This window comes from Tasmannia lanceolata, unplaced genomic scaffold, assembly GCF_043159265.1.
Source record: "Tasmannia lanceolata isolate RefF3 unplaced genomic scaffold, GAP_Taslan_0.1 ptg000037l, whole genome shotgun sequence".
Lineage (NCBI taxonomy): Eukaryota > Viridiplantae > Streptophyta > Magnoliopsida > Canellales > Winteraceae > Tasmannia > Tasmannia lanceolata.
The window spans coordinates 62,420,199-62,490,987 of NW_027518714.1; the positions used below are offsets into that span (position 1 = coordinate 62,420,199).

Sequence of the window (70,789 nt, forward strand, 5' to 3'; positions counted from 1 at the left end):
AAAAGCTGAGAAAAATAGCACCAACATAAGCATAAGAGAACAATATCTGGTTACTATAGTTGTCCCCTTTCCAACTGCTGTCATCTGTTTTCGCTTTAAAATTCGTCCAAGGACCACGAATACCATTACCAAGAAAGAGAAGAAGAACAATCCAATCATCAGGGTTTGAGATCCATATTCTAGAATATGGCAAAATGGCAAAATCTCGGTCTTTGCCATCGTAGTATTAGGCTTGCCCAAGTAAAAATACAGCATCTTCATCTTACTAGGTGGGTATCCTTTTTTATATGGTTGCTTATTTATTTGCAACCCCAGCCCACGAACCAAACTAATACTACAGTATAATTCGATCCTCTGTATCTTTCTTCTGCTCGAACCTATGTTCTCCTTTATCATCTTTTTGCCTTATTTTTCACATCGCATCGGTTAGATGATCTGATGAACTTCTCCAGTCCACTTTTGACCTTTTCAATTCATTGGTGAGACTTTTGGACTACTAAAGAAATTAGGATTTTAAGACCTTCTGACTTCCAAACCGTGCTGGTCCCACTAGTATATATAAAAGGGATTTGCTAGGGACCATCACTGGAGGCTAAAAGAAAGTCACTTTTATGCTCCTTCCTCAAATATATAATTTACGTGGTTAGATCCGTTGATCAGAACAGAAACCAGAAGACAGGCCAACTACACTTAGAGAATATCCTTGATCAGATGATCCTAGGCACTTGATCTGTCATGTCTAGTTTAGACCTCTGTAAAGAAAAACATAGAACATTGATTTTTATAGTAGGATCATGTGAAATCAAGACCGTTGATGTTACAAAACGTCATGAATCTCCTCATCTATAAGATCTAGGGTCTTTATTCTAGGCCCTTGATTAATCAAGCCTCTCTTAGATTCTTCCTAGAAGACCTAAACCATTGGATGAAACCAAGACCAAGTGTATCACCTCATGACGTTCTACAAGATCAACTGTCTTGATTTCACATACGCGCCCCTGTAGGACCCAGAAATTGCGTTTTACCATTGATGCGAAATTGCTAATGGTTAGTGACTTGACGCTAAGTCTCTTTATTAGATGGGCCTCCAGAATGGAAAAAAACTTGGCCACGCAACGTTGAGCAGGAGGTTCCTGTCCTGCGCAACGCCCTAAAATACACTAAAATCAGGGGGTGTGGCGATATCAATTCCGAGGTCTGATATTTTCAAAACCCATGTTTAATATTTCCACACCCTCTGTTTCCTCGTGCCCAAAGTTGCGCAGCCAAGTTTTGTTCGACAGAATGGAGGGTCTAGAAGGGTCTAGAAGACAGTGATATGTGGCAGACTTTAACGCTTTCCACATGGATTCACGTTACAGGGGTGCGAATTATCCTATAAGGATGCGAATTTATCATTGCCCGTTATTATTCCCGAGAAATTAGAAAAATTAGAAAAAGGTAATACGCCCCTCTTTATTGACGGTTGAGTACGGCGGGAGATGCGGTCAGTGGGTTTATCACGTTTTCATTTTCCTTTCAACTCTAATCTAAGAAACAAACGAAGAAGAATAAAAAGCAACTTCTTTTTCTATTTCTTCTCTCTCCTTTTCAATCCTCTCAAAAGAAATTGGTTTTTCTTCAACCTCCAGCTCCCCATTTTGCCATTCCTTACACAAACATAGATTTTTCAATCTGATTCCGATTTCAATTCGGTAAGAAATCCACCTTTTTCTTTCCTTCGAATCTCATTTTCATGTTACATTTGTCTCTCAGTCTACATTCCGCCAATGAAAATTGATGTGTTTATTTTTAGGTTACCCTATGGATTGAACACGATGTTAGGAATGGTCGATTCGTTGATTTTATTTTTTTAAAATCTAGAATCGGTTGACGTAGTGCTGTTAGAAACTGGATCTGAATTTTGTTTTCCTTACCATCATTTGTTTGGAATCAGGATCTTAGAGATACAGAAACCCTAATGGATGTTGCCTTTGTTTGTTTTAAATGAATTGTGGTGCTTGTCTTTGTAAATCGCTGAATTTCCTTCTTTAAATTCTTTTTTTCTCGAGCATGGATCTGATGAGGTAACTCTATAATTAATTGAGAAATTGGACAACATAGATGTCGAAGAAGCAAGATCTTTCTGGAGTCTCTTTTGTTGAGAGAATTGTTGAATCATATGTGTTTATTTGCTCATGGATAAGTCAATTTTTTCTGCTTTGAGAATTGCATGGTCGAAACGTTCGGAATTCAGTCAAATTATGCTTGCCATATCCTTTTGTTTTTCCTTTACTAGGAATTTAGGAGGTTTTGATTTTACAAAATATTTTTGTTGGATTTTATAACTAGAAAATTCAAGTTTACGATATTATGTATTTCTCTAAGTTTTTCTTTTTTTCCATCTATTAAACTGCATATAAGGTATTTTTCAAAAGAATTTTAGTGTTGGGGTCAATATTATTTTGAAGAAATGTTAGGAATTTATCACATTTATCAGTAATTTATTTGCACATGTTGCACATTGAAAAATGTTGTCTGCTTTCTTTCTACAATCAAATGGGACTTAATGGCCCCTATGTTTTTTCTGAGAAGTTGAATGGTTTTTTATTATTTCATTGCGCAAGATAGTGTAGGAGCACATGTTAACAATGAAGATACTTTCTACAATTTAGGAGGATAAGAATTGGGTTTTGTTCAAGTATAAAAAATTAAATAATGCCGTCTCCAACGGCTTAAGCTTTTGGAGTAATTGGTTGTTTCACATGGTATCAGAGCAAAGGTCCTAAGTCCAAAACTCCTTGATATTAAAAATCCACATAGAATGGCCAAGCCAAAAGAGGGGCCACATGTGCAATGTGTAGCCCTACCCAAAAAAGAGGGGCCACATGTGAGAGGGAGTGTTAAAGTATAAAAGATTAAATAATGCCTTCTCCAACGGCTTAAGCTTTTGAAGTAATTGGTTGTTTCACAGGTTTGAAAGTTGAAACTGTAGTTGCATGGCCATGGATTTTGCACTTGAAAATGAACTCTGCTTTGGAGTTTTGTCTTATTTATTTTCTTCCCTTCCGCTGCTGCCCCTGAATCCTGCTACTCCTGATTCTAAAGTTGAAAGTAATAAATGAAGAGATGAAACTAATTATATCCCAAAATAAACTAAGTGAACTTTTATCTAACCTTCGTTTGTGTGGAGTTCAGCATGCATTTCCTTATTTTATCTATCTGAGCACTATTGAGATGTTCTTCATGTATCTTCAAATGGTATCAATAATATGTACTTTGTGATTGATATGATCGATAAATATTTGCAGGTAGTTTTCTTTTCAGTATAGAGTGGAGTTGCAAATACTTGTTTGAAGAGGCTGTTTGAAGTTTAGTAGTGTGTAAGGAGAACTTTTTTGACTGAGAACTGTACTGTTAATGCAATGTTATGAGATGACAAGTAACTTCATAGCGAAAGGATTATTTTCAAACCACACCTAGGAGCTTTTACAATCCGTGATCCATGGGGGAGTGGGTTATTGGGGCATTCATCAACCTGTTTGGTAGTATTGCCATCAATTTTGGGACAAACCTTCTAAAGCTGGGTCATAACGAGGTATTTCATTATTTTCTCGGAGCTGTATAGTATGTACTCAATTTTTGAGAGTCATGCTGTTTTGTAATTTATTGGTTGTTTATACTTACTACATATGGTCTGATTTACAGTTCATTATTCTTTATTGAAAAATTATGTGCAATGTTAACTAGTTTTTTGGTTTATTAACTGAATTCATTGCCTGGTTTCTTTTTCTGGAGTTACATTTATAGATTCATTGACCTTTTCCTGGTTGATTTTTCGTATCAGATTGCATGCACCATGTAGATATAGAAACTCATGGCTGTATTTAACTCAAGGTTGCATAGGCACTCCTTTTTACACTTCTATCAATCCATGGTTGTTCCTGTTTCTGGGATGGGTAACAAACAGTTTCAGGCATATAAAACCAGTTTCTCATCTTAGTAAAGCTTATTTCTCATCCCAAAAGATTTTGTTAACCTAAATACCCACAGACATCGATCACACACAACACACTTGAAGAAACTACTTTCACATAGGTATGCAAATGATGCCTAAGTAGACACACAGATACACCCAACAGGCACATTGATTATGATGAAATAGCCAAAATATTCAACATGAGTTATTATGTAATAGTCAATGATTCCCCATTGACTACATAAGGTGTACCGACGCCTTGATAAATGACACCCTAAGACTGTAGCCAGTTAAATACCTAGGAGGGATCATACCATAGTAGAAAGGCACCTCCAACTAAACTTGGGCCGTGTTTTCCTTTAGCCCCAATGTACCAGTCCTAGTGCGCTGTACCGACTCCCATGCAAATTTGTTTCTCACATTGACAAAAAACTATTATGGTGATGAATCTCCTGTTTCAAAATTAGTTTTGCTTCCACTTTTATCCCATCATTGAGCTTGAGCAGTAATATTTTATATTTATCTTTTTCTCCACCAGCACTAGTATAATCGGCCTTGTGGTTTTTGAAAATCTAAAGTAATATATTATCTTTGGTATCTAATTATTTATTCTTCGTTCTTGGGAGAAAGCATTTGCAAATTTTTTTTGCTTCAAAACTTCAGTGCTTCCCCCAAAACCTTTGGCTCATTGTGGATGAGAGGGATGTCCCCCTTAATTCTTTTGAATATTTTTATCTGAAGACGACTAATGGTGGGCCGCCAAGTGGCTTACCTATTACCTTGGATATCAGGAGCTAAACATTGGCCAAAACAAAGTTGAATGCTCATTTCTACTCCTTTTTCACATTAATCAAAGTGCTTTGAATATGGTTATGAAACACTTTGATTAGGTCATAAATCATTTTGAAGTCGGTCCTTAATTGGGGCTTTGAGATTGCATTGCTAATTCATTGGATTCAAGTAGTCACGTGTAAGTGTTTATATCACCTCCTGGGTTTCTGTTGCCTGTGGGATATAATGATGTCAAAACTTTGATGCTAAGGTTCAGACCAGTCAACTGAGAATTAGCGTCACCAACATACTAAAGATGAGTAATTCCACTTCAGACTGGACAATCTTAAAATGTTCAACCAGCCCATAGGAACGAGCCTTATCAATCATTCTGCTCATGGCTTCAACATAATAGCAAGAAGAAAAGGGGATGGTGGGTGGCCTTGAAGAAGACCTCTAGATATTTTGAAAAATTCGCGTAATGATCCATTGATCAAAACTGAGCACCAATTCATGGTAACACAATTTCTAATCCAAGATCACCTCTCCCCAATTCCCATCAAATTGTCAATACAACTCCATTTAATCCCATTATAAGCCTTTTCCATGTCAACCTTATAGATAATTCTATGCTTCTTACTAAGATGATAGACATCCACGCATTCATTAGCTATCATCACACCATCCAGAATTTGTCTGCCTTTAATGAATGCACTTTGTGATTTGGATACGTTGCCCCCATCACATCCCTTATTCTTTCTGCAAGAACCCTGGCTAGAATTTTGTACACACTTTCCACTAAACTGATAGGCCTATAGTCAGTGAAACAACTCGGCTCCATCCTTCTTCGGAATGAGAGAAATGAAGGTGGCTCTAGTCCCTTCATCCAAGTTCAACCCATTAACAAATTCATTGAAAACCAACATGAGGTCGCCTTTTATGATTTCCCAAAACTCATGGAAGAAAGCCAAAACCACTGACAACACTTGGTTTCTAACCAAATTGAACATCAGCCGGTCCGCACACTTTAGTTTTCGTCCATCACTTGACAATCTTGGGAATGTTTGTTCTCTTGCTCATTTGATCCATCCTCTCCAATTTTCTTGTAGAGTTGTTTCGAAACCTTTTTTTTCTTTGTTTGCAACGACCTTTAATTTCTTTGGGATTTTGGAAAACTTAAAATCTCTCAAAGCTTGAGGTCCTTTGTGCTAGTCTTTATAGCTCAGGAACCTCTCTAGTCATGTCTTCTGGAAATTCTAGTTCTCTAGGAATTTTTTTAATTTTAGGCATTTAAACATTTAGTTTTTTTTCCATTGCTTTCTTTTCATGCTTGCAATCATGCATATAAACAAACTTATGTACAAGATTAATAGTATTCTGTGAAGCTTTGGTTATGTAATTATTTATGGTTGCAAATAGTATTCTGTGAAGCTTTGGTTATGCATTGGATCAACATATGGGGTTCGGTTCTACAATTCAAGGTCAGGCTCATGGGTTTTGGTTTTGCATGGATGTTCTCCGAAAGTGTAATGTTAGGTGTCCGATTTTTTTGCATACGAATAATATAGAAGTAACAAGTTTAATACCTACATGCCACCTATCAGCATAACATTCATGTCATCCGTACATTTTTTTGCTTCTGGTGCCTTTCCTGTAATATTTTTTTACTACATTTTGGCGTTCTGTGTTCTAATTGAACTTCTTTCAGCGAGAAAGGCTTGCTATGCTAGACAATGATGAAACAAATGGGAAGCTCATCTCAAAGCCAATCGTATACTTTCAGACTTGGAGAGTTGGTAATATTCTGTCTAATAACTCCTGAGTATTTATGTATTGTTCAAATATGGTGCCAATTCAAGTTCAGTTGGCATCTGTAAGAATATTTAGTATTTGCTTTAAATATTAATGTCTAGAACTCTAAATATGCAGGTATTCTTTTTTTCGCTCTAGGCAACTGCCTTAACTTCATTTCATTCGGGTATGCTGCTCAGGTCAGTATCAGATTCATCTCAGTCATTCACATTCTTTCATCTCCTTTTTCTCTACTCTTCTCTTCTTCACCTTCCTCCTAGTTCCTTTTCTACTTTTATAGATGAAGATTTTCAACTATAGAAACCTCTATTGCTTAACGTTAACTTTTTTAGTGACGGCTGATTGGGCATGGAAAAATTTACTTAGAAGCAGCCGTTTTTCATCCTATTTAACTCATTAACATATTTGTTCAACAAATTTGCTGTTTTTTATTGCAGTCACTTCTTGCAGCTCTGGGATCTGTTCAGTTTGTATCTAATATTGCATTCGCGTACTTCGTCTTGAACACGACAGTGGGTGGCAAGTATGCTACTTCTGAAGTCAGAACTGTCTGTTTTTTCCCCAAAATATGGCTTTAATTGGTTCGTTTATGATTGCTCCTTTTACAGGGTATTGTTGGCCACTGCTTTTATTGTGCTTGGCAATATCTTCCTTGTTGCTTTTGGCAACCACCAGTCTCCAGGTATTGGACTTACAATTATCATTGAAAATTAATACATATTGATATTGTTAAGTATGCCTGTGCAGTCACATTACCAAGAAAAAGGGAAAAGTTAATGAAAACTTCAGTAATTATCTTTTGCAGTTTTCACGGCAGAGCAGCTGGTGGAGAAGTACAGCAACCTTGTGTTCCTTCTTTACTGCATTATTCTTATGTTCATTGTATTAGTCAATCACTCTGTTTACCGGTGAGGCATTGTCCTTATATATTCAGCATTGTTTATTAGGAATCGGCTATGCTTGTGCCTCTATTTATTTCCTCGGAGCTGATACTTATGTTTTGCTTGATCTTTTCCCTTTTCTGATTGGTTGCTTGACATATTGTTGGCTACTGTTAACACGTAAAATGGCAAATTTCAACTCCTCTTAACAAGTAAAATTGCAAATGCAGGAGAGGAGAGATTTTAGTCTCTGTTTCTGGACATGACCTTAGCTCATACTGGCGCATGTTGCTGCCGTTTTCCTATGCCACAGTTTCTGGTGCTGTAGGGTCTTGCTCGGTATTGTTTGCAAAATCATTGTAAGTTGGCTGGTTGGGAAGGAGGATATTTGCTCCTGAGAGAACACTACCACCACGATCATTTTGACAAAAAGATGTGATTTTGTGGACTTTTTGTGCCATTAATATTCAGTTATCACTTCTTTTCTAGGTCCAACATGCTGAGATTGACGATGTCCAGCAATTATCAGTTGCATACCTGGTTTACATACTCCATGCTTTTGTTGTTTCTTAGTACGGCGGGATTTTGGGTAATGACTTAAATGTCTATTTTTTTCTGGATGGCTATTGTTTGAATTGTTTTTCCTAATCCTGCAACTTTTGGATAACACTTTCTACATCTGGTTCTAATTGTTTTACTTTTACATGCACAGATGGCCAGATTAAATGAAGGGTTGTCACTGTTCGATGCAATCCTTATTGTCCCCATGTTTCAGATTGTCTGGACCTTCTTCTCCATTTGTACAGGATTTGTTTACTTTCAAGAATACCAGGTTAGCATGCAACCATGCATATCTCAGCCATGTACCCTTCACTCCTGTCACCTTTTATCAAACCTAGTGAAATGGTCTTTTTGGCAGGTCTTTGATGCACCTAGGACACTGATGTTCCTACTGGGCATGACATTTGTATTCATAGGCATTTCCTTGTTATCACCTGATGACTCAAAAGGTATTTCAGATACTGCATTCCATTATTATTTGCCCTGAAAAATAGTTATCCAGAATATGAATTGGAGCTGATAGTGTGAAAATGTTTCAGGGGGTGAAGCCAAGGATACTCCTTCCATTGTTTCTTCCACATCTCCTGGAATTACAACTGATATGAACAGGTATTGTGAATCAAGGTTTTAAATGTCGGTTTCGGTTTCGGTGGAAATTTCGGCCAAAATCATGTAAATTTTTGAAAAAAAATACCACCGGAAATGTATAAAATTTCGGTGGAAATTTCGGTTGAAATCTTTAAATTTTGGTGGAAATTTGTAACTAAGGGTGGAAAATGAAATTTCGATTGAAATTTTGGATTTCGGCCAAAATTTAGAACTATGTTGTGAATGTCCCTGTCAACACGATCAGTGGACATAATCAGATTACAACAATTTATAGTAAATATTGATCTTAAAGTTACAGCCATGTCAATCACTTTTAACTTGATTTAAACTGCAGGTTTCTCAAGCTACAAACTGAAGAGACAGAAATTAAAGATGTGAAATCATTTGTTCAAGAAATGCTGACAAGGGCCACAGCTATTCTTGTTAAGGCAAAGGTGCTGTGTGATTTGGGAAGAGGGAAAGGGATCAATTTCTTTAAGGTTAAATTGTCTTTTAAATTTTAATATTGGAAAAAATTGTTTCATTGCAGGCTGCCTGCATGCTTTCATTAGGATTAAGCGAGGATTCAATCAGTGCTTCTTCAGTTCTTGTCATGCCAATGTTGTCTTCAAGGCTAACTGGTTTTAGAGGAACTCCTTTTGATCGGTCAAAAATGTTCATTCTAAGAAGCCCTGGTTGGAGTAAAATCCCAATTAGCGAAAATGATATAGAGTCTAGGGAGACAGATATTTTGCTTCCTCAGAGCCGTCGGTAGAGGTAGCACCACCTTGTGTTGTCTATTGAGAAGGACATCATATTTTTTTGTGATTATATCAATTCGTTGTGTCATGAATGTATAGAAATTATGTACAATTATTTTTTTATGGCACCCTCATAGTTTGAGCTGTTAACCATCAGAATTCAGGCATGTGCTATCAAGAATGTCTTGTTTCTGGGATATCATTTAATTGGTTTGTTTATCATTTCCTTGCTCATTTAAGCTGGAACCGACTTTTGCTCTGTTTGGATTTCAATATTTTAAAATCTTGGATTTCCTCAAAATCTTGGATGGGAAACGAGAGAAGGAGACGGTCCGTAGTTTTCTGATTTGTCGCCCCTTTTCGTCAAGCGAGAGAGCGTAGGAGTGTCCCGTGTTTCCAAGTTTTAGAAATCTCAGTATGAGGGAGAGATTTCTAAAACCTGAATTTCTTACTTGAAATCCAGGAGAGTGGATTGTAAAATCCAGAATTTTACACTCTTTCAAACTAAAACCTGGATTCTAAAATCGACATATCCAAACAGCCCCTTAATTTCCTATCATCAGCAAAGCATAATCAGTGCCAGTGCCGAACACAAATATGGTCACTCATAAGGAGAGCCCCTGTAAGCTGGACACCACTTCCCATATGCACCAGATATTGAAAACTAAAATACATACATGCCAATATATTAAATACACAATTCTGGTTGTACATGGAATATCAACATGAGTTGTCTGAATATTTTTCTTTTACTATTTCTCCTCTTTCTGTGAGGCTGGGGGTGCATTTCTATCCAAATGGCATTGTATTGTATTTGGACCCAGGGACGGAGCCAGAGGAGGGGCATAGCCTATTTACATTGTGGCCTATCAAATGAACAGTTTGGATCATCATATGTAGGGCTGCAACTCGAGCCGGGTAAAACCCGACCCGCATCGACCCGACCCGAAAATAGCCTGGGTCGGGTTTAGGTTTCATGGGTTTCGGGTCGAGCCGGGTTCAGCATTCAAAAGCCCGCATGAATCTCGGGTCGAGCCGGGTTTGAAGGGGCCCGACCCGACCCGACCCGAGTTATATAAGTTATAGTATGTACATTTTTTTCTATTGTTAGTTAAAAGTTAAAGGGATAATTACATTTACACCCCCTCTAGTTTCTGACACATCCACTTCCACCCCTATTGTTTAAAACGTGACAAATACACCCCTGTAGTTTCAATTTGTTTAAGGTTTGCCCCCTCAGCTGAAGGTTCGTCCATAGATTGAAGGGTAGGATGATCCGATGGAGCTAATTTTTTGGGCACACCCTAACTATGTCAGGACCCATCAAATGAACGCTTTGGATCATCCAAACAATGTGGGCCCACATTATTTGGATGATTTTTTGGTAGTGTTTGGATTCGGGTAGGGGCCCACATTATTTGGATGATCCAAAGCGTTCATTTGATGGGTCCTGACATAGATATGGTGTGCCCAAAAAATCAGCTCCATCGGATCATCCTACCCTTCAATCTATGGACGAACCTTCAGCTGAGGGGGCAAACCTTAAACAAATTGAAACTACAGGGGTGTATTTGTCACGTTTTAAACTATAGGGGTGGAAGTGGATGTGTCAGAAACTAGAGGGGGTGTAAATGTAATTATCCCAAAGTTAAAAGTGAAAACCCACGCACCCACTGTTACTGTATGTGAGTGTAATTTCTGCTTCTATGAGTTGAGTTGATTCAAGTGTTTGATTCAGCATTGTTTGATTGTAATTACAACATTGTTTGATTACAGCATTGTTTGATTCAAGTGTGATGTGAGTGTAATTACATCATTGTTTGATTCAAGTGTAATGTGAGTGTAATTTCTGCTTCTATGAGTTGAGTTGCCTTGCCAAACAAGAATTTTCCTTAAAAATTTGCGTCAACGTGAAAAAATCCGACCCGACCCGAACCGACCCAAGATTTATCATGGGTAGGGCCAGGTTTGGGAATCGTGGGTTTTCCGAAAAAAAACTCGACCTGACCCGACCCGAGATATTTCTCGGGTAGGGTTGGGTTCTCCAAAACCCGACCCGCCCGACCCGAGTTGCAGCCCTAATCATATGGTAAGGTGTACAATACTTTTTGAATGATACCATACTACACGAGCTTTTACCATCCCAAAACAAACTACCCATGCCATGCTAGGAATGTTAAATAGTGGGCCCAACCCATCAAAACATGTATAATATAATTTGGCCCAACTACATAAAAATGTAAGGAAAAAAGTTATACTCGCCCCCTATAATTTTTTTACTAGGGACAAACCCTCTAGTGTAAAAGAGTAATGGGCCTACCCCTATGCCCTGCCCCCCCTAGAGCAAATTTCTGGCTCCGCCCCTGTTTGGACCACATACTGCAATCTCTCTCTACCGGGATGGGTCTGATCGGCACTAACAAATTTATGTAAAATTACTTCAGATAAGTCAAAATAAAGACTCAGTTGGCCTTATTTCACTTTGAGTGCTTAAACACTGATGAACTGATTCGACTTCTTTGCCACATACTGCAATCTCTCTACCAGGATGGGTCTGATCGGCACTAAAACATTTATGTAAAATTACTTTAGATAAGTCAAAATAATGACTCAGTTGGCCTTATTTCACTTTAAGTGCTTTAACACTGATGAACTGATTCGACTTCTTTGTTGGATTTCCTGTCCTTGGCAGTCTTGCATCAATTAGAAGCTAAATTAGAAGAAGGGTTAAAGGTTTGGATAGTTCCTTTGACGTTTTTAATGTATTTTATTCTTTAATGTATCTTTGTCTTTAATCAATTGAAGAGAAAATGTATGTTTTATCTGTGGGTCTGTCTGGAGTCAGAAGTCCTAGACTGGAAATGCTAAAGATCCCAGTTTAGAGGACCCAGTTTCCTGGTATTGGTAGTAATGGGAATATTCGACAGTATTGAATATATTCAGCTTTTAGAGAAAGAAATCCATTATGATTTGAACTTTACAAATTTTAAGCAGAGAATGTATTCAGCTTTTAGAGAAAGAAATCCATTATGATTTGAACTCTACTAATTTTAAGCAGACTGGAGATGTTTGCATCGGGGAAAAAAAAAGCAGTGGCATATCATTCTCTCCTTTGCTCAGAAAGTTGTTTACTTTCATATTTTTCGAATTGGCACAATGGTAAAAAAATTAGTAATCCTGAATGTTTCCATTTCAGACATCCGTGTTTGAGAGATGGGAGTGTGCATTATAATCAGAGGGAAATTATATAAGCACTCCCTTTTTTTATAGAGGCACTCTATGCTTTATTAACTACTTCTCTGATTGGGTCTTGTGGGAATTTTGAAAATTGCGATAGCCTGTAAAAGCAAATTTAAAAGTGCAGAGATTGAAACCCCATTATTGAAATTGGAAGTGCAGATATCAATTCTCAATTAAAAAAAGAGAAGTTATTTATTTTTTATTTTTTGCAGAAATGTTATTTGATATAGAATTCCAGTCCAATTCTCAAATGAGATGAGTTCACGGGAAAATTGTAGTCTTCATTCGATAAAGATAAACAGAATCTGGGACAAGAAGAATAACTCATCATACTCCTTTATTCTCTCGACTTTAATTGATTCTCCATATTCTCTTCATTGTGAAGGGTTCTACTAACTTTCTTCTTTTTATATGAGCTTCTTGTACACAAGAAGGTTTAGAAGAAGGTGTGGAAGAAGTTGTAAGCTTTATTTATGGGTACATTGGATCTGACTATACAGGTGCTTGACCTTTCTCCCAAGATAACTGTATCAGACCTCACCACCTTCTTCTCCTATTGTGGTACCATTGAAGACATCACACTGCACAGGTATTTGTTCTCTCTTTTATTTTTCCTCTACAAATTTCTTGTTATTCTTAACTGTGCATGTGTTGATTTTAATTTTATTCTAATAAGCAGAAATGGTGATCAGTCACGGTCGGCTTTCGTGACTTTCAGGCAGCCTTATGCCCAGAAAACTGCTCTTCTCTTGAATGTAAGAAATTCATCCCGAGGAAGATTGGTTTTTCTTTTTTGGTCAAGTTTTCAATTGAATCTGTGAGTCAAACTCAGATTGCTCAAGTTTTCAAATCGTAAGTCAATCTCAAAAGGACATGGGTTTTCGAAAATGATGGCCTTATAAGAGTAGTTTTGAAATAAAATCAGTTTTTGTTACTAATCTCAAAAATATATAATTTCATTTGAGTCCCATAACTTCTCAAAAATTCTTAGCATCCTTTTAGATTATTCATGTAGTTGTCGTTTTGGGAGTGATAGGGGTGAGCATTATTCGGTTAAAACCGAATAACCGAACTGAACCGAACCGAATTGGCTGATTCGGTTCGGTTTTTTTCTTTTCGGTTCGGTTTCGGTTTTTTTTTTCGGAAATTCGGTTATTCGGTTTCGGTTTCGGTTTTATAAAAAAAAAATTCGGTTAACCGAATTAACCGAAATAATGGATGAAAACCATTTTTTCCCCAAAAAAAGTGCTATATGTGTACTCCGTAGGATGATCAAAACCGTCAATTTGATTGATCACAACTTAATTAGGTTATGCTCAAAAAATCATTTCGATCGGATGATCCTAGCCCTCCGATCCAAACCGAGATTTTGATTTTTTCCCTCTTTTCTCCCACAATTCGGTTATTCAGTTATAACCGAATAACCGAATAAAATTTCGGTTCGGTTTCGGTTCGGTTTTTGGCAAATTTCGGTTCGGTTTCGGTTACCGAAATTTGGAACCGAAATTATTTCGGTTTCCAAATTTCGGTCTATTCGGTTCGGTTTTAACCGAATAACCACCCCTAGGGAGTGATGGCTTTATAAAAGCAGATAATTTCCTCTAAAACCTAAGCTATTGGGAAAACTATTCAGCTAGTCTTGACAACTATGGCCTCATAAGGTAAAGAGAATTTGTATTGGGTTTGTAAATCCTCAGAGTTTTGATTCATTTCTGTAATTTATTTAAACATACGAAATGATGGGATGATAAAAGTATATAATTTGTTTCGAGTTCATAAGAACTTAGAGATCTTCTATAATTCATTTAAAATTATTCAAATGTTTTGAAATATATTTACTGGTCACAGTAGATAATTTGTTTTGAATTAACACTGTTAAAATTATTCTTGAAGTTCTAGAAATGATGGCATATTAAGCGTAGAGTATTTCTTTTAAGACCATAAAATCTAGGGTTTGGTACATCGGTCAACAATACACTTGATTTTGAGATTGCCTTGTAAAAGCAGAGAATTCTGTTGGGTTAAAGAAATCTCTTGGTTTTGACATCGTTAAATCACAATAGTTCTTGTAGTTTTCTATTCAGTGACTGTGTACTGTTCCTGTGCAGGGTGCCACCATTGTAGATTCTCAAGTTCGCATATTGCCTTTACCAAATTTGGTGGAAATTCCGATCAGTTCTTCCACTTCAGAGAACATGAACAGTGATGCCCATGTTTGAACTCTACACATTCTATCTACATGTGTTTATCTAAATGTTTTTTTTATTTAGAATAAGACCGTTCATCGAATTTCTGTTGGACTTCCATAAATGTCATCTTCAGTAAGGTTGCATGTAAGGTTGATCTTACTTGATTCTTTGTTTCTTTGTATGGGCCCTTGGCATGACTTCTTATCTACATACTGAAAATTCCAAAAAAAAAAGTGGTTGCTGATATGATGCAAGAAACCCCCTGGTAGTATCACACACTACATTTCTACAAAATCATTTTATGACAAAAAAACAGTCTTAAAAGACCTAGAAATTACTTTGAATCAGTCTATCTGATTTGGAGTCTGACTTGCCTCACGAAATACTCCTCGTTTTTACAAAAATACGAGTCAAGTTGGACTAGTTTTGAGTCCATTTGCAAGGTTTTGAACGTGACTAAAATGGCCTATACTTAAAAATTGGACTCAAAGCCCTTGTGTATATCTTTTTTTTAACCCGGAATTGTTCCCAGCCCCGGGGCGGACCGGCTATATATATTGCATTAGAAAGAACGAGAGGAGGGACATCGAGCAAGCCTCTAGATACAGATAAGGGGATAGGGCCTAGGTCAAATTACTGCAGCGAAGCATGAATATCCTGAAGGCAGCCCTATGTCTTTCGAGGACCGAATGTTAGGTAGACCCAAAGCATCACACCGACTCAAAGCCCTTCTCCTGTATATCATTAAGGATTTCTGGATCATGCTTTTCAGTTATTCTAACCTTTTTCTCATCATTCATATTCTCCATTTGCCAGTTATTTCTGGACAAATTTTTCAGAAAATTCACGACTTTTTCGTCGATTACGAGTCAGGTTGAACTCAAATAAGCAAGGTATGGATTTTCCATGTCTTGAAAATCAAGTTTTTTGAACTTTTGTGCATCATTACAATGCTTCCAACAGGAAAAACATCTGCCCATTAGCCTCTAGTTATCGTTTGAACATTCTGATTTTTGTCAACATTCATTTTGTTTGCATGTCAGAAATTTCAACCCTAATTGTTGCTACCAAACTCAAGCATTATTTCATTTCCTTTCAGAAGGAAACAAAACTTTTGTCCAAGAATTTCAAATGATGGTTTTGACCCAAATGACTACCTAATACATATTTTCTATGCAGAACAAGAAGGTATGCCTCATTACAAAAGCACAGACAGCAGTGCGAACGATGTCTTCAAAAGGCCAGGAAGCATTGCAGAGGGCCAAGGAACTAGAGCAGAAATATGAAGTGTCTGAGACAGGACGAGCTCTGAGCGAACAAGCAAAATTGGCCATCATAACGGCTGAGAAGACGGTGGAGCATGCGGGTTCAGTGGTTGTAAACAGTGACTATTTCTCGGGCGGTGCTCTTTGGCTTTCAGGTGTATTCGACAATGCCGCAAAGTGTACTGCGGAGCTCGCTAATAAGGTGAGACAAATGAAGTCCAAGACTCAGAAATGAGCCTTTGTTGCTGTGCTGCAATGGAATCTGCATCTATTCAGTCTCTACTGATGATCATAAAAAGGGAAGACATGTTTATCTTCTTCTAAATGAAACCTGTGGTACTTAACCAAGCAGTATGATTAATTATTTTGCAATTGTTATGCTGCAGAGAAGATTGAACAGTAGGTTACACCCCGAGTTAACCCCAAGTTAATCATTGACTCGCCCAAGTTGACAAAGTTTTAACTGAACTAGTCAAGTCTGAGTCTGAGTCTGAGTTTTATAGCCTAGCAAGTCAATCAAAACTCTTTTAACTTACGTGAATTAATAACAAATCGTTTTGTGTCAACCAATGACTTGCCCAATTGATTTGGTTTTTAGCCTGGCCGAATTCTTGCACATCTCTCCATTGCTGTTTATTACACAACAGAATATAGAGGGATTCTAGTTTACATACATCAAGAAGATGTTTGCCAGACTTCTCTAATTATGATCCTTCATTGCATTACTATGGCTACCACGGCATACAGTTTCTTTTTCTCTTTTTTTTTGAAAAATAAGAGGTGATAAATAACTCTAAAGATTTGCTAGGGAATTTTGCGGTAGGGCCTTTCACAGCTGACTAAAATTCCCTAGCAAATCCGAATATAAAATGTGCCATCGCAGTGCTGGAAATAATGTGTTTAGACCAAATATATTTTTCTTTTAAAAAGGTAACAGTTTATTTATTTCCGAAAGAAAATTACACACCTGTGTAAAACAGTGAATTACAGGAGATTGTTTAGACTAAATATGGATACTCTTTTGCAAGTGGGCAAACAATTTATAGAGGAGAAAAGAATAAGAATAAAGATGCTATAGGATAGAAGCATAAACAATCAAAACTCTTGAGTCTAAAGTAGTCTGCCATAATCATGATGGGTTAAAGCTCTACAAAAATCAAAAGGTAAAACAGCCACGAGAGCCTTATATATCTGCAAAATGGTATTAGGTGAAACCCACCTCGTTCTTCATGGAGGAAATGATTAAAACCATGGTTGGCAAAACGGTATTAGGTGAAACCCACATTTGGCCTGAAGATATTGGAAATTCTCACACGAGACTAGAGCAGCAGGTATTTAATCACTACTGCTAAGCTTTCAGGGGTGTAACGAAGCTCTCCCGGAGAAAGAATCCATAGCCGCGGAGAATTCCAATCTCGTTTGTTTATAGACAGAACGTTGAAATCCGGTGACAAACACTTACAACCGAAACATTTAACATCAGAACAAAGGGAAATTAAAATTAAAACCATTGTTTGATTATATCCTAAAATGTCAAAAAGAAACTAGGTTCCAATGAAATCGAGAAGAGGATATGCATACATCCCAAACATAAAATTATGCATCCTCAACATGAAATCCTGATAAAGCCTAACCAGAGCAATGACAATAAAACAAAATGTCGAGCGCGAACCAAGAGGATCAATAACCGCCTTTAAGGTCATTAACAACATCGTAGGGAATGGGAGTAACGGTTTCTAGGGTGGCACCTTCCACCATAAAACCGGGCTTAGGGCCCTCAGGCTGCCTCTTCGTACTAATCTTCTCCCCGCGAGCTTTTGCCTCTGCCTTCAATTCAGCATTTCGGATTTTCCTCAATCGGAACTCTTCTCGGCACCTTGATGGTTGAACATGCTCCACTCGGACATGGATTCTCTTCCTAATAATCCTGTTCCCAACCTAAAAATAACCTCAACCAAAATATTTAGGTCAGTTGACACAACATTTTAGTTGGTAAGTACCAAGGCATCAAAATAACACCGGAAATGGCAGAATGATGAATTCCACAAAAGTAGAAGTCTGATTGATGTAAATTCATTAAGACATGCATGCCAAACACAATAGAAGTACATCTTAAGATGCACAGAAATCCATTACCGGCTCGTCAAATTGCAGATAAATATCCAAGGAATGAGCCAAATATATGCATCAGAATAACTAGCTAAAAGATATGTTATGGCATAAAGCAATTACAATCTTACAGACAAGTTATCCATGACTGGTTTGGTGTTGGAAAGAATTGCAGGGAATGGCAGTTCAAGCTCGGTATGTTTATTGATGTTAGTGATTAAATTTGGGATATTTTAGGGAACATAACGGGAAAGCCGGCAAACCATTTGGGAGGTTAGAAAGCTTGGAAACAATAATGTCTTTCAAAAAACATATATTCAAAAGGTGGCTATTTGAGGTTGCATTACGCCATTACCACATAAGGGTATTCAACTATCTTTTTCCTGTGGTTTAGGAAAAATGTAATGAAAAAGATAAGATTCATTCTTCTCATGATACTAACAGGTGGTGAAAGTCTTCAGCAAATAAAAAAGAAAAAGAAAAATCTGTTCTATCGTAATCCTTAGATATATGGACGGTTGCACCACCAGGATCCATCAAAGATTCCTGGCCAATGAAGAACATGGATTAATTAGACATAGACACGGAGATGGTTGCAATCTTAACATTGTCCCCATGCAGTTGTTATCAAGTGTTGTAGTAGGTCTACAATAAGGGCAGATCCTCACATTGGCATCTCTTGGAATCAATATACACATGTTTTCTTATCTATCCACACCTAGAAAAGTGAAGGAAGAAGACCTGATTCTTCATATATCATCCATACATTATATACAGCGATACAGAGTTACAGACATTAAGGATAAGATCCAAAGACTTAAACAAATACATCTGGCAGCTTCCAAACACTCTCATATGAAGCTGATGCCGAGATCATATTTTTTTTGTTATCTTTTTGTCTTTTTATTAAAATTTGACAAGACATCCCTCAACATGATATGGAAAAAAAAAAGACCTCAAGCACATCATATTCCTTCTTAGAATCCTTGGCTATGATACTAGGAGACTTATATAGACCAACGGTGCCCATATCAATATGATACAACATGGATACGGGAAACAAAAGGATACAACTTCATGAGAAATGACCTTTTATTTGACTACTAAATCAAACTAGACAATTGTGTCACTATAATTCATCTACAATTTCAATACCATTAAAAGAAACCATAGCATGGTAAACATCAAAGCTTCTATTTTTTTAATATATACCATGTCCTTAATTTTACAAAAATGCAGAATCATACCAATGGTCCTGACTTCCCACACCAGTATCCTTGTCTGGGTATCATAGACCATTGGTGAAAAATGTTTTTGATACAAGGCCATAGACACTTGTATCCATAGTTTCTGATCCCCACAAGTTAAACCACAACTTGTTCAAGTATGGTTTGACTCACTCATGACAGTGAGTCAAATTCTCTCAAGAACTTCAGATTCGACATGAATTAGCATAAACTCTAAGATCCCCTACAGTTAAGCTTAACACGAATTGGCATAAAACTCTTAAATCATCCCATATCTCAATCAACTAAATCAAAATCTTCGATTCAAACAGTCAGGGAACACAGAAGTCCTAGAACATCTTGGAACAAGCCAAAATCTCAAAACTTGAGTTTTTTTTTATTATTAATTCATCATTCTACGGGAATCAAATCTAGAGACAGACTGTTTGAGTCTTGAGTTTCTAACCTTCATCCAAGCAAAGTAAACCCAGCAAAAGTTATGGTCATAAGTGAATCTAATTGTGCCACGAGGTAGATCGAGAAAAAGTAATCATGTAGGGTGTCAATGTCCATCCCAATTGCAATTTGGGGTTTTATACATTGCAATGTGAGTGTAAACACATACAAAGGCCTCATCCAGTGATTAAGGAAGGCCAATACAAAATAGATAGCTGTTTTATAACCTACTCGCATATCTGATTACATTTCCTTTTTCCCCTAAACTTCTTAAATGGATGCATTATGCAACACAGTTTTATATACATGTAGGCAAAGTGTTTGAACTCTCAAGGAAAACAAACAATCTACCCATGAGTAGAGTGCTTTCTCTATCCAATGCAAACTCAAATCCAGAGGTTTCCATTGGATATACACCTAAACTGCAATCTGGGTCATTTTTAGATTGCAGTTTACACAAAAAACAGCAACAAGAACAAACCCAATCCTCAAAACAATAAAAGTCGATTCAGAAATTAGAACAAGAAAAAATAACCCTAAAAGAGAATAAGAAGAAAAGGGACCTGTTTGTTAACTTCAACGCCAATGGCTCTTTTGGTGACGTTCCAGACCTTGCCAGTACGGCCATGGTAGAACTTGTGGGGCATACCCTTGTGTATAGCTCCATTGACCTTGATGTCCACGTACTCTCCTATCTTGTAGGTTCTTAGATAGGTCGTGAGATGGATATAACCCTTCTTCCTGAAGGGTCGAGAGAACAGATCTCGAGTTCGAGAACGGAGACCGTGACCCGCAGGCATTTTTTTCTCTTCCTCTTTTGTTCTCCCTCTCGTTGGAGCGAGTAACCCTAATATGGGTTTTATAGTTGAGGAATGAAAACCCTAACGTGGGTTATGCATGAATTGATATCGGCACTCCCTTGTTATTTTATTATTTTGATGGGACTTTTGTCGGATCTTCAATGAACAAGAATTCATGCCAATCGGGCAATCGGAGCACCCGATTAAATGCATTTTGTTTACTGAAAGTGGCTTGTAAAAGGCTAATTGCTTATTGCTACCAATAATTCACATTTAGGACAAAATTTGATGTTATTATTCTATTAGAATTGTCCATTGTCATTGATATGAATTTTGAACTATTAGAGATCAATATGGGTCATGTAAGATGGATGGTCTAGATTAATCATAGGTGGGACCCATTATTATATGAGAGAAGCGTGCACCATCAAGCAATAATAATATGTATGAAATGCCATCTTTAGATTTCAACAGAAGGGAATGAATAATGCTCATTTTTAAATATTTTTGAATAAAAATAACTAAGACATTTTCATCATATTTGATCAAAGGTCTAGAATCATCCAATGTGTGTGGGACCAGCGAAAATAGATGGCCAACAATATTCATAGGCCAGATCACCATACATGAATGCTTTCCTTCGGCTCGGTTTCTTTCAGCATAAAACAAATTTTACGCCCATTTTTCCACTTAAAAATGGGTGTAAAATTTTTTAAACACCAATTTTACGTCCAAAGAAACAGAGCCCAAAGAAAAAAAATAAATTCTCCATATATAAATGAATGGTTTGGATCACTCAACAGCTAATTCCCACCGGTATTTTAATTTTCGGCTCTGTTTCTTTTGACGTAAAATGGGCGTAAAACAAATTTTATGTGCCCATTTAACACACAGCCTTCAGAAAAATAGGACCAGTCACCGTATGATATCTTTTGCAAAAACCTCAGTAGCATCCCTAAACACAAATGGATCGGTGAAATCAGAAAATACTGAAAATAATATTACAATAATCTGATTATTAAGGAGAAATCGTCGTTCTAACATTAACATTATCCGATTCTAAAATCAACAACAATCATGGAAAGTAACAAAGAGACGGATCATATATCTTAAAATTTCTCTGCTTCCTAGTCATTGGAAAATCACATCTCAACGAGTTTTACTCTTCTTCTGAACCTCAAATGCGGCGCTTATTTTCTTCCAACACCTGATAGCAATGAGCGATGGTATGACAACCCAAAAACTGTTTGCTCCGATATAGTAAGCCCAATAATAATATGGGCTGGTTGCGAAGTTGTCGCCTTCCAAGTATGCAGTGATGAAATACACAAGGCAACCATAAAGCTGGCCCAGCGAGATGGAGAACTGAAGAATGTAGCTATACGGTTTTCTTGCTGCTATAGCATACCTGCGCCAAGTAGTAGAGACCATATATGTATAGTGATCAGCTTTGGGGAATTACAAAAGATGGATCCAACTTATAGAATGAAACGCTTAGTCTGACAGCCATGCAAAATCAATGCTTGCTCTATGTAAATTTTGATTACACACACACAGAGAAAAGAACTGATGCAATCCAAAAACCCGAAACTGATTTGTTGCGTGACAGCGGAGGCAAAATAGACAAAATAACAAGAAAATGGGCCCTTCGATCACCGTCATAAGGAATAGAATACTTCGATCACCGTCGAAGGGGTTGAGATTTACTTCGATCCCGTTGAAGTCGAGTTTCTCATAGCGAAACTAGAAAATACTCAAAAGTTCTTAAAGAACCCAAAAGCCTAAAAGCAATTTTTCATTCAATAATCAAAATAAGTCCATTACATTGCTTTGATGATAACTATTTATAAGAAACAGAAACCCTAAAAGCCAACTTAAGGCCTAAGCAGCTAATCTTAGCAGTCCACCTATACTTACCTAAATAAAACCTAAAAACCTAGACTAAAACAACACAAATATAGAGATCCCGTAATAGGCATTTAGCGCATCCTAAAAATGCCCGTAACTACCTCAAATTACATCCAAATCGCTTGATCTTGGGCTCGTTAGATAGGTAAACGAAAAACCTTTCTAAAGATACCACAATCAAGCCGAACGGACAAGATTTGGTGCCTAAAAAATCATTACAAATAAATGACAAAAATACCAAGCCTCGCGATTGTTCTTAGCATTTCCATTGTTGATTTTCTTCTGTCGTTGATTGTCCGTGGTTACGCCATTAAGAACGGTGTCATGTACTATATACACGGTCGTAGAGTATTTCTATTTCTCTTGAAAAGTTGTTGCTACATGGCACAGACTGTTATGCTCCTCTAACACACTTGATAGAATCCATGAATCCAACTGGTGACCACATGTCTGGCCATATACCTTTTGTGAACATCTTTATAATATGTTCCTAGGCCCTTGATCCATTAAGCCTCATTAAGGTTCTCCAAGAAAAGTGAAGTCATCGACTTTTGTAGTGCTTTATCTAATGTGGGGGATGTCCATTTGGCATGGAAGCGATACCATGTGGGTTGCAGATGCAGGTAAAGTGGATGTGGAAGCATTGCTTGATTGTTGCAGGGTGAATGGATCAAGCAATAACCACTAAGACTGTGATTGACACCTATTCATAGGTCAAATGAAAGGAGCCATGACAGAATCCTGCTTGTGGTCCCATGTACACTGACCGAATAGGAGTGTAACATGCTTTGTTTCATGGGCATAATTAAATGAACCACAAACAAATTTGACCCTTGAGGAGTTATCTCCAAAATAGTTACTCTTTAACCCGGGATAGTGATCAACAATCACATGTGTTACAGAAAGCATATAATATGGTTTGCACTGGAAGTCTGGAACCATTCAATTCTATTGATTTCTTTTGCATACATTGTATACACAGTAATGTGGAAGACAGCCATTCAAAATAAACCTACTCTTATCTTGGGATGGAACTAACGACTTCTATTCAGAGGACTGTAATGGATGTATCAGACCTGATCCATTCGGGTTCAACAACTTGGTTCAGCAACCCAAATCCAGAGAGCCTTCAAGCCTTTTGCCATGTTATCAAATGCTTAATTTTCTTCATGTTTGAAGTAGGCTTTTAGAACCAACAGTACCAAGTACAAGTGGAAACAAGCCAGATCGTGTGACTATTTCCAAACACTCAGGAAGTAACTGTATGCCTCGGTAACCATCCAGTGTTGTAAAAAATAGAATTTTACATGGGGCTAGACTTGTAAGTTGAAGTTTTGAGCAATCCCAGATAAATCCTATTGGATTCTTGTGAGGCCATAGGAAAATGGAATTCGGTGTTTAATTAAACGGAACCCTAGGCAATCAAAACCGTGTGAAACAAGATGCATCCAATCCAAGATTTCAGCCTTTTTTCATGAAACATGCAGTGATGCCTTTTCTGACCAGGTGGAGAGAAAAACGTCATTTGCTAATCCAATAATACTCATGTTTGGCATAAGCAATATGCAGAATTCTTCAATCAAGGCATTCCACGGTTCAGTAAAGAACAGTCCAGCACAAAAGTTATGATAGCATTAAAAGGCTGATTTCCGAGAACTTCAGTTTCTTCTTTTATATTTAGAGTATTCCTATAGAATCTGAGCTCAAGAGATAGGATTCTTTTGTCCATAAAAGGTGGAGAAGAGGATGCCCAGTTCTCTGAGGGAGAGTATTCAGATCTGGACCATCCTAGTTCCCATTCCTTGCTCAGAAATTCCACACCTCTGATATAAGAACAGATCAGAGCTGGATAGCTTCCAGGTTGAAGATTTCTTGAAATTTTCTATTTTGGACGTAAAACCTCTTTCCAAAGAGGATCATTGATGAATTCGTCCAAGAGAGGGAAAATGCCCCTTCTAATTTGCAACCTTCAATCTTTGTTAGTTGTTAGCAAGGTAATTTAGTCCAACTCAGATTTGGCGTCTCCTCACCAAGTCTATCGTCTCGGCCATTGTTTCCTGTTTCAGCAAATAGAGTGCTGAGTTGTTTCATATTGGTCGAGTGATTGTATGAGAATTTGCTGATCAATGGAGTTCTGGACTGGTGCTTCATCGTTCTCCAAAGATCAACACACCAGAGTCAGATTACTGTCATAAAATGCAAGGAAAGGGCAGCAGCGGAGCAACAATCTCTGTGCGTGCACGTTTGCTGCTATAGCTGTGAAGTCCTATGAGGATTGTCATCAAATTCGGTTATTCAACTATTAATAATCTCCTTATCTCTGTCTGCATTAATACTTTACAAGCGAATTTCCATTAATATTCGTGAAGATCAATTAGAATTTGAAGAGAATTTTACTCGGTTCTGAGCTATGGAGGACCTGAGTATTGTTGCTCGGATCTGGACAGCTGTTAATGCTTTCTCCGTGATTGGATCTTAATAGCTCTGTTTTTTTAACAAGAAGAAATCGTATGCAAAAGATTGCATTTCAGCCTACAAATTCGATTCAGACTTGATCCCAGACAGATCAAAACAATAGCATAGGAAAAGGAGTATTAACTCTTACCTTGATCTATAACATGGAAGATGTTAATCTTTGCATGCCTCCTATTTGAAAAAAATATTGTGGAAAGACGTCTTGAAATTGGCTCTCTTGACAGCTCTTAACAATTAGTGGCTATGGACATTCACTGTTGAATGGGATTCAAATTCAGAAAACTTGTCTCAGGACCTAATTCTTGGTCATCATGGAATGAATTTTAATATTGTAGAATTCCTACAATTCTCTTCAATACCATGCACTTAGTGAAATAAAGTAACAAGGAGGATTAGTAGAGTTTGGCGATCTATTTTTTTTGTTGTCCGTGAGTTAAATTTCACTTGGATAATAAACACCCAATTTTACATTATGGTCGAATGTGTTGTTTTGACCTTATTTTCAAAACCAGCCATAGCAGAATTGTGTTTTAAACCTAATAAAAATTAGTAAGAATTGGCCACAATCTCTGCTTAGTTGGGTGTGACTTACTGTAATAGAAGTTCTTGGGCTCTACAGGAGCTGGAACCCTTCATATTTGAGAACACTCTTGTAATGAGTTACTGCCATCAAACCTCCCTTTTCAACAAATCAGGCTTAGGCAGTGCAGGAATCATCCATACCCTGTTAGCTGTCAAGAGTCAAGACTGGGGACAAAGAAATGAGAAGTTTGTAGAAAGATTGTACTAAAAAATCCCCATTAGAAGCCCCTGAGACTAGCAGACTCTATTGAGGAGATCTAGGACACCTTGGAGGGCCACCCACTATACAGAGTTTAGGCATTTCTGGAGATCTGCCAACTAGAATGCAGATGCTATGGTAGCTGAAACCTCTATGTGGAAAAGTTCCTTATTGCGAAATGAATGGCATTCTAAAAGCTCTCACTCAAACAAGGACTTCCTATACTGTACTAAGGCAGAATCAGTGGACATAGAGCATGTCGCCCCTCCTGATGTTCCCCTAGCGGGTGAACTATTAGATGGGATTACTATGGAGACAACAATTTTGCTTGACCAGTTCCTCTGAGTTTCATTTTTCCTTCGGACTGCCTGAATTTATCTTTGACAGTTTTTGCCCTAATTACCATTTGTATTTCCTTTATTTCCTGTTTCATTTTGTTGTACATGACTTCCTCAGTCATTGGGCTTCCCTTTTAATAAGAAAAATCTTTATCATTAAAAAAAACAAGTTCAAACTTTTTCCTCTTTATGACACTAGGTATTCATACAATATGCCACTGTCCACTCTAGGCAGAATCACGTTCAATATCGCAACTAGAACAAGAACCTCGGTCACTAAAAAGGAAAGATAGGAAAAATTTCACTCAAAAGGATCCATCAACTTCCCAACTCCATACTTCCCCACCAAGTTCATCAGGAGAAATGTAGATAGACCTAAGCTAACTGAAGACTCTAACCAAGGGCTAGACACATGTATATTTTTTTATTTCTATTTAAAGATCGAATCCCACACCATCCTCCTCTTTCCTAGTTAAGAAATCTGTTACACTCTTTGCCTCTATGGATAACTAGCCTATATAGGTTTGGATAAGAATTGTCCAAAGGGATTTTTCGGTTTCCTCGACATTTCTTCCCAGAGAAACAAATCGACACAACCAATTTGTTTAAGTTGGTGTCTTACACTCTTCGACGAATAACTAGCCTATATAGGTTTGGTAAGCATGGCTCAAATGAATTTTTGGTTTTCTCCACATTTCTTGCCAAAGAAAACCAATGACACAATCGAGTTGCATTAGTTGGGTTTTTAAAAATTCAGGTATTACCGAAAACTTTGCCATGTCTCAACAGACTAGGGTCTACTCAAGTATGTTTCAAGTCAATCAAGATTGCAAGAAAATTCTAACCAAGGTCCACTCTGGGTCCAAGTTATTACCTCCTCTTACTGCTCTTGCTTCTTGAGGCTTTTGGCAGCACCAAATCCTTATGCGCCAGAATCTGCCTTAACTCCTGTTTCGTTTGACTAAGAGTTGGCATGCCAAGTTTTTAAGGAATGTTTCTATTGCATAAAATATTCAAATTGCATAGAACTATGTTAATATTCTTGGGAAACCCATGCTTGATGAGTTGTTTTAGGTGAAACTATAGTATTACAATGTAGCAGCATTTGTCTAAAAGATTACCATGAACCTCAACAATAAGAATGCAAACTAGTGATTGCTTAAACGTAACTTTATGTATAATTAAAGAAACATGAAATCTTAAAAGCAAAGAAAAGAAATTACAATACAAATAGCAATAGTTGTCTAAACATTTTATCATGAGCCTCGCCAATAAATTTTACCAGTAGATGAGGCATACAAGTAATGATTGCACAAACAATAGTGATCCTTTTTTTCTGTATATTTAAACCATGACAATCTTAAAATCAAACAAAAATCGTGTCTAACTTAATGTGTTATAGTAATTTAAAAATTTTTAACATTTAAAAACAAATCCAAAAGAAGCAACAACAAGTAGGCAAGAAAATATCATTAAATGCTTCTGAAACTAAGGCTTACACAGCTAGAAGGCTAGGAAGACCCTCGAGCACTGCAGTGATCCCTTCCACGCTGACAATTGAAGGATCTCTGGCCACATATCTTGAGTCACCTTTGCTGTATTCTTTCCCTGCGAATTTATACATTCCATGACTCAAATATGAAAAAACGTGTTCTTTGTTTCCTGATTCAAGTTTTCTAGCTATAGAGAAAAGCTCCAAGTGAATAAAGATCTTACAAACTTCAGCAAGGTAGAAGGAAGATTTATCCTTAAAGAACTCCGGAGAGAACACAAAATAACCCTCAACGACAACGTGAGTCAGGCCCGTAAATGCCCACCAGCACATGAGCATTCTATCAGTCTTGGATAGCTTGGGAGAACGTCCTAGTATAAGTGAAAATCAACAAGTCACGCAAATAACTACTGTGAACTGACAGTCACATTTATATTTGTCAGCTAATCATCCTCAGAGCTAAAGCAACTAGATAGAGATGAAATTAAGCTAAAATACAATAAAAAGGCATAAAAGAAGGATGCCGAAATCATGCTCTTTTCATTTTCACCCTATTACCTTTCTTTTCTTTTCCATTTTTGGCAGATTTCAACATAATGCACCATGGATAGCATCAGGTAACAGCTACCAAGAAGCTTTGAAATTTAGCTTAATAAAAATAAAAATACGTGACAAGATTCAGCCTAAGGTATAGAGATGATTGATTCAAGGTAGCTACAAGAATCTCAGTGCTAGTAAAATACAATATGATAATAATAAACTAGAAACATAAAATAAAGAGAAGTAGGGTGTGCATCACCTCGCTATCAAAAGGCTATATACTTGCCTAACCCTTTGCCTATCATAATTTTCATTGTCATCCCTGATGTGAACATTATAAAATATTCGCACTGATTTTCAGCATAACTAGTATAAGATCAGCCCCTACTAGCATTTAAAACCGAAAGGCTGAAGAATTTAGCTAATAGCTAGCAGCAGCGGTTATTGATGAATGATGACAATGTCCTAGTAGAATCTCTACACTGTTATCACTAGCAGCATACTTGATTCAGAAGCTAATCAAAATGAACCAACCATTTAATTGCTGTAAAGTTCAGATCAAGTATCAGTGTAACTTATCCATCAAATTTCCATCAATAACATTTTCTGAAACAGTAATGTAGGGTAATAATTTGTTGTAAATTGGGCAAGATTCAATAGTATACACTATATATACTATATAATTCCATGCCAAAAAAGCCTAAAACTAGATCAGATTATCCTGAATATTTTTGATAGAAAACAAGCTTACAGGCCAAACTTGTTGTGCACCCAGTCCAGATTTTTGGCATAATTTCATCACCAAAAGTTACTTAACATAGCATGTGTTCAAACGTACACCCAAAATGCCGTTTGGGTGTGATTTGGACCTTCTCCAATTGAAGTTTAAATATATATAGATTGCAATATAGAATGGGCCAAATTGCAATTTGGGAGTACATCCAAACCACAACTGTAGATCATTGACTAAACAAAGCAAAAAAACAATTATAGGGATGGTCATGACTTTTGCAAAGAGCTATGATGGAAGGTCAGTTCTATGGCTTAGTATACTCGAATAGAGTAACAGCCAATTCTTTCAATTGCTTAGTATGTTCAAATAGAGTAACATCCAATTCTCCAACAGTCATAAAAATAGACATAAGATAACATCCAATCAAAGGAAAAGAAATGAGTTGGAAAAAACAAACAAAAAAAAACCCAAGTATTGTAAAAGGGAGAAGAAGAAAAAATGCACCTGAAAAGACCCATATGAGAAAGATAACGAGGAGAGAAGCGCTTCCGTAGACGCCGAGAATAAAAGACTGTGAGAGGGAGACGGGTACGTAATCGGGCAGATGAAGATCTCTTGGAACATAAGGGTGGTCTCCCATCTTCTTTTTCTTTTCTCTGTGTAAAAAGACAGAAGCAGAGAAGGGGAAAAGGGAGAAAAAAGGGGCGACTTTTGAAATTGAAAATAGAGAAAGAAAGTCGGAGGAGCATGTCAAAAGCGTGATCTAGATCCTTCATCCAACGGTCCCCATTGTATATGAGATAATAAGAAAATAGGCTTCGATCGAGTATCTGTAAGGATTTGATTATAGAGTATAGAGCTTGAATGTGGATCGTTGATTGTTTTCCATTTTAACAATCTATTGCAAGCCATTGATTCAACGGTTGGGATTACAACCTATAAGTGGCCTCCACATGTACTTTTGTCCACTGTGCATCAATCCTATAAGAATACTTAAAATTAAGCTCTCTCCTAGCATGAGTATCCTCCACCTAAGACTAAGTGCATGCACCTTATAAAGGTTACAGCCAGTGATAAGTACTTGGAAGTCCCACTACTATAAACAACATGGAGTGCACCTCATCTTCTTTGGCTTCTCTCTATTGATATGCATCATGGCTTGATATGGATTTTGAGTAGTTGGCTTGTTCGTTCTCGATTATATGCAATTCAAAATCTGGTCATAAAGACTTGTTTTCTCGCTAGCTTAAAAAAAATTTTCTCTCTTGGTTTAACATCTTAGATATCCCATGTCTTCTTCATTTAATTCGTTAAAGAATCAACTAATATTTATCTTTGAAGTGAAACAAAATTTTGAGGAAATTTACGTGCACAACTGGAACAATCATATGTAGATGAGAAATTTTCGTACTTAAGAAACTATAAGCCTTGTTAGTCATTAAGCATCTAATGAAAGTACAATCGCTTCAATAATATTGTACTTTAAATCTTTATGAACTTTTAGCTTCACACGTGCTAAGCATTCCCCAACGTTATGTGTCTAGAATGATCGGTGACTCGTGGGTGCATCTGAATTGGTGAACATGTACCCTTTCATCACATTTCATGACCAAAGTCATTCAAAATGATGACTCCAATATCGTGAGGAATGCTTCAGCACTCATTGTAATACAGCGAGGCATGAACACTACATTTAGTCCCTGGATTGGATCTCATATGGCCCAATAATATGTATTTCTATTGTTTAATTCGATCCTTACCGTTCAATCATGGCATGAAGCTGAAGATCCTCAGATTATTCAGAAGAAAACCCTAATTAGCCTGTCTTAGATCGACTAATTATGTTCCACCAAATCCAAAACCCTAATTAGACTACCTAATCAAGGGTCCGAGCAAGGGAAAAAAACAAGTAGAACAAGTTGCGGAATTGGTTTTTGTATGGATCTAATCATTCGGTGGGGCACAAGGCACCTTTTATCCACATTTAATTATAAGATTAGGAGTAAAGAGGAGAATCTGTTGATTAAAGGCTGGCACGCCTTATCTTGGTGCCCACGAACTCATAAGTGGATACCTTGTTTTTGGTAGCTCTTTTGTGACTCGTGACCTTCCTTGGGTTTTGGTGTACCTACCTCTCCTTTCCTTCTTTACACTATTGAGGCTGAGAGAGAGAGAGAGATTTTATATTGGTGTTTGAGGATTGGAGTACAGAGTTTGAAAATGCTTACCTGTCTGTCAAAGTGTCAATTAAACATGAAATAAATGAAATAATATGATAAGAAATTTGATCCAGACTCTTCATTTGGTAGGCTCTATTGTAGAGGTGATATCAATGAAAATCACACTTATGATGATCCCATTGTTTTTTCAATGGCTTCTAATTAAGTTTATGATCCAGTGACATGATCTGCAACCTGAGGCCCTCAAAATGGTAATATATCAATTAGGTAGATCAATCAGCCATATTCCACAATTATTAATTCTTGGGTTTGTGGAAATTTTTTGTATTGTTATTTTTTTTAGGTTTTCTAGCCACCATAGTGTGAATTCTTTAGGATCATCGTAGTTACAAATTCTCCATATTGTTGAAAATTTCTTGAAAAAAAAATCAGAAATTTTTTTATCCCCCATTTTAAAGTTTAAAAATCCAAAATAATTAAAAGGGCTAATTTTATGAATAATTCATCAACTTCTCATAAATTATTTGAAAATCCCTGTAGAAATTCAAAACAAAACTCTCTCTCTCTCTCTCTCTCTATCATACACACACACATCTTAGAACCCAGTTTATCAAAGATGAGTGAAGAAAACCTAGGTTAATAAGATACTAGGGAAGTAGCCATCATGCACTGCCTAAAAACTCTAACCCTAAGAAAAATGACACTGAAATCAATTCTAGAGACATTAAAAGCATCCTTGAACACCAGAAGAGGAACACCATCTTTCCATTCAAAACAAACAGCTTTGTTGGGTCACATTGGAAAAAGGTGCAACCCAACTTTCAAAGAAACCCTCAACACATCACTTACTAACAAATCATATATATTACCCATAATACCCATAACAACCTAATATACAAACCAATACAAGGTGTTACAAATCACAGCAAAAGAGATATGGAAAATATGGAAATTAACATAGAACACATGCCATGGGCCAATTCATCCCCCCCACATGTAAAACTGCTGGAAGGTTTCAAAGGTGACCTAGATAGTGGTGATGGTGATGATGATGATGATGTACTAGCGAGTTCCTCTGGCGAGCATCTCCTGGTATTGCATCTCCTGATATTCTAGCAATTGGGTGCGGCTCTGCGCCCTCAATTGCTCGTAGAACATCCTAATAAATTCTTCGGCCTCATTGTCCACTTGGCGACTCTCACCATTGATCCCATCTTCCTGCGAATAATTTGACACCCTCACGGAGAATGGTGAGACTATAGGACTCATCTTCTCCCCAACGGTGAGATCCGACATGTCGAATCGGAAATTGTAAGAATATTCCGGCGAACATTCGATCTTGGGCGAGTATTCGATCTTGGGCAAGACAATCGCCGCACTTGGATCAAGGGTTTCATCTGGATCTTCTTGAGCATGGATGCAAGGGAAGTGAGGGATGGAAGGGAAGTTTTTGTGCTTGCGTTTCGCCACGTGGAAAAAAACAGGACTGGGGCTATTGCTGCAAGAGAATTCGTATTCCTGTAGGCCAAATCCACGTGTCGCGTTTCTAGAGTGGTGGAACATGAGGTTTTTCCCTATAGATTTTCCTATGACCTTCCCTCTCTTCATCATCAAATTTATATCCATGATCAGCTTTCGCTTAGAGATGAGACCCTTCCTCATCATGAAGAAGGCTATTCTCAAGAAATTCCATAGCCTCTTTGCAATAACAGGAGAATGCACCTCCATGTTAAGAAATTGAATGATGGGTACAAGTAAACTTTGAAATTTTTTGAGTTTGTATTCAAAATAACAAAGAGAGAAATGGGTATTTCTTGTTTCTGCGAGGTCTTGTAACCTCGCAGAAAAGAAAACCCTATGAGAGGAATTGGAAGAAGAATTCATGGAGCTTTATAGAAAGACAGATGAGAGAGAAAGAGGTGGTGGATCCCACTCCACCGTCTTTTTGAAACGGCCTCAAGTCCTCAACAACCTCTACCCCGCGTCCCTTGCCTTTTTTTTGAATTAAGATATTTTTTATTCCTATATATAAACTAATATTTATATTTGAATTTTAAGAAAATACTGCAACGGGTTCATTGCCAGCTAACCAACCAACAATGGTTTATTCTGACCAAAAATGTCCTGGGGGTCCTTGCTGTAAGGGTATTTTATTCACTAATAGAAGTTTCTATGAAAATGGACTGGTTAGAGTTTTCTAAACAAGTTAGAATTTGGGTTTTGCCTTTTTCCTTTGTTCTAATAAGTTCAGGGATTTGAAAAGCTTAAAATAAAGATAAAAATTGGCAAAAGTAAGGTGAAAGTTATAATAATTGCAAGGTAAAATTAGTTTCTTATGAAGGTGGACATTAGCCTCTAATCACTTGTAGGGTGGAAGTTAGAACTTGGGTTCTTTTGTTCGCTTGGTTTAGGAGGTCGTTGGATTAAAAGAGCTTAACATATAGTGAAAAAAGGCTAATCGACGGTGAAGATTGTGACAAATGACAAGGGCAAGGCTAGATTATGTAGTCTCTAAATCTAAGAAGAGTATATTGATTCATGCCCAACAGATGATTTGATCGTGGATCTGGAGATTGATTGTGCTATCTTCTAATTCCAAAATTCAGGAATTGTGATGTATTCGGGACACTAGGGAGTGAGTACTCTTAGACTTTTATAGACATTCCCTGAAATCCTAGACATGTGGGTAGGTCCAGTATTTCCTAATTTCTGACAGGCAAATTGGTCATCATCCATTCACCGATGTTGTAATCACCAATTTAGTCATCGTCAATTGATACTTATCATAAAACCACAATAAGCACAAAACCCTTAATTAGATAGTTTCTCAATTAATCTTATAATTTTTCCAATTATCCGGTTGTTCTCAGATTTTCTCAATTCAAAATAGTCCTCGACTGGATCAACCAAAATATTATAATTCGTTTTGCACGTTCTTACGACAAAATTATTTGAGAAAATTAATTATTTAATAATATGTTAACTTTGTAAAAATTATGTCTCTAATTTTTGTTAAGATATTTAGAAAAAATCCAACTTGACATGATCGAATATCTGATGTACTCAACTCAACTCAACTAAGCCTTTGTCCCAAACTAGTTGGGGTTGGTTCGATCATCTGATATAATTAAGGTAAATATATTTAATTATCGTGCATCTGTGTTCTAAATACAATCAAGTTAAATATAATTCAATATAAAATAATTGAGAATACTACAAATAATTTCTTAACTTGGATCGCCACATTGCAATGAGGCCTAGCATGGGCAATTATAACTTCGTACTGTATGGTTTTCTATGTCTCATGCTAAAGAGTTCATCGTAACAACTTTCCCTAGTTAAATATACCATGTAAACACTATCATATTATAGTGTGCGTAATTCATTGTAGTATGGAAAAACATACATAAGCCCATTTTTGTGGAATTAATTACTTTCTCATCCGCGTACATGTGTGTCTTTTCACATGTTATGAATGAGTGCATTTCAGTGACAGACATAGCAACACAGAATCCTATGTCTCCCTCAAACACATAGGGCGTCAATCTTTAGGTGTTTACCCCTTCAGATAAATCCTAGTAGAACATTCTAAGTACCCCTTTCAATGTTTCATGGGCTGAAATTTCATCTATAGTTCTCATGGTCTTATCACCACTATTGGACGTATTTTGTGCACTTGTCTTGTCCCTATTTAGATCAGTTCAAATTCTTAACACCCCTCTCACCCTGAAAAATATAGGTCCTAGCAAACTAGCTACAAGGCTTTTTCGATGATTCCATCAATCACATGATGTATATAAGAGTATGGTAAGAAAGAATTGGATTGGTGACAATAAAATGGTATTGCAGGGCCACATAAAATGCCACAAAACCCCAAGAGATGAGTTGATTTATGATGGTGAACATCTGGGTATAAGAGTTGGAACTTGGATTCTCCTCGTTTATTGATTTATGAAGCCATGGAATTAAGAAATCCTAACACGTAGATAAAAAGATGCAAGTGGAAGTTGCATGCGAAGGGTAAACAAGCTTATAATGAAGGAAAAAGTTCCGTCTTGGAATATTTTACATTTTGTGAGTATGCAACGAGAAACATAACATAAAAGAATATTTTGCTATTCATTCAAATTCGTGAAGTTTTCATTAATGAGAATTCTAGCAGCTGCAGACAGAAGGTCTCCAGATGCACCTCACATGGAGACATGTGGAAATAATTGCCTATTTTGAATGTATTGCATGGTGGAATGGGTGAACTTTTCCAATGCAAATTAATTAATTATTAATCAAAGTGCTTAACTTTACTTAAAGTTAATATATATATATGAGGAAAGTGTCTCTAGTCTCTCCCCTAGATAAGCTTATCTACTCCTCCCTTTAAAAAAACACAGTGGGCCCACGCTGTTTGGATGATCCAAAGCATTCATTTGATAGGTCCTAACATAGATAGGGTGTGCCCAAAAAATCAGCACCAAAAAATCATCCTAGAACTTCATTTTGTTGGGCACACCGTGTCCAAAATGGACGCATATAAACGTGGACGTTTATATGTGTCCATTCTGGGTACCACAAGGCACAACAAAATGAAGTTCTAGGATGATTTTTTGGTGCTGATTTTTTGTGCACACCCTATCTATGTTAGGACCTATCAAATGAATGCTTTGGATCATTCAAACAGCGTGGGCCCACTGTGTTTTTTTAAAGGGAGTAGATAAGCTTATCTAGGGGAGAGACTAGAGACACTTTCCTCTCTCTCTCTCTCTCTCTCTCTCTCTCTCTCTCTCTCTCTCTCTCTCTCTCTCTCTCTCTCTATATATATATATATATAGAGAGAGAGAGAGAGAGAGAGAGAGAGATGATTTTTCTGATAGGTAAGCTATGGTTTGGCCAGGACCCCTACTAGTTTATTAGATAAAGAGAAAAATGATACAGTATGGGCACAAAACACAATCCTTGATCCAAAACACATGAGAGAAGGAGATCAAACTCGGGTAGACGAACATAAATCTAAGAGTTCGAACTGCTCAAAACTCGTAAGTTACATAATCAGCTAGTTTGTTGGTAGCATGTGAGGATCATTGGGAGCGTCTTAGACAATTCTTTTTTTGAACCATCAAATCAGATGATCTTGATCATTCATAGGGTGTGCTAGGGCTACAACAGGGTCGGGTTGGGTCGGGTTTTTCAAAACCCTAGCCCAACCCTGGATCCCATTATCTCGGCCCTGACCCGCCCTGACCCTGAGTCAGGGCCGGAAAACCTCAACCCATTACCCACCCTACAGGGTATTGTGTTGGCCCTGGCCCTGATTGGGCAGGGCTGGGCCGACCCTAATTGACCCTAGTGCAAATACTTGTTAAGAGTGCCAAAAATAAAGTAACCACTTATCATATGGAACAAAATGATCAATAAACAGAGAAAGGGAACAAAATAAGACAATATGAATTCAACAACATGACGGGCAACAGAGACAATTAATAATAATAATCTAAAGAAACATCAATCCAAGATAATAGAAAACATTAGCAAAAGAAACATACACAGATCAATTCTATAATAGAAAACTCAGGGTCAGGCCGGGTCAGGGTACCCGAGGCATTAACTCAAAACCCGCCCGACAAGTCAGGGTCTAAAAAAATGAACCCTGACCCGCCCTCAGGGTTAGAAAATCTAGCCCTAACCCTGTTCGGGATCAGGGCGGGTCAGGGCTGACAGGGCCAAACTTGCACCCCTAGGGTGTGCCCTCTCGCAAGCTACAAAAATAACGCCAATCATATGGACACATTAAAATGGAAAGAAGAGTCTTAATTGGATGGTTAGGATCTTGGATCACTGTAATTTTTGTGTGGTTGCCTGAACACTATGGGGCCCACAAAGGTAACTGGTCCTCCACTCAACAATCATGTATGCCAACTTGAGCAATAATAGAAGTTAGATGTCTAAGGGTGGAAGAAAGTTAAAGTCAAGACAAACTTTTAGTTTAAATGTAATGTGAGAGAGGTGGAAAACGTGATCAAACATAGATTGCTTGTTAGCAAAAGAAGGAGCTTTCTTACTTAAATCTAATCTGGTACGGAGAAGTTTCAAAGAGGAAGGACTTTGCCCAATGAGAGCACGCCACGTCACTAATCGTGAGGCTCCACTATAAGAAAAGGACGAGTAAAGAAGGGACTGATTTACGGCTTTCTGTCTACGAAGGAAATAAAAAAGAGAGAAAAAGCAGATTTCCGTCTACTGAAGCAAAGGAATGCGGAAAGTGAGGAGGAATTGAATAACGTAGGAAAGAAGAACACGTGGACAAGGCTCCATCGTTCTTTCTAGAGCAGAGTCTCTTAATTAAGGCTCGTAGGTATAGATGACACGTGTCCCCAATGTTGTCCAATTTTGCGAGTTCGGAAGTTGAAAGCATGGAGAAAGCCACATGTTGAAATAAGGTCGGAAAACTGATATTTACAGAAGGGATTTTGTTATTTACATACTACTCCCCATCTTCATTTTCAGTGCCTTGGTAGGGGTGTAACTCGGTTCGGGTTGGGTCATGTTGAGGCCAACCCGACCCGAGGAACCCAAAATTTCCAACCGAACCCAACCCGACCCGAGTTCCGACCCGATGAGGTTCGACCCAACCCGACCCTAGAAACCCATTTTTCGAACCCGAACCCAACCCCGACTCGGCCCGACCTTTTTTTGGGTTGAACCCGACCCAAGTAGCACCCCTCTGCCTTGGTCAGCAATTGGTAAGAAAAGAAGTTGAACAGAATATGCTACCTGCTTGGATTGCAAGATTGTTTTTGGAAGAGTTTGGAAAGGAAAAGTATTTTTACAAGTTCCTACTTTTTTATATGCTAAAAAAGATAACTTGAACCAACCTCAATTTTTAGAGAGACCTTTAATTTATCATAGGGAAATGATATCAGCACTGTAATATTTTAGTAGATGCGCGAAAGACTCTTGTCGTTTAGATTTTAAAGGGATGTCAAAAGGAAATTACAATTCTCAAAAAGCTCTTACAAGCCCTTTAAAAACTAAATGACAAGATGCTTTCGCACATCTACAAAAATATTGCAGCACTGATATCATTTCCCCTTATGATAATATCACTCTAATTTTATTTTTATTTTTATTTTTGAAATGGAAATATCCCTCTAAATTAATAACAATCATATCATTACCCTCTATATTATGGAAAGAAACAAAATTTCCAAGAAAAAAACTTGCATAAGAAGTGTTTTTCTCACAATCCAAACGGGGAGGGGAGCCCAACCATATTCACCGACCCTAAGGCCATGTGTGGCTGCTAGGGTTTTTTTTTTTCATGGTAAATCAGTGTCTCCAAGTAGTGAGAGAGGGGTAGCGCAGTGGGCGGAAGAGAGAGATTTGAGAGAGCACGATTGAGACGAGCTAAAAATCAGGAAAAAGCCGATCCTATTTTGAGTTGAATTTTTTGTTTCCTGATTTTTAGCTACTTCACCCTCATCTCTACTTGGAGACACTGATTTATCATGAAAAAAATTCATGGGAACGACATGTGCCCTAAATGTAATATTATTTCCGTCCACGTTTTACATGGCTTTTGAGTCTTTTTTTCTCAAACTATGTGTAGATTTATATTTTCAATGCACCATAACAAGTGCGGGCACTCGCCTCGTTAACAAAAACCCTTCAATTTTTTTAATTAAAAAAAAAAAAAGAATAAGCAATGAAACAGAATCCTCTTCTATGATTAATTAGTGAGCTCCTTAATATGTTTGATATTGTTTTATGACTTTTAAGTCTATTGGGTTAGTGACTGATACCACCTAAGTACCTAACAAATACTTAATTGGAGGGTAATATGGTCATTTTCCCCACCTTGTTATTGTTATTTTCCTTACTCATGTATATGACCCGTTTGAAAAAGAAGGGGGTGTCGAGATAGCCAACAGTGGAAGGGACGGAGATGGTTCTTTCAAACTTTTTAATTACTTTATATCCCTTTCCAAACTCACTCTTTCTCCGTCTGCCAGTTCATGTACGTAATGATTGCAGCTCCTCTAATGACACGTGGAATAAATCTAATGGTTCTGCTAATAGTACGAAAGCAATCTATGGCCGCCGATTAGCACTCAGTACTTCTATAATGTCTCAATAAAACATTATTTAGTACTTGGGTTTTGCTTTAAGGAGCATTTAAAGCACCTATTTTCATGCACCCTCACGCTTATAGGTTGATCATAACCCTCTGATCTGATTGGTAGAGGGTTGATCCTAACCCTCTATAGATCGGAGGGTTAGGGTCCCTCTATAGATCGGAGGGTTAGGGTCAACCTATGGAAATGATTTTTGGGGCACAACCTATTTAGGCTGTGGCCCATCTAATGGACTATTTGGATCATCCTATGGCGCGGGCCATACCTTACTTTGAATAAAGTGAGAAGTGCCCTCATCAAAATACAGTATTGCTAATAACATTTCCCATATGATTATATCTCATGAAAAGTGACAAAAATACTTATATCTCGTAGAAAATGTTAAATACACCTATCTCTTAGAATATAAAAAAATACTCATATATCATGGAAAATAAAAAGACCATATCTCATGAAAAATGATCAAAGTACCACCCACTCATAAAAAATATCAATATACTTATATCTCATAGAAAAAAAAAAAAAAAAAGACCCTATCTAATACAAGAGAATTTATATGGTGGACGGCTATGCACGTACATGCAACCCGAAAAAAATACTGGTGGCCGCATTTTTTTGGTGATCCAACCATTCATTTTGTTGGGCCCTGATGTAGATAGTGTGGGCCCGTAAAAACTAGAGAATAAAATTAGATCTCAGATCTAATTTATTCTCTAATTCAGATCTAATTTTATTCTCTAATAAAATCTTCTCCCTAGAATGATACCCTTTGATTTGGGAGGTTTAAAATGGACACCGCAATATATAAAAAACTAAATAGATCGGGGGGTTAGGATCATCTTATGAAAAATATTTTCTAGGCACAACCCCACAAATGAAAAAAATACTAGTGCCGACATTGTTGGGTGATCCAACCATTCATTTGTTGGGCCCTGATGTAGATAGTGTGGGCCCATAAAATCTTCTCCATAGAATGATCTTAACCCTTTGATTTGAGGAAGTTTAAAAATGGACACCACAATATAAAAAAAATGCATAGATTGGAAGGTTAGGATCATCGATCCTATGAACAAAATACACTATCTCATAAAAATGACAAAAATAAACTTATCTCATATAAAATAATAAAATATTTCAATCTCATGGAAAATGGGTTAAGGTACTTTGGCTATTATCTTTTATGAGATAGGGATATTCTTGTTATTTTCTCGTAAAGGGGGTATTTTTGTAAAAACTAGACCCTCCCCTAATGCACACACCTCATATGTTGAAATTGTATTTCCAGCATATAAACAATAAATTTAATGTTTCCCTAGATAAATGAAATTGTGGGAAACGGTTCTCTAATAATAAATGTGTTTTGAGGGTAAAAGCGTGGGTACATGAAAATAGGTGCTTTAAATGCTCCTTAGCAAAACCCTTAGGGTGCGTTTGGATTGCCGGAATCAAGAATCGGATTTAGCATCACATTCCAATCCTATTCCAATCCCCCCTGTAAACGGAATTGCGATTCCAATTCTAATGTTTGGATATGCACTGAAATTCAAAAGGGAATCAGTCATTACTCTGATTCTAGCGTTTCCCCTCGGGGGCTACTCATGCTCCCCACTCGCACCCTATCAAGTCTCTCCCTATCCACTCATCTCTCGCAACTGGCCCACTAATATTCCATGGAATAATTTTTCATAGTTGCCAAACATTAGAGTCACCAAAGTGAGGCCACCCTGATGATCTTGGTCCTGTGCCGACATACATCTTAGTTGTAAGATTGATATCCAATTAAATGTACTCACTCATAGGCCCTTGACTGAAATGTGAAAAATCATCTCATCATCCACTTTTTAACCAATCTGAGATTCGAAGTGGGCCCACCAAGTTGATAGTTTAGATTGATCAGGCATTGTGACTCTGTCCGAATACAATGAAGTTTTCCACTTAGATAGCCATTCTTCAGTTAGGCACGACCTCACTGTAATGCAATGGGGCCCGTCCACTACAACAAAGTAGACCTCACCTTCGATTGATTTGAACCGTTCATTATGTAGGTTATGCTTTGGATCTCCTATAGCCCCCAAACCAAGCAAATCATGTAATGTTGAGATCAAAGCAAGACGTTTCAAATGTACGGTTCAGATCAACCAACGGTGTGATCAAGCCAAATTTGAGGAACAATCTTAGTGCATAAACTCCTTATTCGAGTCATTTATCAAACTTAGTACTCTGCAACTCTGCCCCATCATTATATAGATCAATGTCCAAGAATCTCTCCCGGCCCATCGAACTATCCTAGTAGTCTGTTGTGCTCCATCATAGATGGACCATGTGCTAGAAGTCTCCTTCGCCGAAGCTTTGTTCACTGACTGCTTGACGGCATAGGGGTGCCACCTAGGGACCGGATTTAAGTTCGGTGAGGTCCCAATCCTGGCCAGCATGACTGTCAATCATTCTTCAAAGATAGGCTAAGTCTGATGGGCTGCTTCAAACTCGAATTTCCCAAGTAGAATTTCGTATATTGTGTAAATGGGTGGAATCTGCTCAGACTGCTCTTTTTATTGAGCTTTTGGTGGCTTTTCAGGGTGAATTGCACCCCTACAAGGCACCTTTCCATAGCGGGATTAAATCTGGACGTTAGATCTCGCCCATTCTCAATTCAGCGTTCCAATTGATCTTGAAGTGACTGTTGGTTTGTGTAAAACTTGTTCTCCCCCATAACCGCTAGATCATCAATCAACGGTGCGAATTGTACCTGGCTCTTTATTGTTGGGACGCGATGGCACATAATCCAACGGTCCACATCACACACGATCAACCACTAGCCGTTACCCCGCGATCCGACACTTCAGAACGAACCCTTTCCCACACTAGCCGTTGGAGCGCATCCGACCGACTGACCGATCCAACGACCAGACCGATTGGGATAGACTGACCCATCCCATGGTCAATCTCACCGATCACCTCGAAATTTATCCAACGATTCAAATCTAAACCGGAAAAGATTAAGCGCTTGTGAAGTGCAATGTGCACCAAAAAGAGCCACTAGTGCCCTACAGCCCACGCCGTGCGTGCGTGGACAATCCCGCGGGTCAACCCATGGCTAAAGCCCATTGTACAACAAAGGAAATAGAGAGAGGTAGGTAAAGCTTTATATATCCCTCTCCAACTTCTTGAGTTTCCAATGTAGGATTATTCTCCCAAAACAATTTTCACTCTCTTTTCAAGCAACCACCCACTTTACAAACAAAATACACTTTTCTTTGTAAATTCTTTCCAAAACCATTTTATTTTGAAAATACACTAATAAAATTCACTATAGTCGACCTGTATTGAGCCTTGAACTTGTAGCGTATCATCATATCGATTGGGCCCAAGTGCAAGGCCCAACTTGGCCAGGGATTGGATTCTAACTCACCCAAGTTCAAACGGACCACTTATCTTCTTGATCCAAAATCTGAATAAGTAAAATCGGGAGGATTGAAATGAATAGCAATTGGATTGGAGTAGAAATACAGTTCCATTATTCATTAGACCCGACTTCTTTTCATTCGGTACCGTAACAGATATCAGTATTAGTCAGCCCGTAAGCAAAAGCAAGACTGGCCGTCAAGAGTGAGCCCTTTCTAAATGAATTTCTTTAGACAAAGACTCCGTTTTTTCCTCATTCCGTATGAAATATATTTCTGGAGTCCTGTTTCTTAGCTCAAACTTCCTAATCAGGCTAGACCCGACTAACCAATGTAACATCCCACGTGGTAGCTGATCACGGTTTAATCTTTTGTGATATTTTTTCTTCATATCGAATGGGAATAAAGACTCGAGGCTTTTAGCTTTGGGGAGTGATAAATCGACTCCCAAAATGATAAATCGACTCACCATGTGTCTTTCTCTCTCCTCTAGGTTAGAGAGAGAAAGAGGAGAGAGATAGACACATGGGGAGTCAATTTATCCATTTGGGGAGTCGATGTATCACTGCCCTTTAGCTTTTAGTCACTAAAAAAAAATGGGTTTAGTAGGAGATTGATTCACTCTCCACTTGTTCTTGTGTTTTTGTTAGCACTAAGTTGTTTTAAATTAATTGTGATCTAATCAAAGTACGTGTATTCTGTATTAAGTGAAGGGCCCTTAATATCTAATTTGCTCACTTCCATGCTTTCTTTTTTATCGAGGAGTTCCTTGCATGTATACTTCTTCTCTTTTATTGGCTGAGTATACATTATTAGAATCACAGGGTCGTAATCCGGATGCAGCACTTGCAATATTTCCTAAGGGAAGTCGAAAATGCCTTAATAGGTGTACTTTCAATAACCAACCTGAATGATGTAGAGTTCAACTGAAATAGAAATCCGTAAGATCTACAACAACACATGTAGCATGTGGTGAAATTGAGTGCCTCCATTTTTCTACAATTGGTGCTTCATCTGGGAGCCTCTTGACTCTGATCACCTCAATGAATATGATTAGGTGCACTAAATCTTCTCCTAATCATCCCAATGATTTTGAGAGGCTCACCGTGTCGAGTAGACCAGAAGCTAAAGAAATCCCGGTGATAAGGGATCTAGAACTGCTTAATTTCCATGTAAGCGACTTTCAATTCCCATCCATGGACGACTTGATTAGTGATTAGGTACATAGATACAAAACTATGAAGCACGCGCACAGAAGAACTCTCTCTCTCTCTCTCTCTCTCTCTCTCTCTAAGCGAATTGAAGATGAGCATTCATCTTTGAGACTTTAATAGTGCCCTTAAAAGTTTAAAATTGTAGAAAAAAATATGAAGAAAATCCCTTAGGGCCCGTTTGGATACCTCGTGCATTTGTATTTTGATTTGGATTTGAGTTTTGGACACAAAATACATACATCATCTTCGTGAACATGTATTGAGAGAGAGAGAGAGAGAGAGAGAGAGAGAGAGAGAGAGAGAGAGAGAGGGAGGGAGGGAGGGAGGGCTCCCTGTTGCCAGAGCAACGTCGAGGAGCAGCGGCAGTGAAGGAAGTTGCCACAAATATTGATTTCTAAATAATGTCTCGTACAACAGATTTGAAAATCGGAATTTTTTGCACTGTTGTAGCAGATTTGGAAATTTTTAGGATCTGATGAGTTCAAAATGTCAACTAAATCCAAATCTAAATCTTGTGGGTATCCAAAAGTGGCCTTAATGTCTTGGGTACATTTGTATTCTACGCAAAACTACTAAAACTACCAAAACTACCTATACTTGAAATTCAAAACATAACTAAAAATAAAAAAACTACTAAGTCGCCTAATCTACCACCCTAATGATCCAAACGTATGATCGATCTAGATTTGTTGGGGAATATATTATAAAGTGCCTTCATTTGATAATTTAGCTTAATCAAATTATTGAGATAGAATTGTGTTTTGGTAGCAAAATGAGAGTTTTAAGGATTTTTCTCTTCTAAAACTAACGTTTAAGGTCGTTTTGTTTCAGCTTTCGACCTCTGGGAAGGATGGTCAATCATATGCTTGGAATTGGCTACCAAAGTGAAAATCCTCCCCTCCTGGATTCCTCCTCCTCCGGGGTCCCTGAAACTTAACTTTGACGGATCGTCTATCGGCAATCCAGGAATGGCAGGAGTAGGGGGGTTATGTAGAAACCACAAAGGGGAAGTCCTCTGGGCCTACTCGGGGCTATCGGAGTGGCAGACTCAAACGAGGCAGAGGTCCAAGCCGTTCATAGTCGGCTTCTCTCGATGCCTCGTCTAGAGTGCGACAAAATTATCGTCGAAGGGGATTCCTTAAATGTTATTCGCTGGCTTTCGGGTAACGCTTCTCCCCCTTGGCGATTTTTGCCTCTCTTAGAGGAAATAGAGGACAGAGCTAAGGGCTCCTCAATAGTTTTTCGCCATGTCAGGAGATCAGCCAATGCGGAAGCAGACACCCTTGCCAAGAAAGGAGTCTTTCGGGCCGCGTTTGAGTGCTTTGACTATCTACCTCCTTGAATTATTGTACTGCTATCTTTGTATTATCTTTGTTCCTTCAGGACCACCTCGGTTCTGTTTTTACATATATATAATATATTCTGTTGCCCTTTTCAAAAAAAAACTAACGTTTAAGGGCCTCATTTGTTGCTTCAAAAAATTATATGCAGATAATTTACGTGCAAATGGTTTTGAAGTTCAATATCACTATTTGTATACAATAGTTGAAATAATATTAGAAATAGTATGATTTATGGCTTCCATGAAGCGTTAATGTCCAATTTGTAGATAAGATCAAATTAAAATAGTCCTATAAGAAAATAGGTAAATGATATCAGCACAACCATATTTAATATTTTCACAAACCATCTTGTCTTTTTAATATTTAAAGAGCTGTCAAAAGGCTATTACATTTCCCAAAAAGCTCTTCCGCGCCAATTAAAGAAGAAAAGACAGCTGGGTTTGTGCAAATATCAAAATATTGTTGTGCTGTTAACACTTCCCATGAAAATAATAATGACTTTTTTCCATGGCATCAAAGAGGCTCTAAACATTAGCTGGCGCAACACAACCACCGTGTAGAATCAATTAATCGACACTTTATAACTTTTACATGCATTATGCCTCGCCTGCCGTCGATCATCAAACGCAATGACTGGTTCACATGCATTTTGTATAGTTTTAAGGCTACTTGGATTAAATTAATAAGAAACAAGAGATTTAGAGACCCTTAGGCAAAGCTCATGAACATGACTCTAGATTTGGGAAGATCCTAAAGTGGTAAAGTTGGGCATGGGAAGGAACAAGTAAGCACCTTGCTGTAGATATTAACTCTGTTTATTATACTTTACAACCAAGGTCTTATGTAAACAATCTCCCAACTCAACTTGTGTTAAATTTCTTTTAGTTTACAACCCAATGACAACTAAAAAGCTTCACTTACTTCTATGTTGAAGAAAGCATTTGCTTAGAAAGTGTTATTCTCTCTTCCCTCTTCTTAGAAACCACCAAAAGCAATGGGTTTTGAAAGTTCAAATCACAAAACTGGGGGCGTGCCCTTTAGGAAATATTGGTGCAAGGTGGTGTTCTTTGAAGGGGTCATTTTTGGAAGGTTCCTCAAGGAGGACTGGGCAAAAGCAAATGCCCTTGTTTTACACTTTCTTTGGGACAGGTGGGCTTGCTTTACTCAATGCCAAAATTAGCCCTCTATATCTATCCTTCCTTTTTCACTTTGGGAAATGATACCCCCACTCCATGTTTTGATAATGACACTGACTTTGTTAAACACTTATTGGAATCATTGGATGTTGATACTTTTTCAATAATTATAACAGCCTTGAGCTAAATCAGGAAAGTGTAAATGGAAGAGAAGAGTGCTGTTATTAAAAAAGGAGTGTGGATCTCGTTTCCCTTTAGTTTTCTCTTTGGAGTCTATGCAAGATATTTTCTTCTTGGAAGGATAAGTTAATGGATGATTTATGTTTTTGCATAACTTATGATGCCTCTATAGTTATCCCATACCATTTTGTAACTTACAATTCCCTCATGTATTGTAATTTTAGTTCCTGCACTCTCTCCAGCTCCTCTTGCATGTAGAGCCCACTTTGATCAATTTCAAATTTTCATGTAATGGGTCTCACCTTAGCTGGTTAGTGTCCACAAAAAGGGGATAAGATTGGATATTCGCAGCCATTTAATCAATATATTTAGGCCACGTTTGGATACCCACAAGATTTAGATTTGGATTTCTCAGATTTGACAGTTGAGATTTGGATCTGGATCAAATCCTTAAATTTCCAAATCAGCTACAATAGTGAAAAAATATCTGATTTTCAAATCTGTTCTGCAAGATATTATTTGGAAATCCATATTGGTGGCAAGTACCTTCACCCTCGCTGCTCCTCGATCTTGTTGCAGCAGCAACAAGACGTCCCTCCATCCCTCCCTCTCTCGTACGACATGAGCATGAAGATGAATGATGTATTTTGTATCCAAAATCCAAATCCAAATACAAAAATATGAGGTATCCAAACGTGGTCTTAGTGAATCTAAATAAAGATTCAACTTATGGAGCATATACCCAACATATAGTATATGCAATTCACCTTATCCAATGTTGATCAAGTTGTTGCGGAGCATGAAACCATCCAAATTGATTTTGTTGTGAAAACATCGATCTAGGATTCAATAAAAACACCCAAAAAAAAAAAAGAATTTCCGACATTAATATGATAAATTTTCCCTCCATTATCAAATGGTCCAACTCATAAAACCTTATGGGATGATATTAACACATTGAAAGTTGGGGTTTTCTAGGGAATTTCACGAAAAGGCATTTCTCCGCTTACTTTTGCATATGAGAGAACAGCCACATAGGCTCAGATTTTAGCAGATTTTGTCTCATTTGTTTATTTCATCAGATGTGGCTGTTCTCAGCTGAAAAAGTAAGCTGTGAAATGGGTTTCCGCAAAATTGCCTAGCAAATCCCTTGAGAGTTTGGAGCTTATGAATGGTAGATAGGGACATTTTTGTCAATGTGCACAAAAAGAATGAGGGGTAAACTTTCCTTCGACGACTCTCTAATGTGCTCGACAAATAAAAAAAGAAGCCTACCCTCCTTTACTTTCCATGAGAATCAAAAACTCAAAAGAAAGGCCACCAGCCAAAAAACATGCCACCCCACTCTAACCGCACGATCTTGCCACGCGTCCCCATCTCACATCCACATCTGCTTTTTCATATTGGCATGGCCTCTTTTCTCTTTAAAGCTTTTCACTTTCGTTGTCAAAGCACCCTCCCTCTCTCCAAACAACACAAAAGAAAAGCATCACTTACACCTATAAATACCCAACAAGGCTCCTATACTCCCTCATGCCAAATCACTGCTTTTCCATTTCTCTTTGAACATTTCCCATTGAGTTTCCCTTTGTGAGTCTTTCAAATTTACTACACTTGAATTATTATCCCAACATGAAGAACGGAGCTTCTACTTTCTTGAAGAGGGTGATCTCTGTTGTGGGTTCTCTAGTCAAAGCCAAATCAGTGGCTGTAAAGAGCAAAACTAGTGCCATGAAAGCTAGGCTTATAATCTTTGGCTTATTAAGGAGTAAAAAGTTATTACTCCCTGCAATCTCTCAGAAAATCCATGAATTGCTCGGGCAAGATAAACAAGAAGGAGACCCAAACAACGCCATTGTGGTCTACAATGCACTTGTAAATGAGGCGGAGCCTAACTCGTATTGTATGGAGTTAGTTGCCGTCGATGATAATCTGGACGATGATGATGATCGGTACCCCGATCTGACCCACTCGTTATTTGACGAGCTTGAATTTGATAATGGGAGTGAGTCTGTTATAGATTTGGTTAAGCATAATCGAGAGCGAGTAGGTGATACGTCGGAATTTAGCCTTGAAGATGAGATTGATCATGTGGCTGATGTGTTTATAAGGAGGTTTAAGAGGCAGATGCAGATGCAGAAGCAGGAGTCTTTTAAGAGGTATCAAGATATGCTTGATAGAAGTGCCTAGAAAAAGATGAAAAACTCAAGGAGGAAGATATTTGAGTAGTTTTTCTATGGCTTCTCATACTGAAATTTAGACACCCAGATGACAAAAGCTGTATATGATTTTAATGGTTGATGTAGAAATCACCATGAAGAAAAAAAAAAATCCAGCCAGCTATTTGGGTCTGAGTTTTTTTAGTCTATTATTAATTACATGGCAATTTAGATGTGTTAAGCATATGGGTCTAACAGGGTTAGTATGTGAAAACCATCATCTGGCTTAGAGTCCTAAGCTATGTTTTTTTATTGTTCTTTCTTTAGCCTTTAATATTGCCGTTAATTCTATAGAAGCTAATGTGAAGGGTGGACTGTTCTTGTTGTGCCCGAGAAAATAACAGTGTTATGTGTTCTATTTGGGTATTTGGTCTATCTCTTTGTAATATGACATAAATAAAACTAAAGACTTATGTTTCAATTATTTTGGATGAAGGACAATTCAAACTCTTTTTTTCTTTGGATCTCCTTCTGTTGGTTTGAGCGATTTTTGCTTGCCATGAGTTTGTGGGGGCATGAGGTAAATGCAATTGTGTTGGAAATTGTAAATCAAAATCTCTGTGGACTTCTGAGGTAGTTATTATGTGTGGAAAATGTAAGTCGTTTGTATTTTCGACATTCCTTGATGTCTAGACTAGATTATCAAAGAGTGTGGAATTCCCATGAAACTACAACAAGGTGTTTAATTAGGTTTGTCTTCTGCCTATAAGTATGAAGTCATTGTTGTAGAGATTGCAAAGCTTAGAGAGAAGCTTCATGGGTAAAGGTTCAGCGGAGAAGAAGTGTAGAGATTTTGAGGAAAAGATAAAAGAATATCAAACCATTCACTTGATGGTCCGTTGGCCAGAAACAAGTTGGGCTCACATTGTTTGGGTGATCCAAACCATTCATTTCATGGGACGTGGCATAGATAGGGTGTGCCAAAAAAAACCAGCTCCATAGGATCATCATAACCCTTCGATTTCTGGAGGTTAAAAATCGACAGATTTGTGTAGGTTTATACCCATCCATTTAACCTCCACAAATCGAGGGTTAGGATTAGGGCTGCAACTCGAGCCGGGTTTTACCCAACCCGCATCGACCCGACCCGAAAATAGCCTGGGTTGGGTTCAGGTTTCTTGGGTTTCGAGTCGAGCCGGGTTGAGCATTCAAAAGCCCGCATGAATCTCGGGTCGAGCAGGGTTTGAAGGGGCCCGACTCGACCCGACCCGAGTTACATAAGTTATAGTTGTACATTTTTTTCTATTGTTAGTTAAAAGTTAAAAGTGAAAACCTATGCACCCACTGTTATTGTATGTGAGTGTAATTTCTGCTTCTATGAGTTGAGTTGATTCAAGTGTTTGATTCAGCATTGTTTGATTGTAATTACAACATTGTTTGATTACAACATTATTCAAGTGTAATGTGAGTGTAATTACATCATTGTTTGATTCAAGTGTAATGTGAGTGTAATTTCTGCTTCTATGAGTTGAGTTGCCTTGCCAAACAAGAATTTTCCTTAAAAAATTGCGTCAACGTGAAAAAGCCTGACCCGACCCGACCCGACCCGAGATATTTCTCGGGTAGGGTTGGGTTCTCCAAAACCTGACCCGCCCGACCCGAGTTGCAGCCCTAATTAGGATGATCCTATGGAGCTGATTTTTTTGGCACACCTTATCTATGTCAGGGCCTATCAAATGAATGGTTTGCATACACAACAGCCAGTTATTTGCTCTAAAATAAAATATAATTTTATGACATTGCATATTTGCATCTGTGTGTGTGTGTGGGTGGGTGGGTAAGTTGGACTTGAACCTCTAACCTCCAAGTTGAAGAAAAAGCCTTGACCACTGAGCTAGAGGCTCAATCCCAAATGAACATGTGGCCCATGCATGTCTCCAACTTGCAACATGCGCGTTATTAGCACAAGGCTCTAACCAACTGAGCTAATATGCCACTTTCAGGGGCTTTCAGGGGCGTAATGCGAGGACTTCTGAGGAGGTCACCCATCGTATTACTAGTCTTACCCAAGCATGCTTAACTTTGGAGTTACAATGGAATCCAATGCATTTGTGATAAGTATGATCTTACCCATTTTCTCTAATTATTAAGGTGTATTATACTCTATATTATATGCTCTTTTAGCTATTAGTGGCAGCTACGTACCTTTATTATTGTTTGTCCACATGCACCTACACTTGAAAACAAAGATTAATATGATGCTTTCCACCCTATTAATTAAAATAATATACCTTTTAATAATTAAAAAAAACAAACAATCTACTCTACTCTTCTAACAACTTAAAGAATCTCTTTCCAGCACGAAGGCGATCTTAGAATAGTGACCCTTTTCCAACACTATACGCACCCTTGCATCCAAATCTTATTTATATTTTTTAATTAGGATTTGCTATCGTCCATCGCAAAAGGCATTTCACAGATGGGCTGTTGCATGTGACAGCAGCTACACAGGCTAAGTTCCCAGCAGATTTTGTCTTCATTCATGAGGTGGCTGCTCTCACATGCAACAGCCCATCCGTGAAATGCCTTCTGCGACGGACGCTAGCAATTCCCTTTTTAATTAGTAATTAAAAACATTACCTGGTGCATGTATAGGAGACGAACAAAATACGTGGGGTCCAACAGACGGTGATCCTAACCGTTCATCCGTTTGGTCCTACAATAAATGTAGCATGTGGTAAAGATTTGCCTCAATGATTGATTCAAACCATTCAAATTTTGGCATGAAAAATAGATGGTTTTGAAAATAAAAAGCTAACGGTTCAAATATCTCCACATATTTGCCGGTTAGAACTTTTATAGAGGCCGTGTGGGTATTTCTAGCTGAAAAAAGTAAAGTGGAGCCCACCGATATGAATGATCTAATCCATTCATTTGTTGGCCCAGGCCTTGCCCCAAAAATCTTCTTAGAATGATCCCAACCCTCCAATAAAGTGGATGGTTCAAAGAGTTAAAAAACAAGCATTCAAAAATCTAAGTGTTAGGATATTCTTACAGAGCTGATTATTGGGCATTATCTATCTATGGCCGGACCAAGTAATGAATGGTTTAAATCAACCAAATAGGTGATCTCCATTTTACCTTTTTCTCCAATATAGAATTTAGCCTTTGGGACTAACCCGCGGTGGCTGCTACTTGAGAAGGGTCAACCTAAGATTCTGCTCGTGAACATAATTGATATAAGGTTATATTACTAGAGAAATTAAATGGAGCCCGATCGGGCATGCTCTTGTAAGGGGGAGCCGCCCTTGATGCTTGATCAAACAGCAGCCCCTTAATAAGATGGAAAAAGGAGGCTGCTGTTGGATCAAATATCAAGGGTGGTGGCTCTTGCACGAGCATATGTGCCCGATCGGACACCATATAAAACTCATATTACTATAGGAGAGGCTCAAACAGAGATGGAAAGGCTGGCTTTTGCATGTGAGAACAGACACTTCAGGACCTTCAGGTTGATTACATGAATAAGACAAAATCTGCAAAAATGAACCTGTGTGGCTGTTCTCACGTGCAAAAGGCAGCCGCAAAATGGCTTTCGCGGAATTGGCTAACAAATCCCTAAGTGTAAATATCCTATAAAAACTCGTCTAATTGAGGAAATTTTTGGTATATTGCCTACCCACTAACGAGCCGTCGAGCCCCAAGATAAACGGTTTAGGACATCAAATTGGTGGACCCCACATCATGCTTTTAAATATTCTGATGTATAGGCCAATATATCTATAATTTTTGTCACCAGAGGGGGGCCTATATGCATATTGGAATTTTTGGAATATTTTAGAATATTTCCGATATATGGGCTATGGAGGAGCCCCGATATTTGAAACGGTTCCCACCATTTCTATTTCTCGTAGAAGGGAGAAGACAGTTGGAAGGATTGACTTAATCTAAGTTGAGATTATTGAAGACAATGTGCCACTTTATGTCACATCAATTTGCATGAATGTCTAATTAAATTATTTTAGTACTTTCAAAATTTTAATTACTATTAATGTTAGGCTTAGCGACTTGAACAATAGACAGCCGATTACTTCACACCACTTTTTTAAAATCGGCAAAAAAAATTTCAACCATAAAACACGTCTACAAAATCTTGACCGTTTATCATTGTATCAGTGTATCACCGATCATGATTTGGTAGCCGTCCAAATAGACTTTTGATTAGCCATATCGGAATAGCGATATTCTTAACGCCTGCTCTAATTGTCTTACAGAGTTAGGGGTGCAACTCGGGTTAATTTTTTGGAATACGGGTTGATCATTTACCTTAAAATCAGGTCAGATTCGGGTTGATTCCAAATCATTTTTTAGCAAAGCTCAACCTGACCCAAGTTGCACCCCTACTGGGAATGGGAATCCACGCGAAAGCAAATGTCCCATGTTAGAAAAATGAAAGTGATGGGGAGGGCTGATAAGGACTTGAACACCTTCTCCTTTAACGGCTAGTTTTTAAGAGTGAGTTATACATAAGGTCCTAAATAGTGTTATCAGAGCTGAGGCATGGGAGCTCTGATTTACGCTTGAGTACAGAGAATATTCTTTTTTTTATGAGTAACAGAGAAAAATCTTAGGGGAAGATCACTTAGTTCTTGCCAAGGTTTAAAATTTCGGTTTCGGTAACCGTTTCAGACCCCACCAAAAACCGAAATTTGGTAATTTGGTTCCCAATTTCAAAATTTCGGCCGAAATTTTGTAACACTTGTTTTTAAAAAATAAGTAATGTCATTAAGCCGAAATTACTGAAATTTGGTAAATGGCGAAAAATTGAATTTCAGAAATTTTCGGTTTCAGTCCCCACCGGTATCCGAAATTTCGGATTTCGGTCGAAATTTTAAACCATGGTTCTTACATTGGTTGTGCAGGGAGTAATTGTCCCGCATTAGAAAAGTCGTATTCTTTCTTTTTGTCTGGTCAAGATGGAGTGCTGTCCGATCAAGATAGAATGCTGATATGAAGTGGGCCAAATTTGTCCCCCACATGGTCTGACTTTTAGGGGTGATTGGGATCAATTGGGCCCACTTCTTATAGCTGATCCCAAGATTAGATGATGAAAGAAAAGTTCTATGCAAGCTTTTCTTTGTAGTTGAAATAACAACTGCACATGATTTCAAGACATCAAACATACAAATGACGTGAATTAGGTATAGCAAATGGGACCCCCTTATGTTGGGATGTGATTAGATGCACTTATGTAGTCTCTTGGTGGCTCACAAGATCAATGACTCGGACATGCCACTTGCACTGACGCCGACCAGACTTTCTAAGCATTGCCTAGCAATTTCTCTTACTTTTTCTTCAGTTCTGAAATTAAGGAAACTAATATTCCTATTCCCCTTCTTCTGACAAAATAGGTCCCTCTTTTTATTTTTGAACTTCGTTGTGATGTATGAGTTTTTGACGGCCAATAAAATAAAGGGATTTGCCTGCGTCCATCGCACAAGGCATTTCGCGGATGGACTGTTGTACGTGAGAGCACCCACATCATGAATGAAGACAAAATCTGCTGAAAAGTGAGCCGATGTGGCTGCTCTCACATGCAACACCCCATCCACCAAATGCCTTCTGCCTGCAATGGACCTTACCAAATCCCAAAATAAATTCAAAAACAAAGGGAGGGATATATCTTTCACACGATTCAAAACAAAGAATGGGGTGTAAAAAAAAAGTTGAGAATCTTAAAGGCCATTCCGGAAGTACCGTCTAGCATTCACCCCAGATCTCGGCCTTACATTTTACAGCAATGTTTGAAGGTCACAACTCCCAATACATGGTCATTTCGGACCCCACCCATACCAATGTATTGGCCTACATTGCTTATATATGGGGATTATTATCCAATATTCCTGAAATATTGACATATTAGAGGGGTGCCACTATGAATCTATATATCAGGCCAAATAAATGCCCCCTTGTTGGGCCCCAAAATTGCCTTTATGGCTTTACCATTTATCATATAAGTCCTTTTTTTACCTGAATTTATCTTGTGGCCTACATTGCTTATATATGGGGATTATTATCCAATATTCCTGAAATATTGACATATTTGAGGGGTGCCACTATGAATCTATATATCAGGCCAAATAAATGCCCCCTTGTTGGGCCCCAAAATTGCCTTTATGGCTTTACCATTTATCATATAAGTCCTTTTTTTACCTGAATTTATCTTGAAAACCCGAGCGGCACAGTAAATTTCATCTAAAACCTTGCCTCTAACCCTAATACAATGTAAAATAACAGAACCACCCCCCCCCCCCCCCCCCCCCCCAAAAAAAAAAAAAAAAAAAAAGCACATTACATATTATGCATGTAGAGAATACACAATTGGTCGCATCTAACCGCTCTTTTGGAATCCTTTGGAAGGCTGGCTCAATCCCAAAAATCTGAGTTTGTTAAACTAGGGTTGCCACCAGCCACACCAAGGACCGGGCTATTGGATTAAAACCATATTTTCTTAATACCTAAGGTCGCACTATATCGAAAGCGGTCTCTCATAATTCTAGCTTTAGTCAACATTTTAATATTCTTATCGTAGAAATAAGAAAAAGCAAATCTTATCTCGCTTTTTATTATCTCTATGGCATCTCCTCCTCCTCCTGTGAAACTAGGGTTGCCACTACCCACCACACCATCAATATTTAGTTTCAGAATGTTAAAACCAAGTCTTCTCCACTCAACTATGGAAGCATTTTTCATGAAACTCAATTTCTACACTCATACAATAAAAATTCTCACCGATCTAATCCTAGCCATTTAATTACCGGCATGTAAATGGACGGTCAAGACATAATTAAAAAATTCATTGACCCTAAATTCAGGATCATAGAATCAGTGTCATCGGGGGTAGTAGTAGCCCATCATCCATTGTGGGTCCTACCAGATATGTTATCATAGTCATTTTAAAGTAGAGATTAGGGTGGACTACCAACTTTGGTGTGTGAGCTTGAAGTCTGGTAGTGGGTCAACTTCATAGGATCATCCAAACCGATCATTTGTTGGGCCACAATGTAAATAGGTTGTAATTAAAAATCACATCCATAGGATGATCCTAGCCCGAGAGACGGCACAAGACAAACTCTATAAGTTGGAGGGTCAGGATCTTCCTATGGAGATGATTTTCGACCTACAGCCTATTTAATCGTGGCACACTAAATGAATGGTTTTGGATCATCCTATGAAGGGCCCCACTTTGTTTTTTTCGTAAGATACTAGACTTAATGCGCACACACCCTATAAAATCTCCAGCAAGATCTCCTCATATCCCTTCATCGAAAATATTTTCTTCATTCGATGAATTTTCTCTTCTTTTGATGAGAATCAAGAGCATGTTGGGCCCATCATGTTTTGCTATTTTTTCCCCACAAAATACTAGCAAAAAAATGCTCCAAAAACGTTTCTTAATAACGATAACGCCCCTCAACTGCCTGTTGGTTACATACGAATGGCGAAATAAAATATCTGTCTCTTTTGTCATTTTCGTAGAAGTTAGATTTATTTTAGTAATTTCGTAGCAGCTGTCACAACGCCTCGAGATTCCGCGACGATTACAGCTCGGCGAGTTTCGCAAAAATCAAAAGATAAAAATTAAAAATCGCCCCCTCGTGTGAAGACTCTGACTCTGTAAACTGCTCTGCTAGGCTTCCATATCTTAAGATTTCGAAAAAAGGAAAGAGGAAAAGGAAAAGAGAGAATGTTGTTTCTGCTTTTTGTCTTTCGAGATTCAGCCTCTGGATTATGTTTTTAATGTCTTTCGTTATAAGAAAAAACTGTCATCAGATTCCTCTGTTTTTCTAGAAACAAATCGAAGCCCTGTTTCTTGAAATCTCACAGGAATTTGAGGAAGAAGGAACAGAAAATTACATTTGATTAATGGGTTTTCGTCCTTTTGAAGAAATCTATAATGGGTTTTCAGTGATTTCAGATTTAACCTACTCATCTTTAGTAGGAATCAAAACCCCCCTCCATTAAAGGTAGGGTTTTTCTTGTTTCGGATTTTAGCTCTTTTGATAAAAGGCCTAATTTTTTCATCTTAAGAAAAATTCAGAAGTGATTTTTAGTCATAGGCTCTTCTGCAGAGTATCCTTCAAGTGTCTTTCTAGGGTTTAGGCTTTTCATCTTTTGAAGAAGAACAAAACCCTTCCAATTGAAAGACAGAACTACAAAATGCCGAGGCAAAATCGTGGTCTTGAGGGTCTAATTGGGAGAGCTTGCAAGATCCGAAAGCGCGGTTGCGCATCATCATCATCTTCATCATCAATATTACAGAATTACCGATTCAAACGTGCGATTTTGGTTGGGAAAAGGGGAGGATCTAGCACGCCTGTTCCCACATGGAAGATGAGCTCGAGATCTCCGGCTTCCATGGCGGGTGTGCCTGAATCTCCCAAGTATACGCCGTCTCAGACAGGCAGTAAAATAAAGCAAGCTCCAGTATCTGCTAGGAAGCTCGCAGCCACCTTGTGGGAGCTGAATGAGATCCCATCGCCACGAGCAAAAGAAGATTTGCAGGAGAAAAGGATTAAGAAAGAGATGAGGAGGAGAGATAGGATTCCTAGATCAGTTCAATCTGGTTCTCTCCCTCCACATTTATCTGATCCTTCACATAGCCCTGTATCTGAGGTGTGTTATTCTTTTTATGTTATTTCTTTGATGATTTGGGTTATGTGTAAGGTTGTTTATGGGAGATATGTTATTGATGGTCCTGATTCTGTTCTTTTATTTTATTTTATTTTTTGGTAGGATCGATCAGGAACTAGTAGTATTAGGAGAAGAGTGTCAGCTATTTCTCAGAGAATTAGGTCACACGAGCGCAATGGTGGGGGCTTAGATTCTATGAGCAATGCCAGTTTAATGGAGGTACCAGACCTATTATGTTTTTTTTTTTTTGAATGGTACGAGACCTATTATGTTGTCCTGCATGGTTCCTCCTATCTTAATTTTCATTTGATTGTTCATGAATATGTGGTTAATTTTGATCTCTATAGGATGTCTTTCATGTCCTAATTTTCATTTGATTTTTCATGAGTATGTGGTTAATTTTAACCTCTGTAGGATGTCTTTCATGTCTTAATTTTCATTTGATTGTTCATGAGTATGTGGTTAATTTTGAGTTTTATAGTATGTCTTTCATTTCTTAATTTTCATTTGATTGTTCATGAGCATGTGGTTAATTTTGAGCTCTATAGCATGTGTTTCATGCGATGGTTTTGGGTATTTTGAGTCATTGGATGGTCTAATTGGTCGTAAGAATCACCTGGTGAACTTTAAATTTTGAAAATTGGAAGAATTCATCTTGAAAATTTCTAAAGAGTCAAGACTTTGAGTATTTCACAAAGCCCCTTGATCATTTCAGAATAAATTATGTTGTTGGTTCTTCTAATGTTTGATGCTTTGTTTTGTTGGATTGAAATGAATACGAAAAGAACTACATCTATTATTGGTTTCCTTGCTGATTAATTTTTTGTATGAGATTTTTTTTGCAAGCAAAATCCTGTTACAATCACTTGAATGTGTTGCAGATTGAAACACGTTCTCGAGGCCCTACTCCATCGGGGTCAGTTGTTGGTACAAAAAGCCGGTTAAGGGATGTCAGTAATGGTTTGACAACATCTAAGGAGCTTTTGAAAATTCTCAATCGCGTCTGGGGTCTTGAGGAGCAACACTCGTCTAGCATGTCTCTTGTTTCAGCTCTGCGTGGTGAGCTTGAGCGAGCCCGCGTGCAGGTCGATCAGCTGATCCGAGAGCAAAAGTCTGACAGGGAAGAAATCAATTACCTTATGAAACGATTCGCAGAAGAGAAGGCCACATGGAAGAGTAAGGAACAAGAGAGGATTATGGCTACTATTCAATCCATTGGAGGAGACCTAGAGGTAGAGAGAAAGTTGAGGAGGCGAACCGAGAACCTGAATGCGAAGCTTAGCAAAGAGTTTGCAGAGACGAAGGCATCTCTCTCAAAGGCAATGAAAGAACTCGAGAGTGAGAGGAGAGCAAGAGAGTTAGTGGAACAAGTTTGTGATGAATTAGCGAGGGGAATTGGAGAGAACAAGGCGGAAGTGGAAGAACTAAAGATAGAATATGCAAAAGTTCAGGAAGAGGTGGAGAAGGAGAGGGAAATGCTGCAGCTTGCAGATGTATGGCGCGAGGAAAGAGTTCAAATGAAGCTCTCAGAAGCCAAGTTTCAGTTAGAGGAGAAAAATGCAGCTGTTGACAAGCTGAGGAGTGAGCTCGAAGCTTTCCTGCGAAGCAAAAGAACAAAAGAAACAAGAGGGCAATATAAGAACCGTGGGGGTACGGTGGAAGTTGAGGAGCAACGGCAGCTTACTGGTTCAAGCAAAACTTATTTGGGCATTGATCGAGATGGAGAAGGTGAAGGAGAGGTAGAAGATGGGGAAGAGGGGAAAGAAATAGAAGAAGAAGAAGATGACTCGGCCGAAAGTGATCTACATTCGATTGAATTAAACATGGACAACAACAGCAAAAGCTACAATTGGAGTTACGCCGCTGGAGCTGCAGAGGACAATCCAAAGAGAGTTTCTGTTGAGGAAGAGATGAAAGGGAGGAAATCCATATCTGAAAAGTATCCAAGGGGTAGCAGCATTTCACATAATAGAAGCTTATCAGAAGGAATTGACTGGGACTTTAACACTGAAAATTATCAACGTCGTGGAGATGGGTCTAATAGAGAAAGATTGTCTGAGAGTAATGGCCTTCCTGAAAGGCAGGCTCAGAAAGGGCATTATGAAGATGAGGTGCAGAGATATAATTCTGTAAAGGATCTTAGGGACCGCATATTGTCCAGTTCAAGGATGGCGTCTGCTCAAGGTTTTGCCAGCCCGACACGACAGTGGACTCAACGATATCCATCACAAGATCCAGTTGATGCAGTTCGCGAAAGATCCAAGGTTGCAGAAATGGTGAAAGGGATGCGGGAGAGCGGTTTCAAAGCAAGATTAGTAGAAAACAAAGGTGAGTCCCGAAATTCAAGACATAAGCCGTTGCCTAGAGCTCCCAAACAGTAAGGATTGCCTGGCCATCTAGTTCGTTTCGCTCTTTTTTTTAGCTACTTCTATAATTTGCCTGTGTTTTCTCTGTAAATGAATCTACTTGCTTGAATGGCTGCTTAATTTGCTTGAACTAATTGTCAGATCATTGAAAGTTAGGAGCCTCTCTCTCTCTCTATATATATATATAGATTTTGGTAGTAAACATCCTTGTAAAACGCTTCGACTATTGCTGAGCTATAAATGCTGGCTTCAATTCCAATTTTTCTACAGTCTAATTTGTTTGTTTTCTTTCAACCAGCTTATGTTCACAATAGTAAAAGTAGATCATGTCTACCTTTTAGTTTTCTTTCTCTCTTTTTTTTTTTTTTTTTTTTTTTTTTTTGTGAAATGTGTCTTTTGAGGGAGAACTATGCCTACCTTCATCTAAGGCAGACCTCATCTCATATTAAAAAACTCGATCGAATACTCGAAAACTCACCAAGTGAACTCCTTCACAGTAAAGGTGAGTTAAGAGGTTACTCAGACTTCTTGGAACCCTGAAGAACTCTATAGAGATCCCAACACTGTAAAAACATTAGATCGCATTGTAATCTTTTTAAACTCAACCTCAATTGATATGCCTCAATTGATATGGTCTTGGGTGTTCTGCTCCTATTCATTGTCATTCAAAACATAAAATTAAAAAAATTCAACTTCATTTGAGTATTTGATAAAGTTCATATTCGAGTTAAAAAAATATGGCCATGTCTATGTTCAGGTGAGGCAATCCTCATGTCCTGTGCTTTAATAACAACTCTTTTGGCTAGTTGAAAATATTGCACAAATTGATTCAACTCGGTCAATACTGGCTGAGTTAAGGTGCCTAACCTTTTTTTTTTGTACAATCTGAGAATACTTGATCTGTTCTCGAATACACGGAAAGCCAGACTAAAGTTTAAACCTTTCAAACTTGACAAACTCGATCGAATACTCCGCTAAGTTTCAACTCGACTCGATTTGGCTCTGCATCATGTCCAAGTCTGTGTTTCAAATTTTCTAACCTTTGAAATCTCAAGCCATCGCCAATCGCCATGAGATTAGAGGGGGAGTGTTGAAGTATAAATGATTAAATAACACCAACTTTAACAGCTTAAGCTTTTAGAGTAATTGGTTGGTTCAAAGAGGGTAGGTTTTCTTTTTGTGTTTTTAGAGGAATTTCGTGGGTCCTATCCTTCTGTTATCATCTTTACCAATTGTTTGAATTCATGCTGTTCTTTTGGACATCTTCCCCTGGGATGACATAAGTCATCATCTTTACAAAAAGAAAATAACAATGATACCTGGCCTGCCTTTGTGGGTTAGTGGGTGGATTTAACCAAAAAAAAAAAACACATACCAATGCACATGTAGTAGGCTTTCATTGAATCTTAAATTTGAAGCAACATAGACATGATTGAGATCCTTGGACACATGTAGATAACCATGTGCAATTATTAAACTATAAAGAAAACAAAAGAAGTTTTATGACTAATAATCCTTCTCTTGGAAGCATGATAAAGGTTGATTAGCAAAGTAAAAACAAAGTGATCAAGGCCGGGTCAGGCATCCTGTAATATATTATAGCAGAATGTCAATTTTAGTTGATCAGATGCATTGATATGGTTGTGCCAGTAGTGTCTACTATAAGTTATGGTCCTTCCTGTTGTAGATAATGATAAGACAGAACATAAGATTTTGTTAGGCAAGGCACTTCCAGGAAGCTATCTTTAAGATGGTAATTTCCCACGTATAGATGCAGATGGACTCTTGAAATTCTATCTCAGAAAAAAGTATGAAAGACAGTAGAAATTCCGGAAGAAGAAGATATATATAACAAACTCGGATCGAGTCCCTTTTAAGGACTTTGAATAGGTGCAAAGACACCCTTCTGAAGAGACTGAGAATCGGGGTAAAAGACACCCTCTCATGAAGAGATTATCACCATTCTAAATAAGAGGCGCAACTCTTCAAATATAGTCGTTTAACATAAAACTATTCAGGCAATTAAAACATTTTTTGTTTAAATGACAATTATAGCCTTAGGCCTTATCTTTTTATTTCTTCTTCTTTTTTCCTTCTTTCTTATATATATATTACTTGAAGTTCTTTCATGGTGCTCTCTCAAAGAAAAAGAGCTCCAAAGAACTTGAATGAGATGAGTGAAACTATCTCCTATTTATAGATAAAGGAGTGAAGGAGTTTGAATCCTAAATCTCCATGTGGGATTCACCAAATTTTAAATAATTCCCACCAAAGCATTTGAAAAGATTCCAAATGAAAAAGATTGAGGGAACTTTGCACAACTTTCAAGACTTTGATTTTTCCCTTCAAATTAATTGAGAGAACTTGCACAAGTCTAAAAAAACTTTGATTTTTCCCTTCAAAATATATTATTGTAATATAATATAATTAATAATACCAATTACATTATTAGTAATATAATAATTTATAATATATAACACTTCCGCAATAGAACGATCTTAGCGCTTGATCTAACGACATCTTTTTTTGGGTTCATCCGAGAACGGTTTAGCTTGATTTTTGTACCCTTTATCTATTGGATGGTGGATCAATTTTCTATTATATTCAAAACTTTATAAGTAGAAGTGGCAGAATTTCATTTCTAGCATTTTTTTTTTCATTCTATTCCATATCATCTTCGAATTTCAGTAGGAAAATCTCATTATTCCTTCATATATATATTTAAGACTTTACAGGTGTAAAGTGTCGTTTAACTATTAAATACGTTATATTTTTAAGTGTTGCGTTTGTTTTTACCTCAAAAAAAAACATGTATTTTCCAATTGAATAATGTTCGCTCTCATAGCTTGCTGCTTTCTTTTCATATTTAACTTCAAAATGATTTCTGAAATTATTAGACCCAAATAATGCTCAGAGGTATTCCAAAGAGGCCTTTACTTTCAAATTTCAAATGCTAATGAAGCTCCCTTAATTGATCAACTTTAATTAACATTACCATTACAATTTGAGCTCCAAAGCTAAGAGACATGTGCCATGTCTAACCATCTAATCAATCACAAATGGCCCACGTGTCAAACTATTATAGAGACATGTGGTACTCTCCATGAAACTATAAACATCCCCCAAATAACGTTGTCACATCATCAGTGGCATAAGTCACTCGCTCAGTCGTGTCGTCTCAGCGATTTTAGTGTTCTAAATCCACACGTGTCATGATTTAGATTGTCCATGTCCCAGCATTTAATGCCTTCAAACTCCTGAGGAATTCCCCAGGTGTAATTCTATTTTCCCAAAAGCAAGTGAACACCAAAATTCTATCTAGTCAAGGCAAAAAAAAAGGCTGTTTTCCAGGGATTTGTTTTCCAGGGATTTGCTTTCCAGGGAACGCAAGTGAATAGAGCTGAAGGGAGATGATATTTTCACTCCCCCTCAATTACACATGCGCTCTCCTTATAACTTGATTTTGACATGAAAGTGGGCAACTTTGAGGCTTTTTGACGTCAAAATCACGCTATAAGAGGACGCATGCGGAATTCTTTTTTTTGGGGGGGGGAGGGGGTGGCGTCGTTTGAAAATATCATCGCCCATTCAAAAAGCTGGCAAAGAAGGGCACCCCAAGTAAAAGAAAACAGAACTCCCCCATCAAAGAAAAACAGAACCCCTAATGCTACGTTTGGTTGCTTGGAGTGGCTCGGAGAGTAGCGGAATAGGAAATCAAAGGAAGAGACAAGAATTTTGATTTGCCTAGAATTGCCTCGAAAAATTGTGTAGTAGTGTTTGGTTACGCGGCAAATAATGGGAGCGTAGGAGAAAAAGCAGGGGGTGTCATTACCAATATAGGGAGAGAGGAGAGAGAGGAAAGAGAGAACATCATTTCCTAGAAAATTCAACCATAATTCTTTGCTTTTGAAATTAAGGGACAAGAAAGAGACAAACAATTATTACATGGGAGAAATCTAAGGGAATCAATACATTTTGGCAACCAGACGTGGAATGGCATGCTAAATCCAAACCAAATTCCGACGGCTGCCCCTGGATCACGGTAAACAAGGCTTCATCTGAGTACTGGGGTTTTGCTTTAAATCCAGCTCGTGTATATCTTGTCTCTTGCTTGTTTTGAATTTTTCTTCGAGAGCTTCATGACCCTGGTTGTTCCTGCTAGGGTAACATCTATCTTTAGTTAATTTACAGGAAGGGCCGTAGGGGTCCGCGTAACCCTAGCTTACGCACAAAAAAAAGCATTTCATGTGTTCGGACAGGTGGGCCTATATGGTAGGCATCATTCAAACAACATCATGTCCCACACGCTGCCTGACACAGGGATAAGGAAGATGCATCTGAATGTTTGAGAGGTGAGTTTTGATATGGACACTCAAATCTTAATCCCATCCAAAGAGCCCCAGAATCAAACAAAGATGGGATAAGGCAGATGCATCTGAATGTTTGAGGGGTGAGTTTTGATATGGACACTCTTAAATCTTAATCCCATCCAAAGAGCCCCGGAATCAACCAAAGAAGAAATAAGAGTGAAAGTATATCTATTATATCTGTGGCCCCCCTTTGATTGCTGAGAATTTTTAACGTGATGGTTTGATTTTGAGGCTATGTCATCTTCACAAAAGGTCCCACCAAAATGAAGGATTTATTTCATGCGAGTGCCCAGTGGACGGTTCAGATCTATCTAGCTCTTATATTAAGGCTTCTCATGGTATTAATCTCTCTTTGAAGATGCTGGGGCCTTAAATGCCTGTAAAAGACATGCAAAATGGTGAAGTTTTTCTAAAAGGAGCCCAAATCGGGTCAATTTTAATTTGCAAATTTGGGTTGAGTTTTTATCATAAAATTGGGTTTGGTTCGGGTTGATTCCAATTCATTTTTATTTCAGTCTTTCAATCACGAGGGATTATAAACTTACGGAGCCCTTGTAGAAACCCTCTACAAGGGCTTAACTATTGGATCCACGTCATTCTTAATTATTTCTTAACTTTTGTAGTTTCATATAGGGATCAAGAAGATGAATTTTTTTTATTTTTTTATTTTTAACCTACCTATGAGATAATTGCAGCCCCATTGATTACATATCCTAACTCTGAAACCTAAAGTTCATTTCTTTCTCGCAATAAACTTTAGGCAGTGATAAATCGACCCCATCTCTCTCTTTCCCTCCTCTCCTTCTCTCTCTAACCACTGCCCTATATGGGGGTTGATTTAGAGGAACCTGTGTGAGTTGGGATAAGAACACAAGGTAAGTTCATTGTCGTACCTGCCTTGGAGGTCAGGGTTGCAACTCGGGTTGGGCGGGTCGGGTTTTCCATAACCCAACCCTATCCAATAAATTATCTCGGGTGGCGTGGATTCTTTACCGGAAGTCTCGACCTACTCAACATAGTTTAGAGGGTTGGGCCGGGCCGGGCCTTTAATGTTTATGCCCTGATCGTTTTAGATTGTGTTAACCTATGGTGAGGGGGCCAGCCAATTATTAGTCCAAAATTATGTTTAATTTTGCGCAGTGATATCTCCCCTCCCCTCCCCTGATGGATGTCCCCCCGCCTTAACAGTTATCGTTAACTTTTATGAAGGGGCGGAGGAGAAACCGTTAACTCTAAAAGCATTAAAAGTTGTCAAACCAAAAATCTCTAATTTTAGTTGTCAAGTGTATAAATTTAAGGAAAATACTACTTCGGATCACAAACTTGAACACATCTTTCAAACCAAAAATCTCTAATTTTAGTTGTCTAAGTGTATAAATTTAAGGAAAATACTACTTCAGATCACAAACTTGAACACATCACTGAAAAACAAGTTTATCTATTTAAGAGATATATAAGAAAAGCATAGCACACATGTAAGAGTCGGGACGTGTTTTGGGTTTTTTTTATTTAAACCCAGTACCATTCAAGATTTGGTCTGGTTTTTCCACCTGAAACCCAACCCAACCCAAGACCCCTGATTTATAAACCCATCCCATGTTTTTTTTTTTTATGATCGAGTCGATGCCAGTTGGGTAAAACCCAATCCAAGTTGCAACCTTATTGGAGGAGGTGATTTTTGTTATTGATCAATTTCTCTTTACATGCTCCAGATGAATTGAATGTAAATGAAGAATAAGTTAGCAAAAATAAAAATATATTTAATAATATTAAATAGATAATTAACAAATTAATTAATTGAAAATATTTAAGTATATAGAACTAAACGTGATATGAGTGGTCAGACAAATAGCACGACAATAAAATGATATGTTGAATACAAAGATTTGGGAAGTGATAGTTACGCCCTTTTGATCGCCAGGGACACCCAGAGCCAGTGTACGTTGCAATCAAACCCACTTGATGTTTTTGACATCAAGTACATTAGTCCCCCTATAGTCATTGATACACGAGTGCTGGGTGTCCCTGGTGATCGAAAGGGGCTTAAATATCACTTCCCAAAGATTTCAATTTAATTTACTGGATGTTAAGAGGCAGTTACACCTCCAAGTGCATCGCCTAGAAATGAGCCTTTAACTCGTTTGTGAAGGGGGCCGAAATTAATCTGTTGGGTGTGTTTGGTTTCACAAAAGCCAAGATGACTCTAGGTTTTGCTTGGTATTTAGGTGCCACATCAGTAAAACACTTGTTTGGTTGCCAATTTAACAATGAAATCCCTAGGGTGTTTGGATACATAAATTTTAGAATCAAGGTTTTAATTTGAAAGCAATGTAAAATTCTAGATTTTTCAATCAATTATCCTCGATTATAAGTAAGAAATCCAGCTTCCCTCCCTGGGATTTCTAAAACATGGAAAGACGGGATGATCTCCTACTCAGCTCATTCGATGGTAAGAAAGGCGAGAAATCAGAAAAAGACGGATGATTGCCTTCTTCTCTCGTATGCCATCCCAGATTTTGAGTAGATCCAAGATTCTAAAATCCGTGTATCCATACGGCCCCTGGGATGTCTCTTAGTTAAACATTGCTATTTGTTGGCGTGTCACACCCTTGTCTCCTTCCTATAAAATTCAAGACAAAAACCACAAAAAGGTGGAATTATGTTTGGATTTCTTGATAGTGATGTTTTTTCTCACTTTCTCGCCTTTTCTCTTTTTCTTTCTTTGATCTCTATCTTCTCTCTATAATGGCAATGACACTCCCTGCATCTACTCTTTGGGTTTGACAACCAAACACTACATACCACTAATATTATACGAGTTAAGTTCTAGGTGAATCCAATGCTTGTCTCCTCCCTATTGACTAATTACACTAATATTCTATGCCGGTAAATAGTTGGAACCCTACAAAGGCGTGATTTTTAATGGGTGGTGATAAATTCACTCCCTCGCACGAGAATTTCAACCCCCTTTACCTGGTTGTTTAGCTACGATTGGGTACAGACGGTACTCTCTCTCTCTCTCTAGCCGCACTTACCATAGAACAAATTTCGTTTGGTATTCCTAAATATTCCCTAATAGCTTTCTCAAATGTATTTTTAGTTGAATTTTTCACTAAAAAAATAAATTAAACACGTTTCCCAATGGTGTGCGGGCGGGCATGGGGATTGCCGGATTGGACGTCCCTACGGAGCGGGGACGGGGATTCCCCGTCATCCCCGAAGCGGGGACGGGGATTTTTGCTTGAGGTGGGGACATGAAAGGAGAATGGAACATCCGGCGAGGCCCGGCCCCGCCCCGTTGCCACCCCTGAAGTGTACACACGTTTAGAAGTTTTCCTCCTCTCTCAAACAGTGCACACCCTTACAACTTTCTCTCTTCCTCAGCAGTCAGCACAACTCTTTTGAGGGGCCCACCAAATGTTTTAGATATGTTAAAAGGTAGGCCCCACTGTATTTAAAAAAAACAAGTTGACCGACATGCAGAGACCATATGATGTGTGCATGATAGTGGTGGTGTAAATGGTGTGTGTTAGTGGATGGATGTGTGTTAGTTATATAGCTTATGTGTTGTAGAGTTGTGGGAGTAGTTATTGCCTATGTTTATGTAAGTGGGGTCGTGGGTGTATTTATTTTCTATGTGTTATGTAAGTGAGTTAATGGGATAGTGATATGGCACTCCCTTTTGCTTGTATTTAAGTAGTAGTAAATCAATGAAATAAGAGGAAAAGAATTTTATAGCAAAGGAACCTTTGTAGGAGAGTCATGGTTCCTCTCGATTTGAACCACTAGGAGGTCCGGTTGCCTTGAATCAACCTCTTTCCCCACTTTTCTCTCTTTTAATTATTTGTGTTTATTTCTGTTACGGCCGATTAGGCACGTAACACCACATAACACATATTTAAAAAAAAACCTGGGCTCACCTTATTCGAAGATCCAAACTGTTCATTTGTTATGACCCATTGTAAATAGGCTAATGATGCTCCTAACCCTTCACTCCAAACCCTTCTATCTATAGAAGAAAGGTACCATATGACAGATGAAAGATGGAACATCTCATGCAGATGATTTTTGGGGGAAGCCTACTTACGTCGAGAACAACAAATGGACAATTTGGATCTTAGAAAAGGTAGTCCTCAATGAATTTTCAAATAAATACATATTATATGGTGCATATACGCAAGTGCATGTATTTTAAAATAATCACTTAAGCCCATTTTGTTTGAAGATTGAAAGGTTAGGATATCATTATAAATCTTTATAGATCGGAAGGTTAGGATCATTCAGTGGAGTTGATATTGGGTAGGACATATTTACATTGAGCCTAACAAATTTAGATCTTTGAACAAGGTGGGAACCACTCTATTTAAAAAAAAATACATGCACCTATGTAAAAACACTTTTAAATGTGTATTTATTAGAAAATTCATCGGGGCCAACCTTATTCGATGATCCAAGCGGTTCGTTTGTTGGCCCCTAATGAAAATACCATTTCCCATAAAAGCATCTACATAAGATAGTCCCAACTCTTTGATGTGTTTTATTGTATCTTTATTCTATAGATCGGATGGTTAGGATCATCCTATGTAGATGATTTTATATGCAAGATATATTTACACTGGGCCAAGGAAATGAATGGTTTAGATTTTAATTAAGGTGGGACCAAGTATTTTCTTTCTAAAAATATGTGTTATCTGGAGTTGGGTTCACTTACGGCCTGTTCAGTTGCCCGTTTTTTACGGAAACGGAAAGGAAACGGACTTCGAATCCGCGGAAAATGACCCAAAGTGGTCGTTTTGTTGGCAGAGAAAGGAAAGCGCTATTGAAGAGGTGGAATCCTTGAACTCCGACGTGTGAAGGTATTCTCCGTGAGATAAAATCCGACCAAAATAGACGGATTTCTCACAGATTTGCGATTAAGGGCACGGGGAAACCAAAATTTTCTCGCCTCTTTCGAGTTTTGGTGGAGAACAAAACCCCCGTCGTCTTCTCTTTCGAGACGCTTGCAGAGCAAAGGTAAGGTTCGAAACCCCTCTATTTCGTTTTCCCCTTCCTCTATTTCGTTTTCCCCCCTTTTCGATCTAGTTTTTTTTCTTGTTCTATCTCATTTTGTTCTTCGAAACCCTTTTTTTTTTGCTTTAATCTGTGTTCTTCTTGTAAACCACGTATTTGCCTTCGATCTGTGTTGTATTTTCATCTTATTTTCGTATTTTTTGTTGTCATCCCTCTTTGAACCGCCATTTTTGCCACAAACCCTATTTTCTATATCAGTTTCTACTTCGAAACCCTATTTTTCCATTCGATCTGTCTTTTTGTTCTATACCCTCATATTTGAAGCTTGTATTTTTCATTTCTTTTGCCATTTTAACCCTCATTTTTCATTTGTTTTGTCATTTTAACCCTCATTTTTTTGTTGTGAACCCTTTGAACTAGCATTTTTTGGTTGATCTCTGTGTTTTGCAGATTTTGGATTAGATCCATGTTTATCAGATTTGAAGCAAAGCAGATTTTGGTTGTAAACCCTTTGAACCAGTTATAAACCCTCTTTGAACTGTCATTTTTGGGTTGATGTCCGTGTTTTTTAGATGTTGGGGTGTTTCATTTGTTGTGAGTTATATTCAATTCATTTTTTCTCATGAGTTACAGGGGCTTATTTGATCTCCCTTGTTTTGCAGGGACACCAATTTCTAATTTTAATTTCTCTGAAGAGATCCTAACTTGCAAGGTAATAAATCTTATGTTCCTTTATCTTTATCTTGTTATTCTAATCATTTATGATGTTCCTTTTTCTTTATCTTGTTGTTAATCCATTATTAGTTTGCTCCATTTTAATCTTGTTTGTATGTGATATTAGCATTGTAGGATGACATTCTGGTTGAATGCTGAGATGGGGGTATTAATGGTGGTTTTGTTTGGAGAATATGGTAGTGTCAATGGTGGTGCTAGTGGTGGGTTTTTTGGAGAATTTGGTGGTGGTTATGGTGTTATGGATGGGTTGTTTTTTGGAGAATTTGGTGGTGGTTATGGTGTTATGGATGGGTTATGGATGGGGGTTGGTGGTTTTTCTGATTGTGTTATTTGTGATTATATTGATTGTTTTTTTTTGTTTAAGATGCCTTTTTTGTGATTGTGTTGTATTTTTCATTCAGTTTAGTTCTTATTTAGAGTAAGATGCCTCGTTGTCCTACAAGAAGGAGGAAGAAAGAGTTGAGGCGAAGAGCTGAGTTGAAGCGTAGGAATGAGTTAGTTCGGCAAGCAGTCGCACTACTAATGGCTGGTGCTGCTGCCATCTTAGTACTTTGGAAAGAGTACTATGAAAAGTATCTTCTCAGAGCTCCCTATGAAAGCAATTACTTAACGCGTCGTACGTTCATATCTTTTGTCATCGATTCAGATGAACACTGTCATAACTTGCTACGAATGAACGTCAGCTGCTTTCGTCAATTTGTTGAAATATTTAAACGGGCGGGAACCCTACAAGATACAATCCATTGTAAGGTGGAGGAGCAAGTTGCCATATTCTTGCATATTGTGGCACATAATCAGAGGGTTAGGACTATTAGAGCATGTGCTAGACGTTCAGGGGCAACTGTTTCGACGTATTTCAACAAAGTACTAAAGGCAATTTTGGGTATGCAAGATTTCTTCATCAAACCACCGACAGGTGAGACACCATCGCAGATTGAGGGGAATCCTAGGTGGATGCCATATTTCAAGGATTGCATCGGTGCAATAGACG

The 70,789-nt window shown here is 38.0% G+C and overlaps 7 protein-coding genes across 7 annotated transcripts; 4 read left to right on the plus strand and 3 right to left on the minus strand.

Annotated features, from left to right (window-relative positions):
- The first annotated feature begins 1,449 nt into the window (after nt 1-1,449).
- LOC143862494 (magnesium transporter, putative (DUF803)) lies at nt 1,450-9,529 on the plus strand. The gene is made up of 14 exons (XM_077373550.1): nt 1,450-1,694; nt 3,291-3,577; nt 6,438-6,525; nt 6,659-6,720; nt 6,979-7,064; nt 7,150-7,223; nt 7,347-7,449; nt 7,653-7,781; nt 7,912-8,011; nt 8,135-8,254; nt 8,342-8,432; nt 8,523-8,592; nt 8,927-9,026; nt 9,122-9,529. The coding sequence occupies exons 2-14, from the start codon at nt 3,485-3,487 to the stop codon at nt 9,344-9,346; spliced, it is 1,341 nt and encodes a 446-aa protein (XP_077229665.1). The 5' UTR covers nt 1,450-1,694; nt 3,291-3,484; the 3' UTR covers nt 9,347-9,529.
- A 3,466-nt stretch (nt 9,530-12,995) lies between these two features.
- Nucleotides 12,996-16,398, plus strand: LOC143860351 (binding partner of ACD11 1-like). The gene is made up of 4 exons (XM_077370939.1): nt 12,996-13,161; nt 13,252-13,327; nt 14,681-14,785; nt 15,941-16,398. The coding sequence occupies exons 1-4, from the start codon at nt 13,046-13,048 to the stop codon at nt 16,259-16,261; spliced, it is 618 nt and encodes a 205-aa protein (XP_077227054.1). The 5' UTR covers nt 12,996-13,045; the 3' UTR covers nt 16,262-16,398.
- A 1,107-nt stretch (nt 16,399-17,505) lies between these two features.
- LOC143860352 (large ribosomal subunit protein eL21z/eL21y-like) lies at nt 17,506-20,661 on the minus strand. The gene is made up of 2 exons (XM_077370940.1): nt 20,381-20,661; nt 17,506-17,964 (listed from the first exon to the last, which is right to left on the minus strand). Exons 1-2 carry the CDS (start codon nt 20,615-20,617, stop codon nt 17,707-17,709), a joined length of 495 nt encoding a protein of 164 aa, XP_077227055.1. The 5' UTR covers nt 20,618-20,661; the 3' UTR covers nt 17,506-17,706.
- Nucleotides 20,662-21,604: 943 nt separating this feature from the next.
- Nucleotides 21,605-29,602, minus strand: HYD1 (C-8,7 sterol isomerase). Its single transcript, XM_077373137.1, has 4 exons — nt 29,389-29,602; nt 27,836-27,982; nt 27,619-27,727; nt 21,605-22,025 (listed from the first exon to the last, which is right to left on the minus strand). Exons 1-4 carry the CDS (start codon nt 29,522-29,524, stop codon nt 21,767-21,769), a joined length of 651 nt encoding a protein of 216 aa, XP_077229252.1. The 5' UTR covers nt 29,525-29,602; the 3' UTR covers nt 21,605-21,766.
- Nucleotides 29,603-32,126: 2,524 nt separating this feature from the next.
- Nucleotides 32,127-32,792, minus strand: LOC143861671 (uncharacterized). Its single transcript, XM_077372554.1, has one exon. The coding sequence runs from the start codon at nt 32,790-32,792 to the stop codon at nt 32,127-32,129; it is 666 nt and encodes a 221-aa protein (XP_077228669.1).
- A 15,190-nt stretch (nt 32,793-47,982) lies between these two features.
- On the plus strand, nt 47,983-49,107 carry LOC143861100 (uncharacterized). The gene has a single exon (XM_077371996.1). The coding sequence runs from the start codon at nt 48,097-48,099 to the stop codon at nt 48,652-48,654; it is 558 nt and encodes a 185-aa protein (XP_077228111.1). The 5' UTR covers nt 47,983-48,096; the 3' UTR covers nt 48,655-49,107.
- A 7,156-nt stretch (nt 49,108-56,263) lies between these two features.
- On the plus strand, nt 56,264-59,958 carry LOC143861943 (golgin family A protein). The gene is made up of 3 exons (XM_077372911.1): nt 56,264-57,299; nt 57,420-57,536; nt 58,199-59,958. Exons 1-3 carry the CDS (start codon nt 56,844-56,846, stop codon nt 59,696-59,698), a joined length of 2,073 nt encoding a protein of 690 aa, XP_077229026.1. The 5' UTR covers nt 56,264-56,843; the 3' UTR covers nt 59,699-59,958.
- The last annotated feature ends 10,831 nt before the right edge of the window (nt 59,959-70,789 follow it).

Bases quoted from the DNA above. Each gene is read 5' to 3' on its own strand.
- LOC143861943 (XM_077372911.1), top strand. From the start codon at position 56,844: ATGCCGAGGCAAAATCGTGGTCTTGAGGGTCTAATTGGGAGAGCTTGC. The intron at 57,300-57,419 runs GTGTGTTATTCT...ATTTTTTGGTAG, and splicing joins CACATAGCCCTGTATCTGAG to GATCGATCAGGAACTAGTAG. The intron at 57,537-58,198 runs GTACCAGACCTA...AATGTGTTGCAG, and splicing joins GCAATGCCAGTTTAATGGAG to ATTGAAACACGTTCTCGAGG.
- HYD1 (XM_077373137.1), bottom strand. From the start codon at position 29,524: ATGGGAGACCACCCTTATGTTCCAAGAGATCTTCATCTGCCCGATTAC. The intron at 27,983-29,388 runs GTGCATTTTTTC...CACTTATACTAG, and splicing joins TCTCATATGGGTCTTTTCAG to GACGTTCTCCCAAGCTATCC. The intron at 27,728-27,835 runs GTAAGATCTTTA...ATAAATTCGCAG, and splicing joins CTTCTACCTTGCTGAAGTTT to GGAAAGAATACAGCAAAGGT.
- LOC143860351 (XM_077370939.1), top strand. From the start codon at position 13,046: ATGGGTACATTGGATCTGACTATACAGGTGCTTGACCTTTCTCCCAAG. The intron at 13,162-13,251 runs GTATTTGTTCTC...TCTAATAAGCAG, and splicing joins GAAGACATCACACTGCACAG to AAATGGTGATCAGTCACGGT. The intron at 14,786-15,940 runs GTTTGAACTCTA...TTTTCTATGCAG, and splicing joins ACATGAACAGTGATGCCCAT to AACAAGAAGGTATGCCTCAT.
- LOC143860352 (XM_077370940.1), bottom strand. From the start codon at position 20,617: ATGCCTGCGGGTCACGGTCTCCGTTCTCGAACTCGAGATCTGTTCTCT. The intron at 17,965-20,380 runs GTCCCTTTTCTT...GGTTATTTTTAG, and splicing joins GCGTTGAAGTTAACAAACAG to GTTGGGAACAGGATTATTAG.
- LOC143861671 (XM_077372554.1), bottom strand. From the start codon at position 32,792: ATGGAGGTGCATTCTCCTGTTATTGCAAAGAGGCTATGGAATTTCTTG.
- LOC143862494 (XM_077373550.1), top strand. From the start codon at position 3,485: ATGGGGGAGTGGGTTATTGGGGCATTCATCAACCTGTTTGGTAGTATT. The intron at 3,578-6,437 runs GTATTTCATTAT...AACTTCTTTCAG, and splicing joins TAAAGCTGGGTCATAACGAG to CGAGAAAGGCTTGCTATGCT. The intron at 7,450-7,652 runs GTGAGGCATTGT...TTGCAAATGCAG, and splicing joins GTCAATCACTCTGTTTACCG to GAGAGGAGAGATTTTAGTCT.
- LOC143861100 (XM_077371996.1), top strand. From the start codon at position 48,097: ATGAAGAACGGAGCTTCTACTTTCTTGAAGAGGGTGATCTCTGTTGTG.